At 52.8% G+C, this 60948-nt stretch overlaps 1 long non-coding RNA gene across 1 annotated transcript; it reads right to left on the bottom strand.

Moving 5' to 3' along the window:
* Positions 1–38162: 38162 nt before the first annotated feature.
* Positions 38163–60672, bottom strand: LOC131516344 (uncharacterized). The gene is made up of 3 exons (XR_009264004.1): positions 59863–60672; positions 49613–49800; positions 38163–38462 (listed from the first exon to the last, which is right to left on the bottom strand). It is a non-coding gene; the product is annotated as an uncharacterized LOC131516344 (long non-coding RNA).
* Positions 60673–60948: the final 276 nt, after the last annotated feature.

The following is a 60948-nucleotide window of genomic DNA, read 5'->3' on the forward strand; positions in this document are numbered from 1 at the left end:
CCCTGCGGGGGCTCCGGCTTCCTCGTACAATTGGCCCACAGGCCTCAAACCACCGGAGGAAGGGCTGGGCCTGTGCCCATTTGTGGGAAGAGCCCAGCGAGGCACAGGGAAGCCATCAGGGTTGTCGGGCCCCTGGGAGAGTCTGACTCTCGGAGCGCCTGAAGACCCATGGGTGGGAGACGCAGAGAGCGCCAGAACCGGCTGGAAGCTGGGATTCTGGGAAGGGGTTCAGCCCTCCTGGGCCAGAGTCAGCGTCCTCTCACCCACGGTGATGAACCCTTCGCCCTTGAGCCCAGAATGTTACTACTGTGTCTGTGAACTTGGACTCGCCCACTGGAGGAGTGTTGGAAAGGAGCTGTCCTACGTGTCCGGGCGTTATACCAGGTGCCCTTGTTCCCATGAAGTTATTTAATCTGTGCAACCATCTTGTGGGGCATTACTGTTTCCACACTCCACTGACAAAGAAACAGAGGTTCACAGAGGTGAAGAAATGCACCCAAGGGCACTGAGCTAACAAGTGGCAGAGCTGGGATTCAAACCCAAGGCCAGGGTCCTTCTCATAGGATTGGTGGAATCAGGGGCCAAAGGCGCAGAGCTATTTTCCCCGGTGGGCTAGAGGTTCCCGAATGGCGGGGCTGGGTTCTCCTCACACGTTCTCAGACGCAGGGCTCACACCCCAAGTCACCAACAAGCTTCATTCGCAGGGATCTGGGTCACCAAGTCAGGCTTCTTTACTAATTAACCAGCTGTGCCCACGTCTCTCTCCCCAGGGCCACCAGGCCACCTGCTCTCCCACATGGCCAGGAAGTAGCTTTCCGGAGTTTTCTAGGGGCTTAAGCGCTCCAGCCAATCCTTGGAGGGCTGATGGGGTCTGGGGAGGAGGTAAGAAGAGACAGCTAATCTCACCTGCACCTTCCCTCTCCTGCCCTCAGTACACGAATCACAAGTTGAGGTGGGTTTGGTCAGGCCCTTGCAGGCAGGGTCAGGAGTCCTGGGTCCCAAGAGACCAGTGGAAGGGCCTAAGAGCTGGATATGGGGCAGCTGGGCCGCCGGGCACGCTTGAGACAGGGGAGGAAAGACCCACCCAAAGCGGATAGGGAGACAGGAGCCTCGCGGGCTTAGCCGGCCAGCTCCAAGAGGGACCGTGCCTGCCCACGGGCACTCAGTCAATATGGCAGAATGAATGGCACGTGAGAGGAAAGCAGCCTCAGACGCCAGCGCCCGCCCTCCAGCAACGTTCAAGTCCACTTCCACTTGTAGCCCTCCAGTGACCCAGAGCTCACTCCAGCCTGCGGCAGCCTGTCCACAATGGTGACAACCTCTCTTCCCAGCCTGAGCTGAATCCCACCCGTCTCGCCTCCGCCCTCTGTGCCCCTGTGCTCTCAGAGTCACCAGAGCAACCGTACTCACAGGAGACAATGCAGCCCCTTCCTCGCTGTGTGATCCTGCCGGCATTTCTAAACCTCCCTGAGCCCCGGTGTCCTCCTCTATAAAACGTTGACGATGATGTCACCTCGCTGTAGGAAGCAGACGCGGGTACTCACAACCTCCCGGCATGGGATAGGCTAAAAACGTGATGGCTCGAACCTACCCCCTTCAGGTAACCCATAATCCCACGCCTGCTTGTCTTCTCCCGGGCCACACACCCCTATTGACGATTGATATCACTTGTCATGGGGCCCAGTGCCCCTCCATGTCTCGGCCCCTCTCGTCCTGGGCCAGTCCCAGGCTCAGCCGGACCACGACACAGGACACCTGCTGGACCGCCGCGGGCTGCCCGGTCCACACCCCTCAGCCCTCCCGGTCACCTGGGGAGCTATCACTGGGATAAAAGCAAGAAAGAGAAAATGAGGAAAGGATGTGGGTTCTGTGGACATCAAGTCCGGGGAGCCCCCAAGAGAGAGAAGCCAAGGTGTGGACCGGACTGGGCTGGGGTTGAGTCCTGTTCTGCCACTGGCCAGCTGCCCCTGAGCCTCAGCTTTCTCATCTGGAAAGCGGGGCCATCTCTTTATATGTACGGTTGCCCTGGAGATAAAATGCGATGACGCGTGCAGGTGTCTGATACATAGCGAGTGAATAGTCAACCTCCGCTATCTATCGTCACTTGTATTTTTGCACAAGCTTTTTGCTGCTCATGACAACTGAGGGGACCTGGGGTCTTTGTTTTGCTTTACTTTGCTTTGTTTGTAAACCAGGAGGGTTTTGTTTTTTTTTAAATAAGACTATAGCATTTTATTTTATTTTATTTTATTTTATTTTATTTTATTATTTTTTATTTTGAGAGAGAGAGAGAGAGAGAGAGCATGCAAGCAGGGGAGAGGGACAGAGAGAGAATCTCAAGGGGGCTTCATGTTCAGCGTGGCGCCCGGTGCGGGGCTCGATCCCACGACCCTAGGGTTGTGGCCTGAGCTGAAATTGTCAAAAGTCAGACACTCAACCGACTGAGCCACCCAGGCATCCCCCTGCTTTTTTTTTTTTTTTTTTTTTTTTTTTTTTTTAATAAAGGCACCTTTAGAAGGCCCAGGAAGCCCCAGTCCCAACCCAGACCTCAGGCATCCCTGACCACAGAGCCCATGAGGGCTCTCAACATCAGCTCCAAGGCTGTGTGGTGGGCCAGCCAGTGCCCGTCCCACAGTGTCCTCTGACTGGCTGCAGAGGGAAGGGGGGTGCAGGTGGGGGTGGGAGCGGCAGAGCCGTTGGAAGAAGGTAGGTGACAGCAAAGGGAAGGGGGCCAGGGGAGGGAGACGGCTCATCTAAAATGGGGAAACTAATGAAGAAATCTCCATCTAATTAGACAGGCTGCAGTTTTAATCAGACAGAGTTTCCTTGGCGAAACCTGTTTGCATGTTTTCTGTCATTCAGCCAACGTGTTAATTAGGCAAATAATATTAATAATGATATTCACTTCGGGAAAGTGAAGAGGGGAGGGAAAAGGGGGAAAGTGACAGTTTTGGATCTGCGGAGGGGCCCGAGTTCGCAGGTAGCGTGTGAGCTTGGAAAGAACACCGCCCGGAAAAGGCGCCCCAGCGGCTGCTCCTCTCCGAGCCTCGATTTCCTCATCTGCACAATGGGGACGGGCGAGTTGTGGAGGACTAACCGAGGTGGCGGGTGTTCAGTCCGGAAGGCAGTGTGAATGGAGCAGAGCAGGACAGGGCAGGGGCTGCTTGTCGGTTTCGGCCCTACCCGCACTGCCCACCCACCTCTGACCTGGAGTTCTCACTGCCTCATCAACGGCACCCTGTCCCCCAGCACAGTCTCGGACTCCCGCTTCCTTTCCTGTCCACGGAGTCCGGCATCCGGATGAGGGGAGGCTCCCGCAAGTCTGCCTTGCGGCCAACCTGCCCAGAGCCAACATGTCCCCTGGCTGCCACCAGCCCCCCAGCATCCCAGGCCCCCACTGCACACTCTCGAGACAGGGTTCCGAGGAGGGGGCTCCCTCCTAGCTCGCAACCGTGGATGACAGATGGAACCATAGAAATCAGCCAGCAAGCCTCCTTTCCCCTAGTCCCCGGAGCCCCTCCATGACATCCCAACTAGTCTTAGCTTGGATACACCCTGTGATGGGCACTCGCACCCACTGATGCTGCCTGATTTTCAGGCGATTTGGGCTCCTCTTGGCTTTGGGTTAAAATACTCTGGTTGCAATGTTCAGCTGATGGACCCAGTTCTGCCCCCTGAACTGCACAAAAGCCCACCCTCTCTCCCGCAGGGTCTTCTCTCTGGGGTCTGTGGCACCAGCCTCCAGGCAGGTCCTGGCAGACCTGGTGTTGCCTCCTTGGATGCTCACTGAGCACCTACTATGTACCAGGCACCGAGTCCGGGCATCTTCTACACGGTGTGTGTGCCACTTCATCTTCTCAGCCAGCTCATCATACAGGGCTCAGGAAATTTTCTCAGCCTCGCGGCTGAGAAAACAAAGACTCAGAACTGTGAAAATACCTCGTTCCGTCATCGAGAAGAGGCTAGATTTCAGTCTTAGCATCGTACCCCATGATCTTTCTAGAAGAAACCCAGGAATGGTTCGTGCAGCGAGTCTGTCCTCATCTGAGCCCTGTGACGGGAGCACCGTCATCCTCCCGGCTCCACAGATGAGGGACCTGAGCCTCAGACAAGTCACGTAAATTGCCCGCGTTCACACGACCAACAGAACGGGCAACTTGCCCGGGTCCGCCCTCCGCACTCGGGGCAAGGAGAACCGCACTGTTCTGGCCCTCGCGGGGCACCATCCACCGTTCCAGAGACTCGGATAACGCTGGTTAATTGCATTTGCAGTGGGCGGCAGGGTTGGCCAGTGGTTAATGCCTCCTACTCCCCTTTAAACTCCCCAGCCTGTCTTTGCTGTTCACCTTCAGGGAGAGGGTGGTGAACCCTTTTAACTGCAGCCAGAGTACTTGGCTGTGTTCCTCTCGCCCGGGGTCAGACGCGCTGCGCGCCTCCCAGCCAGCCGTGAACAAGGTGATTATGAGCTAATAACCTTTGGTTCCAGAACCCCAAGTGAGCACTGACCAGGGGTAATCCCGAAGGCAGCTCTCAGGTAGGCGTGGGAGCGGTGGCTTACCTCACCCCTTGCAGCCACAAAAGAGGAATTCTCTTTTTAATGGCAGAAAGGCCTGGCTCCTCTCTTTGCCTGCTGTCATCGCTGGGCGGCTGGAACACAGGTCTGGACCACAGAGGGTCACGCTGGGGCCCTGCATGTTACAGAAAAGGAGACGTGCCCTGAAACAGGGTGGGAGGCGCCCAGGGTCTCCCGAGGGTTGGTGGCGGGCAGCACTGGGTGGAACCCTGCCATCCACCTGTGGACCTCTCGGCCCTACCTCGTGGGCTCTCAGATTCCGCAGAGGGTCTGTTTGCTCGCTCGCTTGCTCGCTTGGGGGTCCAGGCCCCTGCGCCGGCCACCAACCAGCCTATGGCTGGCCCCTTCCAGACCCTCTAATTCTCTTCTTTCAGTAACATTATTGGTCATTTCGATGTCAGCCCCGATTGCTGAGGGGGGCGGAGCCCCGGCATTGCCCCTCTGACGGCCAAGGCAAGGGAAAGCACGAGGTGGGCAAGAACAGAGTTGGGGGTGGGGAGGTCCCGCAAAGGAGCCCCGCAGGCACAGCATTAACTTGTTATGTAAATACCTTATTCAATTATTCCTCCTCCTCCTCCTCCTCCAACACACAGTGGGCTAATCACTCATGCCTGGCTGGTTCATGAATATTAAACCCAGCTCCCTTGCCAGTACATCTCAGCCGTGGCAAACCGTGGCCTCCAGGGGAGAGAAAAGCGGGGGCCTTGAACGCCACCTTTAGGGGGCCCTGGAACATCAAGGGGAAGCCTTGGGTGCCTCCTTTTCCACGTACGGGGCAGACAGTTGGAATAATCGGTCCTCGGAGACACTGAGCACCTGCTTCCATGGAGACACCGAGCTAGACTCAGGCTGGACAGGCTGGAAAATGGTTCAACTTTTCTGGGCCTCGGTGTTCTCATCTGTAAGATGGGGTAGCAACGTTCACCTCGGCAGTGGTTCTGATTCATCAGCCAATACATATATAAAATGTGACTGTATCCTGCGTACGGTTAGAAACGCCTAACTGAATCCTCCCTGCCTGACAGAGCCCACGCTTGCCCTCAGGGAGCTCCAGGCCTGGTTTCTAGGGTCATCTACCGAGGAGGAAGGAGCCCAAAGCCCAGAGGGAGGGAAGGGCAGGTGGCAGGTGGAGGCCGAGGTAGGAGAGGATTCCATAGCCTGGGGTAGGTGCAGAGGGCTTCCTGGCAGAGGTGGGCTTGGCACAGACTATAAAGATTACATCTATTCATTCGCTCGTGCAGTCGATACATATTTACTGAGCACCTATTATGTGCCAGGCACTTGGAATAGAGCAGGGAGCAAAACATTCTAAAGACCCTACCTACCCTCAAGGAGCTCCAGTCCAACTGGGCCCAGCCTGCCCACTTTCCTTGGTAAGGCAACAGAGAGGCAAGCCACGCCAGCTTGGATGTCCGATCCCTGCCCACCAGCTGAAGACCACCGGGCAGTGGTCTTTTCATTTATCAGTAAATGAACCAAGAGGCCTCTCCTGAATGCCCCACACTCACAAAAAAATAATGAAAGTTTTCTTGTATTAAACTGTTAAAACTTCTAGAAAGTCTGTCCTCTAGCAATAGGGGAAGCAGGGGAAGACAGACTGACAGACGGCAAACATACGCAGTGGAGGAAAATGCTACGGAGAATGGAGGATGTGTAAAGCAGTGTCCGTGTGCCCAGGGAAGCACTCGCGGAGAGGATGACGTACGAGCAAAGACCCAAGGAGGCGATGAATGCACCTGTCTGGAAGAAGGGAGTTCCAGGTAGAGGGAACAGCCAGTGCAAAGCCCCTGAGTCGGGAGGGCACCTGGCTCATACCAGGAGCAGCCAGGAGCCGGTGGGGCTGGTGTGCAAGGAGCAGCCTGCTCGCCCATAGGAGCGTCTTGCTCCTCGGCCGCAATCCTGCACGAGGGTCCCAGTGCCCTCATTTGAGGGCACCCAATGGCCTGTAGCTCTCTGTTGGGAAAGCGGGTGAAAAACCATCCTGTGATTCTGTGACCACAACTTTCCAGCCGCCTCTCCTCTCCTCTCCTCTCCTCTCCTCTCCTCTCCTCTCCTCTCCTCTCCTCTCCTCCTCTCCCCTCCCCTCCCCTCCCCTCCCCTCCCCTCCCCTCTCCCCTCCCCTCCCTCCCCTCCCCTCGCCTCTTCTCCTCTCCTCTCCCTCCAAGGGGGTTCCTGAGGCTCCAACATGAGCACCACCCTCCACCTTCCTTTCCCCCGCTCCCGCACTAAAATTTTAAAGCTGCCTGATCCACTCAAAAGGTCGGGTGCGGAGTGGCTCTGAGGCATCAGAAGTCAAATGGAAGAATTTCCATGGAAGGAGCATCTACGGGAGAGGCAGACACTGCCCCCCCGGGAGGCAAAACTCATCATCGCTGGCACGGAGGGAGTACTCGCTGTTGCCAGGCTGTGCCAGCTCCTTTATCTCATTGACCCTGACCTCTGTGTGGTCAGTACCATTATGTCCCATTTCCTGGATAAGGATGCTGAGACACAGAGCCACTTGGATACTTGGCCCAAGGTCTTCTGGTGAGAAGGCAGAGGGGGTCACGACGTGCCGTATTTCCTAGCCGAATGTCCCGAAGCAGTTCCTAACGCCAAAAACAAATGTCAACCCCAGCATAAGGCTTCCCACGGACGTGGGATTCCTGTCCCCACCGCGGACACAGGTGAAAAGACAATAGAACTCTCCAAATCGTGCCGGGAAAGGACGTCGTCCTTCTCACAGGTTCTGGGGTGAGAGCAAAGGACACAGGATGGACACTTGTAGGACTAGGGGGCTGGTGGTGCAGGAGACACTGGCTCCGTTCAACCCAGACAGGGTGAGAGGAAAGGGAAGGGAAAGAGAAGGAGAGGGCTGGCGGGTACCAGGTCTGGGTGAGCCGGCCATCAACGGGCCCCGGGTGGGAAGGAGGAGACAGAGGATGCCATTGTGGTTAAGATCAGTGCCGCTAATGATTTATTAAGGATGATAACACAGTCGACACTGATTGACCTCTAACCCCGCATCAACCTTTTAATACAGCTCGTTAACACCTCTCCATAAACCGAGGAGTAGTGACGGCCACCTTATCTAGAGGGGCACCGTGGCTCAGAGGGCTTATTGTACCTGCCTAGAGTCGTCACACAGTCAGTAAGCACAGCGAACCCGGCTGTGTTCAGTCCCGGGGCCCATGCTCTTAACCACCATGCTGCATATGGAACAACTCACAAGAACACGGCCCGCATGCACGCGGGAGTCTGCGTGAGCTGCATACACGTCACGAGGGATATCACCCATCGGTGGAATTTAAGGCATCGACATTCAGGGCTCACCGTTTATGGGAGGCTCGTTTTATTTGTACACGGTCTCGTTTGAGCCTCACAAGAGACCCATGAAGTTGACGTCATTCTTTCCTCTTACAACTGTGTCAAAGCAAGAGCCACAGCTACTTACCCGGAGTCTCAAGGACAGTTAGCTGTGACGTTGGGACTTGGCCACTCGACCCCCAGCTGCCTATCTGCGGCTTAAGTGGCTGCCCGTGGGCCCTGGCTGTGTGTTCCCCACAGGGACGGGTGGGGTCCCGGCGGGCCCCACCATTGTCGCCCCTTAACATAGCTCTGGCCACAATGGCACCCTGGGAGCGGTGTGCCCACTGGGAGGACAGCGTCCCGGGACCCCGCTCTCTGTGCGGTGGGCGGGACCGGCCCCGAGGAAGCTCTCTGCTCACGGTCTGCAAGGGCTCAAGACCAGGGTCTGGGTGCGGTGCGAGTGTGTTCTAACCTGGGGGTGCAGGGGCTCTCGTGCTCGTATCACACCCTCCTGCACTGCTACATCTTCAAGCCACGCTAATGCCTTGCTTCCGTGGGGTTTGTAAAAGTCCTTAATACAGGAAAAAGGAAAAACGGGCAAAGGTCACAATGCGGCGCTTCGAAGAACAGTCCCAACCTGATCGATTTCACTGATCGTTAAGGAAAAGGAAATAACCAAAAGGATGCTTTCATCCGTTTGGCAAAGAGTTAAAAGGTAACACCCAGGGTTTGTGGGGGGGGGGGAAGCGGGAGAGGGGTTGTAGAGAGAAACAGCCACTCACAAGATCTTGGCGGCAGAGTACATGTGTGATCCATTTTGAGGGTCACATGGGCAATACGGGCAAAATGCAAAATACTCACACCCTTGTATGGAGCAGCCCTGCTTTTAGGATGTGTCCCCCAACCGTTCAAACGCACGGAGATGTCTAGGCAAAGATGATAACTGCAATGATGTGAGTAACTGTGAAAAACTAGACAATACCTGAGTCCCGATCAATGGCCAGTCCATCAAATGAATCCAACACAGTAACACACAGTAACGAAAAAGAATATGTTACATCTCCATACAGTGGCGTATGAACTAGGGCATAAAACCGTTCCCAGCACGTGGGGTGGGGAGGTGACACGAAAGAATATGTATGGAACAACTATATTTTGTTTCAAAGCAAAATAATTTTAATTCTTCAATTTTATATTCATTTTTAAATTTAATAATTTTACATTTTTAGATGTATTGATAGGCTGAATTCAAACATCCGAACTTAAGCACAGCGGGTCACCGACTTTTGTTATTTTAGAGGAGGGTCATTGGCATAACGAGTGTTCGGCTTCCTGTGTTTTGCCAATTTTTACCTTGCCCTCTTTTAGATTTGTAAGCAGAAGGAAAATATGGTTAATAAGTGAACCCATCAAGAATTAAAAAAATAAAAGAGGGTAGGATCTGTGAAGCCAGAGAGCAGGAGAAAGGACTCTTAGGGGAGGAAGAGCGTGGTGAAGGCTGCGGGGACAGGCGAGTTTAGATACAGCAGGGGACGGGCGGTGCGGGCATCTCGGAGGCTCTCAAGTCCCTCAGGGCAGCCCCCTTGGAACTTCTCCAGGGCGCTCACAGAGGAGGGGAGGAGAGCTGGCTTCACAGAAGGAGGCAGAAGGGGACGGGGGAAGGTCCCCCCAAGGAGGAAGATTCGGGACCAGAAAGGATGTCCCAAAGCTTACAGTTTTACGATTTGGAAGACATTCCCAGCAGAGGCGTGGAACAGAAAAGGGAAGACACTCGGGGGCATGGAGGAAATCCGGCAGGGGTAGGGCAGCAGCGTGCAGGGGGCAGGATCTTAGAGACCACCGGAGCCTTTGATGCAATGGGCATCATGACAGGTCCTGGGAACAGCGGTTCTCCAGGGAACTCCAGACCCTGGTGGCTAAATCTCTGAGGGTTTGTCCCCGAACCTACATGTTAGCCAAATTCCCCCATGAGTATCAGGCACTCTGAAGCTTGAGAACCCATGGCTTAGAGATTATAAAGCCACCCTCTTTATTTTAAAATGGGAACACAAGGCACAGAGAAGTTGAGCCACTTGCCCGAGGTCACACAGCCGGTGCATGGCAGAGTGCAAGAAGCCAGGTGCTCGGTCCGCTGGAGTGTCCGGGGCTCTGTATCTTTCTAGCTGGGGCCTCTTGAGACCCCGCAGCAGGGCCATCATCTGCGGTCGGCTCCCTGCCATTTCTCCAGCTCACTCCCCCCCGCACCCCGCCCCCGGCCAACCTGGGGACGGAGCTTTTAGGCCATAGATTTCGGTGCGTTGTATCTCAACCTGATTTCCCTGAAATCAATATCCTTAAATCAATTTAGAATCTACTTTGGCAGAAATATTTCCCGGCCGGTTCTGAGTCTTCTCCATCATTCCAGGGTTTTCCCGGCCCTCCCCACTGCCCTTGCCCGGGGGGGTTGATTGAGGGTGGCGGGGGGGTGGGGGGAGGGGTGGGGGTGATAGAGAGCCAAAGTCTAGCCACTCTCTGCCTGTCCCGCTCCCCCGCGGCCAGACCAAGGGCTGCCTCCCCCAGGTGCTCCTGATGGCTCTGAGGACCCCTCTTCAGAGCCCCTAGAATCCTGGGGTCCCCAACAGGTGCCATTTTGTGGTTCAATTACCTTGTTATTTTATGGTCCTCCAAGGGGTCTGAAAGTGTGTGTGCGTGTGTGTGCTCACGTGCACGCGCGCAGACACATCTTAGTTACCCCTCTAAACTGGGGGTGCCCTACTTCCTAACCGCCCCAATGCCCAGCAGACTGCTGTCAGTGGTGGTTGGAGTGTAAAGGAAGGGCCCAGCCAGGAGGCCAGGCCGGGGCTGGGGCGCCGATCCTGACTCACAGTGCGATTCGGGGGGAACTAGTCCCCTTTCTCCCCTTTCTGGCCAGCTTCCTAGTCTGCAAAATTAGGAAGGTACACCCTGTGTCTGCAAGTTCCCTCCAGGGTACGTAATTCAGCTAAACATAGCACCAGAACAGTGACATCCTGAATCCGCACCCCTCCCCCCCACCCCCCACCACCCCCCCCCCCGCCCCGCCCCGCCCCTGCCCCTCCAAGCCTCCGGCTCTGTGCTGGGCAATTGAGAATTCAATACATATTTAGCTGATTGATGTAAGCAAAGCATAAAAGTCACTGAAGGGGACGTTAAGCTTCCAAGAAACACTGGAACCTTCCACGGTATCCCTCTCCCGTGAATTCTCTCAGAGGGCAGAAAGCATAAATAAAGTAGGCAGCCGATTTTTTTTTTCTCTTTAAAGTCAAAGACCCATAAATCATGCATGTGCAAATTCATCTCATAATTAACATCCCTGGGTATACGTCTGTGAAAAGTTGTGCTTCAGCTGGCTGAGATGTTCTGCTAATTAAAGGCTTATTTTGTGATGGGAAACATTTTGTGGAAGCCACTTCACACACACTAGTTTAGATTTCTTTTTAATGACCCATAGGCTCTGCAAAGTGAGTCAACTGATGGCGCTGAGCAGCTCACGGCTTATTAGACAGTAACACGGCATGCACTCCAGAGCCCCCATTCGCGAATGCAGCCCGTGGTCAGTGCGTTCGCAGAGTTGCAAAAACACGCACACACACACACACACACACACACACACACGGCCACAGAGAACCAAGGGGAACGCAGCAGCCTTTTGAGATAACTGAGGCCGAGAGGAGGGGAGGGATCCGCCCAGGGCATCCCAGCCGACTGGCAGAGCCCAGTTCGGGAACCCCATCTCTTGCCAGTCCCCAAAGCTCCGTCTGCTCTCCCTTCGCCCCCACGCCGCACATGCCCACGTGCCCCTGGCTGTCTCGGGAGCTCTGGATTCGATCGCTGGGCTTGCTGCATGATGAAGGAGGGCTCGCAGGGTAAGCCCGCTCACTGCTTTGCTGAGCACCCCCTGGAAGCAAGAAAATTGGAAAGAGACAGCTGGGATGGAGTCTTAACTATTTTAATAATGTTTGGCACCATGGCTGTTGCCGGGAGATTAGCAGGGAAATGTAATGGTGTGTAATTTTTCCTAAGAATTCCATTAACAAAATCCAATGGGCACACGGAGGTGGGAGTGGTGGTGGGGGGGGAAGGGTTGGAGAGCTTTCTGGGGGCTTCCTGGGGAGGGAGCTTCTAGGCTCAGGAACTCAGCAAAAGCTCTGGGGTGTGAATTCAAAGTTCTCTCGGGCCTTCTCCCATCTTCCCTACCCCTTCCTGTCATCCACGTGGAGAACAGGGCGACAGGGTCCCAATCTCCGCCCTGCCACTGTGGCACTGTGTGGCCTTAGGCTGGTGGCTTCACCGCTCTGAGCATCAGCTTCCTTGGCCGTGGCCTGGAATAACCATGCAGTGTTATTCTCAGGGGCAGTGGTGATGAACACGGCACCTGAGGCAAAGTGGCCCCGGATGAAGGCCCGGCGTTGGTGACTCCCCAGATGTCACGTGTCCACGTCCGGCCCACCCAGATCTGTATCATCGCCTCTCACGCGCCGGTTCCTACACCTGGACTATCCTTTGCATGTCGGGCCAGGACTGCGTGTCAAGGGCAGTGCCAGAGAGATCAAGACGTGGCCCCTGCCCTCCAGGCGCTTACAGGGAGGTGAGGAGACCAGACACTTTCATCCGCTCCTCTCTGGCACGGCAGCGGACTCGAGACACTACAACATGTATTACAGGGATCCGTCTCAAAAACCTTGGGAGAAAGGGGCTACCGTGCCCATTTTACAGATGAGCAAACCGAGGCTTGGATAGGTTGTCGCTTACCTTAGCCTACACAGCTAGTCAGCAGCAGAGTTCAAAAGGGAGCCCAAATACCCAGATTTGAAATAGCCAATTCTTTCTCCAATACCCCTTCCTCGGATGTGTCTACAGTCTCACTTCCTATGTTCTAATTTTCTACTTGGTTTCGTCTTGCCCTACCGATTAGACCACAAGCTCCTTGAGGGCAGGCATTCATTATACCTTCTGTCTGTCTGCCACGAGACAGGGCCACGCAGTCGGTGCTCGAGGAAGGCATGGGGATCGAACGGACAGAGACCCGCTGAGACACTCTTTCCTTAGTAAGTCCAGTCTCTAAGTGTCCCTTTCTCTCATCCTCCAGTCCACACACACACACACACACACGCACACTCAGCTTGCAAAATCTAATAACAACCAGTTTAAAAACATACTAAAAACAGAAAATTTATGTAGCATGACCCAAATTGAATTATACATTACAGCACTATAATTGATTTTTTAGAAGAGAGATTAAATTTATTTTATGCCTCACTAACTAACAGCTAGATTTACCTAATTGCTTGGAGTGCAGAGTTAGTATGATTCATTAAACTCCATGCATGCCTGGGTACACTGCGCACTGAGTAAAGCTTCCCTGCTCACAGCAATTAACGAGGAGAAACCCGAGGCCGCACCAGTAATTGACGAGAACAATTCAGCCTGAAGTTTGCTCTGGGTGTTTTATTAAGTTCTTTGAGCAAAACGCAGATACTGTGTGCATCCTGGTAAAGCAGTTCCAACAAATCAAAGATAACTAATACTCTCTCCCTGTCTCTCTCGACTCGGCTGTGATGGGGGACGGAGGAAGAAAAGAAAACAGGAGAAGAGGCAAACTGCAAGGCTTGTCTCGGCTTAATTACATCAATCATAACAGTGTTTTTTTTGAAGATCTCACCGGCATCTGACAGCGTGCAGGCGAAGTCAGCCAGCCTAACAAAGAGTGAGTTTGGGTGGAATGAAGGAGCGTTTGGTAATTACATACACATTACCAAAAAGGTAGCAATTTAGGAAGAGGGGAAAAAATATGCTAAATTAGAACTCTCGGAGCCATTTATTTATTATTATTAATAATAAACATTTAAAGTGGCATACTTTCAAACAGTAAGTGTGAGTCCCTTTGTTGGTGCCTGTCTGGTGTGATTTTGGGGTTCTGCAGACGTCACACGCACACCATTTACTCCTCAGTCAAAGGCGCACTCGTATTTTTCACACTCCCCGGCCCAGTGAGATGTTTTGACTGGCCTGTCGGTAAAATGGATGGAATCGCTTTGCCCAAATCATACTTTAAAGTTGTGGGCTTTTGCCGTTGTAGCAACAGAGAAAGCGATGTCCTCGTATCCCCTAACCACATCTCTCTCGAACCCCTGAGCCTGTATTTGGGGGGTTGAGCAATTTGCTTTGCCCCGAAAGAAGCATTTAAAAGTATACGATGTCAAGAGGCGCCTGGGTGGCTCGGTCGGTTTAGCGTCTGACTTTGGCTCAGGTCATGATCTCGCGGGTTGGGAGTTCGAGCCCCGCCTCGGGCTCTGTGCTGACAGCTCAGAGCCTGGAGCCTGCTTCTCATGATCTCGCGGGTTGGGAGTTTGAGCCCCGCCTCGGGCTCTGTGCTGACAGCTCAGAGCCTAGAGCCTGCTTCTCATGATCTCGCGGGTTGGGAGTTCGAGCCCCGCGTCGGGCTCTGTGCTGGCAGCCTGCTTCGGATTCTGTGTCTCCCTCTCGCTCTGCCCCTCCCCTGCTCATGCTCGCTCTCTTCTCAAAAAAATAAATAAACCTTCAAAATAAATACATAGAAGTATAAGATACCAGCCGCTGCTTTAATCTCTCAGGAATGGATGATATGGTTGGGGAGGCAAGATGTCCTAGACTCCAGTTAGGCTGCCTCCATGCTGATGCTTCCCTTCTCTGGTGGCCTCCCAAGATACCCAAGTGGGGTGTCCTGCAGCCCTAATGCTGACTGGACCGAGGATAGACACCTGACCCCAGCTGGGCCAATCACATTATCTCTTCTGTGAATCTGAAACCAAAGGAGGGCCACACGGGTTGGTGGCTGTTTGGAGTCAAGGTACGCTGGGGGCAGCGCTCCAGAGAGATGTTCCACGAACTCCCTCTTCTGCGGTCTTCAGACCTCCTGGGACCCAGGGATCCTGCATCATCCTCCGAATCTGTAGACGCTGCAGGGTCCTCCCCCGCCCCCCAATTCCTCCTTTTGTCTTAAGCCACCAAGAGTGAGTTCCAGTAATCACACCCGAAGATCCTTAACCTAATACCGAAGGCAAAGGAAACATAACTGCCCAGTGCAAGCTTGGTTAGCGCTTCTGGGACTACCGCCTGGACCATCCCTACTAGAAGATTCAGGAACGCAGGATGTTGGGGAGCTGGCCAGGCCCTCGAAGAGCCTTCACCCTACAGGTTTGCAGGCAGGGTCCCCAAGAGGAGCCTTTCGGAGAACATTGTGACCCTGCTGCGGCCAGAACAGCGGTGGCATCAGTTGGTAGACGCTTCTGCCCCTGATGGCTTCCAAAGCATCTGCTTACTGAACATACCCCACCTTCGAAAACAAGCGTTCTGATTGAACCCCACCATTTACAGACTGGAGAACTGAGTGCAGAGGAGTTGTAAGTGACTTCTTCGAAGGTGACAGAGCTGGACAGACGCAGGAGACTTGAACCCAAATTTCGGGACATTGACACCAGTTCCCGTTTTCGTTCCAGGGCCTCGTGATGCATTCCAGAAAACTCTAGCGCCACCCAGAACCTCTGTCACACTCGTCACCCTTCGCAGGATGTGTGTGTGTGTGAATGAGCCCATCTCTTGTTCCCCGAGGGCGGGACCTAGGGACTCCCTCAGGCCCGCAGCGTGGTCCCAAGTATCAGGGACTTGGGAACCGCTCTTTCACTTCCTGCAAGGGACAATTCCCAGGAAAGCCTTCACTGGTCAGTGAAGGGTTTTGCTCACAGTAAAGGCAACAGTGCGGGGGGCCAGTCCAGGGCCCGACGGAGCCCGGGCTGGAGGCAACAAACAGGGGCCCCAGGCTCTGCTCACACAAGATACCTGGTCATGCCAGGGTCTGTGCTGGAAAATGCACAGGGCCCTGCAGGGCGACCGTGGCAGTCTCATCTGACAGATGGGGAAACTGAAGCTCTGAAAGCCAAGTGAGTGTCCCGGGCCAGAAACCTAGAAAACATCGCAAGTGGGATTTAAATCTGGGTCCATCTGACTCAAACGGAGCTCCACTGCTTTCCTCCGCGACCACTGGGGAATGATCCCAGGCTCTCTGGAAACGGGTGTTCTGGAAGTCAGCTCCCCAACCAGGTCCTGTGAAGCTTCTCCAGGGTTCGAACCTTGTGTCTGAGGAGCACGTGAGGAGGCCCCAGCCCTGCCCTCAAAGAGCTTCTAATCTGGGGCGCCTGGGTGGCTCAGTCGGTTAAGTGTCCGACTTCGGCTCAGGTCATGTTCTCATGGTTCACGAGTTCAAGCCCCGCGTCGGGCTCTGTGCTGACAGCTCAGAGCCTGGAGCCTGCTTCTGATTCTGTGTCTCCCTCTCTCTCTGCCCCTCCCCTGCTCATGCTCTGTCTCTCTCTGTCTCAAAAATAAACGTTAAAAAAAAATTAAAAAAAAAAGAGCTTCTAATCTAAGTCGGAAAATAGAGTCGATGCCCTGCAAATATGTTTCGGTGTCCTGCCACTCCGTTAACCACCCCTCCCCCCACAAGTCCTCAGGGACCGTCAGCCCCAGCTCACCCAGAAGCTGCCTCCCAGACACGTTTCTGAGAGGGGACCTGAACTGTGTGTTAAAGGGGGGCGGGCTCGCGAAGCAAGAGAAATCTCTCCCAAATCCGACTCATCCCGGGAGCATTTATGGAGCCCAAGCTGTCACATTTGGGCTAGGGAACTCCAAGTCGCGATCCCTGTCCCCGAAGGAGGAAGTGTACTGCCCAGGAAGGAGTAACGCAACGCATAAATCCTCTGTGCGGGAGGCTGGAGACCCAGCCCGGCGCCCCCTTTGCCAATCTCCTGGTACCTCGCTTTCCGGACCCCAGTTTCTACAGCTGCGAACAGAAAGGTAGAATAAGGGGAGGATCGGGTCCACCTCAAAAACTGTTAAGCTGTGCGGACTTCCGACGACGGAAAACGGTTGACAGTTTTCGAGAGGAAGAGGTATTTGCTCATCCCCACCTCGCTGGAAGCGTGAGCCTACGGTTCCCCTGAGATGCTCGGTGTGGTCTCGGGCCTACTGAGCCAACCCCATTTCCCCCGCTTTCTGTCTCCCTCCCAGGGGACTCAGACCTAGGGCCCAGGATGGACCGTTGGTGCACGTCAGGGTAGCAGCAAAACCAGATTAGCGCATTCATGAACCACCTTAGCATCAGGGACACGCAAGGAGAGCTAACTGTTTCTTGGCCTCCCAGCCTGACCCTCCTCCTCAAGCCCTTGATTAAAGAGCGTGCATTCCCAGAGGCTCCGGCCTTTTCCTCTGGGAGACTGGCCCGATCCACGCACCCCTCCGTGTCTGTCCCTGGGCAAGGTGGGCCGAGAGCACTGGTGCAACGAGGCCTGCTGGTGGGAGGGCCCGAGGGGGCCCTGCCAAGTTCTCCCCTGGCTTCCCGTGACATCCCACACCACAGCCCGCCTTCTCGGCCGTCCCTTGATGCCCAAAAGGCAGCCGTGCCGGCCACGGAGGCACCAGAGGGATCAGATGGCCAGTGTGGAATCCTGGCGAGGGCTCCGGGTCTGGATCCTTTCTGTCCTGGTCGACGTGACCCAGAGAAAGTCATTTCACTGCTCTGGCCTCCACGCTCGGGCACCGTGTGGGCAGACGTGATTATTTCACAGGGCGCATATGAAAATTAAAAGACGCGCGTATTCGAAATGCCTTCGCATTTGTTATGTTGAACATCAGGGGGCTTTTTCCCTCCCGCTAACCTCATTCTCACTCCAGAAAGGTTCTCGAAAGCTTGTCAACACACCAGCTCGCCAGGCTCGTGAGGCTGCCAGCTTCGCATCTTCAGAGGGTCAGGGTTTTCTCCACGTCCTGGTCATTTATGCCAGAAGGACGTGAAGCTTGCTTTCCACCCTCGCTGTCCGAGTCTCATCAGGAAATGCGGAGCTCTCATTACCAGGGGCTCACCAGATGGAATCAGTGCTCCAGTGACAGAAACCAGACATAGGCTTACCCCTTCCTAAAGACCAGCAGAATTCTAAGGTTTAATAACGACCAGCCCAATTCTTCGTCGGGGTAATAGCCTTCAAGCCAGCTTGGGAGTCTCTCCACATTTCCCAGAAGACGGAGGGGCTTCGGCCGGGGACCCTAGCGGCTGCCAGCCTTGCCAGAAGTTTCTTTAGCTCTCCGGGGTTCCCCTGGAGCAAAGGAAGCACAAGCAAACCCTCTGGGAAAACCCGTAGGTAACACAAACGAATGCGCCATCCTTTGGACACAAAGAACATTCTAGAAGCTCCTCAGTTCTTGCCCGGCACAAACATTAGCTGTGATCCAGACTGAAACATCAGAGAAGCAGGGAGACAGGAACGCACAAAGCAGGGACATCAGATGACACCTTCCCTTTGTGTGGAATTGTACAGTTCCTAGGACGATTCTGCCCTCTGTTTTATCCCCAGAGCAACCCTGCGGGCAGGTGAGGCACCTCACCCAAGGCCACCCCACCTAGCCAAGGGCCAGAAGAGTTCTGGTGTTGACCTCCACGCACTTCCCCTGCAGCGATGTGCCATTCAGGTGGGGTAGGGCCCGAACACCGCAGGCGAGGCGGGAAGGACCTCAAAAGCCATGTGATTGACTCCAGCTTTCAATGAGAAATCACCAGAACATCAAGGCCTTTGTACTCTAGCACACCTGGAAAGTCGTGCTGAAAGGGGAGCTTTTCTATGTGAAATCAAACCACGGCTCACTGCACGTTGATATCGCCAGCACAAAGATTCGTTAGCAGCACAAACAAACCCGAATCACCGGTGAATGGGGGGAAATTTCGGGCATAAATTCCATGTTTGCTGCTCACGGGCTTGGCATAATTGAAATCCATTTGCTCTCACAGAGGAGGAAGCTAAGAGTTGGAGCCACATTTAAAGAAAGTCTCAGGAATCTCTTTATTTTGTCCCTCGGTCCTCGGTGGAGCAATAAAGATCTCTAAATTGGCCCTATTTATATCCTTCTAAAGGCATTTTCCCCGCTCCGCAGAAGCTCCAGCCTCGTAAGTAATGGTTTGGCGGGGGGGGGGGATCTTGGGGAGGTCTTTGATGAAACTTGGGGGCATCTTTTGATAGGGAACTCAAGGCAGGGGGCGAGAAGTGAGTAGCTATCAGAGGGGCTTTATTGAACTTTTACTCGCTAATGAATGCATTGAATGGGCACCGCGTTGGATGTCAATGCGACATAATGATAATTTAATCTATTTGGCTAGATGTGCGTGGCTTTCGAGGAGGAAAGAAAGAAGGACCTGCGTGAGCAGTTACTCACCCTGCCTTTAGCCAAACTTCATTTACAATTTTGCCGTGTTCTCTAAGCGGTGCCGAGAGACAAGTTAAAAAGTAAGCAGGAGACCCAGGCTTTTAGCCTCTTATGTTGAGACTCCGTATTTCTGGTGACACGTGATTCAGAGAGATGGCACAGCCTGGTCAAATAGGGACAGTAGCGACTTCCACACCTGGCCCCATTCTGAACATTGGTTCCACCCTGCTGATGGGGAAACTGAGGCCCGGAGCGATCCGGAGACTTACCCAGAGTGCTCACGGAGGCAGAGTGGGGCTCTAGACGTCGTTCTTTTTTTTTTTTTTTTTTTTTAATGTTTATTTATATTTGAGAGAGATAGACAGCCGGTTCCCTTCTTCCTGAAAAGACACTCCACCCAGACCCCCCCGGCCCCCGTTAGCAGGGCTCTGAGCACGTCTGGGGTTGCCTCCCTGCCCCCCGAGGGAAGCCACTGCTCTGTGCACCTTCACTGACAGCGGCCCAGGCAGTCCCCCAGCCTCAGGGTAGACGTCCAGTTTCGACCCATTCTACCTGTGAGAACACTGAGACCCAGAAAGGAAGACGAGGATTTGCTGAACGACGGGGGCCAACAGCTCACACGGCTCGTTTGAGTCAGCACTAGATTTGATCTGTGGCTAAAGGTTCCAACACCCCTGCCCTCTCCCTCCCCGCCGTGGGAGCCCCGGAGGGAAAGCAACCGTTTTTATTACCGGCGTTTGACAGATGGTGACCCAGAAGCCCGGCAGGCGAAGAGGCTCATGCTGGGGTGTCGAGATAATGGCTATTTAACTAACGCGAAGCTTCGTAAGTAGATGGGGTACACGTGAACACTGGAAGACCCCAGCACACTCACACACACACACACACACACACACACACACATTTACACGCCCCGCCAGGAATTAACGATGCAACTTGAAAAAGAACACGTGGGGGCACCCGGGTGGCTCAGTCAGTTGAGCGTCCAAGCCTTGATTTCGGCTCAGGTCACGATCTCGCGGTGCGTGAGCTGGAGCCCTGCGTCGGGTTCTGCGCTGACAGTGCGGAGCCTGCCTGGGATTCTCTCTCTCTGCCCCTCCCCTGCTCATGCACACACGCGCGCACACACGCACGCACGCACACAGAAAATCAATAAATAAACTTAAAAAAATAAAATAAAAAGAACATGTGATGTCAGAGAAGGGTGCATGGTTGGTATTTTGTTTGTTTTTTCTTCTCGTTTGCCCTCCCTCGGGAAGCTGAGCGCAGAGGCAGTAAGTAACTTGCCTTTCGGTGTTTCTGCTGGGACTTGAGCCCAAGTCGGTTTGGCTCAGCCCTGTAATACCATCGCCCAGGCTGGATCCCATTATCGATTTATTTTCCCGCCTTGAGATGAGCTCCCTCGAGCTTTTTCCGTCCTTACGGTAGCTCCCCAGCTCTGTCATAACCGGCCCCCGCAGCCCTTGCCGGCCAACCTGACCTCACTGTCTCAGGGGTGGGGCCCAAATTCCCACCCAGAAGAAATCCACCAAAGGGAACTTCAGATTGATTGAAAAACCAGATTCCCCACGTGGAACCCGTAGTGTTACACTCTGTCTGGTTCCACTCATGAGCTAAGTGTTACTTAAGGTCTGCGCTACGATCCCAGTCTGGTTTCGTGGAGGACGTTCTCCAGCTGAAGAATTTCAAAGGGCAGCCAGCCCCGCGGCCAGCGACCCCTTGAACCTGGCGCCTGGCGCCTTCTCACCGGCCAGCACACGGGGCAAAGCCGACCGCCGCTGCCGTGGACACCCCCTGAGGGGCTTGGGGGAGGCGAGGGGGAAGTCGAGGAGCAGGAATCGAGGGAGAAGGAGAGAGACCAAGGCACGCCCTGCCCCTCTCCGCGCACAAGCCCCACGATCTCCGGGACGCGTCCGCTCTCTCCAGCCCAGGAGTGGAGGGATCCAGCCCCAGGGCTTGTGGCCACGTGCACAAGGTACCCACCACGTGGCTCTGCCCTGGGCATGGCGCGTCTGTCCCCACAGGACGCAGCCACGCGGCCTTTGGCACAGGTGGAGGGTGGGGACAAGAGAGGCCCACTCTACCTTCTTTTTCTGGATGGAAGCATCAACTCCAAAAGCAAAAGAGCGGGCAGGCCTCCCCTCTCGTGGGAAGAGTACACAAGTAAATGGATCTGGATCTGGACGTATTGGTGGACATTAAGCCAGCTGACGAGAAGGTCTTGGAGAGGAGTGGTGGGCGCTGCCCTCCCCAACATTCGCTTGTTCTCGTGGACGGAAAACAGGGGGGTGTTGACAGAGACGCGTAAGATGGCCCCGAGCGGGCTCGTGGCGATCACTCCAGAGAAAGGGAGATTTCTGGGCACGGAGGCAGGGGTTGACAGACGTGGAGAACCAGGCTTTGGGGATGCCTGAACAGGCTTCCACCCCACGGCTCGCCTCCCAGGGCCCGTGGAGACCTGGGGGGCCCCAGCTTGGCTTCCAGCCCCCCCTCCCCTACCCCCTGCCAAATTCTAGGAAACCCAAATTCTAGGGAACCCCGCCGCCCGGTTCCCCCTCCCGGAGTTGGTCCTCAGCCCTCTGCTTCCCCCACCCTGCCTCTCAATGCCCTGGGTCCCCACTCCCCTCCATCAGGGAGCCCTGGGCCTGCCCTGTCCCAGCTGCCCCACCCCCACCCCTCCTCTCTCTGCACACTCAGCGTCGCACATCACGCCGGAAGCTCCTGGGATCGTGAAGCCGTGTTAGGGCCGCTCCCTCCCAAGGCGGGACTGGAATCCACAGTCCTGTATACTCTTCACGCGAAGCGGCGGAGGAAGTCTGGGTTTACCGAGATCCCCCCCCCGCCCCGCAAACAGAGTGCCAATAACTCTCTTGGCAGTAAGTTTGAGGTATCCGGGCACTTCCAAATTGGGGTTCTCTCAGCAATCTGCACCGTGGGCTTCTAGTGCTATGCCTCCCATTCCGTAGATGAGAGAACTAAGACTGGAAGAGTGGCCGCATGCTCGCAAGTGCCGGACGAGAAAGTGGCGGATGTGGGCCTCGAGCCCAGGCTGCTTGCGGACGTCAGTGATCTCTCTGCCGGCGGCCCCCCATCCCTTCAAGCACACGCACCCGGGCTGGGTTCAGGAGGAATGTGCCGTCTTCGTCCCTCCCTCCGTGGCCCGCCCAGGAGGAACGGGGCTCTGCCCGAGGCGCAAAGGTAGGGACAGTTATGAGTGGGTCTCCAGGATGGGGAGCCAAAGCCCCAGTAAAACGCCCTTCTGGCCCGCCGCTTGGGTGGAGCACCTAGTCACAGAGGCCACGCCTGCGGCCCTCTTGGTCCCCTGCCGAGTTCTGGACAACCCCGGGCTCTTGTGGCAGTCCAAAATTATTTCCAGAAGGAATTGTCCAAAGACTCCTAAAACAGCAATAAAGCACTCTTTTACGTTTCCACATGCCCAGATGTACGGTCCTGAGCCTCCTGGCATCCTAGCCTCAGGCCAAGTCACAGATAACAGAGCCATTCTTCCCCTGGAAAGACTTTACGCAGAGGTGGCCTGCGTCCCTGCCCGCAGGCTCCTCCTCACTGGTCTGCCAGGCTGTCTGGGGCCTCAACATACAGAGAGGAGGGGCCTGCGTTTTGGACACATCCCTTGGAGAGACACAGACAGGACACCTACTGTGTGCCAGGAACGGTATCTGGGGACCCGGCAGGGGGGAAGACCTTGAAATCCAGTTGGGGGGGGGGCGGGGAGGCAACAAGTCACCAAGCAGTTCTAGTCACGCAGGAGCACGGGAGGAGGGGGCAGCTAGCTGTCAGCCTGGGTCCTGGAACTGACGTCTGAGTGGAGAAGACCAGAGAGGTGAATGGGCAACTGCTTAGAGGCCAGAGAGCGGGTATCAGTCAGGGTTGTCCAAAGAAACAGAGCCAACAGGATGGATGGATGGATACATAGGAAGGAAACCAGGAAAGCTAATGGCGGAATTTAGTCCGAGTGCGGAAGTCCGAAGGCCTAAGAGTAAATCTGCCCTCCCTCCCCATTTTCAGGGGCCCTCAGGGGGTTGGATGCTACCCAGGAGGCCATCACCCACCGCATGGAGGAGGCCAGCGAGGAGACTGTTGGCCGATTCGATTGCGAATCTCTTCCAGAGACGCCTTCACAGACACACCCCTTAGCCCATCGACTTAGCACATAAAATTCACCACCACGGAGGCCGTGGTGTAGGGGGGTTGAAAACACTCCGGTAAGGTGGGAGCACAGCACGGTGGGCAGATGTGGGGAGGGGGTGGTAAATGGAGAGCCGAAGCCAGAATCAGGGAGCCCGGAGTCAAAACCAGGCTCCCAGAGTTCTTCTCCTGACCTGAAGGGCCCCTTCGCTCGTCGATGGTCAGCTTCGTCCATCTGGACAATAATGCCCACCTGGCAGGCTGGAGCGAGGATTCCGGGCCACCCCGTGCCCGTGTGCACACAGGGCCTGGCACGCCGCAGGGTCAGCCCGTCCTCGCCCCTGCTCTGCCCGCCTCCTGCTCAGGGACAGGTGCAGGGCCCCACCCTGCAAGGCCAGTCTGGTTCAGGCCTAAGGGTGAATCATGTGGGTGCAGCAGAAAGGCCAGAATCCTTCCTCCTGCCCAGGGGCTGGGGTGAGTCCCAGAGCGTCCTTATGCTTCCCCTGCTGCCCTCCCAGGCCTGCTCTGCGTTCTGTCCATCTTTGGGGCCTGGGCAACCCCTCCACCCCCCGCTTCCCGGTAGCCCTCCAGTGTCCCTGCTCAGTCGGCCCTTCCCTGCACACTCCCCACCTCCAGCCGCCGAGTGGGACGGAAAGAATTCCTGGCCGGGGGATGTTTCTTGAGGGTCCCCCGCAGTCTGCCGACAACAGAGACACCCAGGCACATCCCCTGGGCGGTGGCCAAAGTGATCTGGGAGGGGCTGAAAGCGAATCCTTCTTACTCCCAATGTCAGCCACCGGTGGGTGAGTTGAGTTCTTGCCAATAACTCAGATCGCCCCTCCTCTAGAGGATTTTGAGGGTTTTTAGCTCACTTTACAGCACCACCAACCCCACCTACCGCCCTGTCTTGGGACTTCCTCCGCCATTCCTCACGTCCCCGTTTCGGTCTCTCTGCCGAGATGGTGTCCCCTCCTGCCACCCCAAAGCCACTGCTCGTGTCCCTGGCTTCCCCCTTTCTCCCTGGACCTTTGCCTCCCAGCAGGCCTCTTCCGTTGTGTCTCTCCGAAGTTGGGAGGGTCCGCCATAGTGAACCCAGGCCCCGCCGAGAGTCCAGTAGGAGAGCTAGGCTCTTGGGAAATACAAGGCCGGGCCCCTGGGTCAGAAACCGTCAGCTAGTACAGGGGGCAGGAAGCAGCTTGTTCGGGCTGGGACATAGGACCTTGCCGGCTAAATCAAGGGAACCTGCGGTTTAAAACCCAACCACGGAAGGCCTTCCTTGACGCCAGGCTGTGGGGTGCCACCTCGCACCTGCAGGCCGCTGGCCGTGACCCTGGAGTTCCATCGCGACCACAGATCCTCTGGATCCGTGCTCTGTGCCGTAAGCAGAGGCCGGCCGGGCACACGGAGTTGTGCACCTTTGAAAGCCGTCACCGGAGAGCTGGAGACAGCATCCCAGAAGTACAAGAAGGCCGGAGCATGGCAGTGGATGCACTTCCTGTGCTCGGTTACTCGCGGGTGGGAACGGCGGTCCATGCCCCTCTGTGTCCCTCGTGGTGCCTACTGTGGTCAGTGCCTTGCAAGGCACAAGTGCTTTCGAAGCACCTGCCGGCGGGAAATGAACAAGGGCCCGGGCCCTGCAAGCCTCAAATAGAAATCCTATGGAAAACCGCGACAGAGGGTCCCGACCCCCATTCAGAGGCCCCACAGGAGTGTGGGCAATGGCACAGACTTTTCAGGGGTCAATCCGAACCCCTCTCCTCGCTAGTTGGGCAAGTAACTTAACCTCAGGTTGCCTCCCTTTCTTATCTACAAAGTGGAAACAAGAGCCGACCTCACAGGGTCCTGGTGGGAGCGGCATCGGGGATGGAGGGGGTGTGTCCTTCCCAGGTTCTTGGGTTGAAGCCCTAACCCCCAACGTGGGTGTCTGGAGGCAGGGCCCTTAGGGGACAATCGGGTTTAGATGCGATCACAGGGCTGAACCGCGTGATGAGATGGGTGTCCTTCTTACAAGGAGAGACTTGTCTCTCTGTCTTTTCCTCTCCCTCTCTGTCTCTCTCCCCTCCTCTCTGTTTCTCTCTCTCTCTCTCCCTCTCTCTCCCTGCCACATGAGGACACAGCAAGAAGTCATTCTGCGAGCGAGGAAGAGAGCCCTCCCCAGGAACTAAATCAGCCGGCACCTTAATCTTGGACTTCCAGCCTTCAGACGGGTGAGAACTACATTTCTGTGCTTTAAGTCAGCGGTACTTTGTTACCGCAGCCCAGGGCGACTCAGACAGACTGCGCACGTAGAAGAAAGTGCTTAGAACAACGCCTGGCCGCGGAGGAACCCTAGGAACTTAATAAAGGGTAGCCAGCCCTGGGAAAGGAAATAACGGCACAGAGCCAGCAGCCAGGCTGCCTGGGCTCACACGTGGCAAACTCCTTAGCCTCTCTCTTTGCTCACCTGTCAGAGGGGAGTGAAGATAACTCTACCTGTTTCCAGAACAGGCATGCCACGACACTCAGCTGCTATCTACAACGACACAGCCGTGCTTACAGCTAAAATATCGAAATGTTTCCACGCCAGCTGGCGGCAGTCAGCTGTTCGTGTCCCTGAGGGCCACTCAAGACCCCCCCCCCCAGATGTTCCCGTAATCTGGCAACTGAAGGGCTCGTAGCTAGTATGAGGGGCCCACTCCGCGAACCGGCTTCATCACTGCATTAAAAAGCGTTCCCCGAATGCTTCGAGAGACAACGTCACCACTGTCAGAGTCAAACGTGCCTCCGCTCATCCGTTCGTTCAATAAATATGTATTGGCCGCCTCCAGATGTCACGGATGTCAGGGCCTGAGGATTTGAAGGGAAATAGGCCTGCTCTCTACCCTCACGAGATTCACCGTGTAGTGGGGAAAAGATCATCGGCAAGTAAGGGGCTGTGTAACACGATGCACAGAGCCCTCGGGGCCTCCAACAAGGTGATTGAGACAAAGGACAAAGTGACAGTCTTTTGTCCAGGAGTGCTGTCTGCTTCACGCTCACCCTCCCCGTGTAGGGTTGCCAGATTTAGCAAATGAGAATTCAGGACACTCAGTCAAATATGAATTTCAGATATGCAATGGAAAAAAAAACAAACAAACAAACACATTCTTAGTGTAAGTATATCCCAAAATATTGCCTGGGCTATACTTATACTAAAATTTTTTTGTTGTTGTGGTTGCGGTTGTTTGTCTGAAATGCACATGTAAGGGAGCATGCTGTATCTTACCTGGCAACCCCATTTCTGCCGGCGATAACCGGTGCCCTTTTAACTGCCAAACGGGCCCCTTCCACGTCTTTCCGTAAGACCACGTAGCACGGACACGGGTGCAGAGAGGGAAATGAGAGGGAGGGGGGCAGAAGACGGAGGTGTCTCAGGGAAGGGGGGGGAGGAGGCCGGGGGAGGAGAAGCGATGGGCAGTCGGAGCCGGAGGGAGAGCTCACCCCCTCTGCAGCTGTCTCTCCCGCCCGGGCTGCCCCCGCCAGCCATGTGCCGAGGGGCGGGGGGAGGCGCAGGCTCGTCTTGGGAACCTGAGTGTGCTCTCCGAAATGTCAGCAGAAATAAACCTGGCTAATCCTCCTCGATGGCCCGTCACATTGATATCCCTGAAATTCCAAGCGGATTAAAATAACCACGAGCATGACACCATTTGGAAGGCCAGGGATTTACTCGGAAGCGGTGCCCCATTGGCAAGCATTCCTCTAATTGCTGCTTCGTATAAATAGAGTGTTCTTTAATATCGCCACCAGCCCCAGCTGACAGATTTCGAGGGGGGCTGTCGAAGTCATTAGTGCCCTGGCCGCGGTAAACCGAGGCTCCGCTCGGGCTGTAAATGGGATTCTCGTGGGCCGATCAATCTCACCAAAGCCGCCAACACTGCCTGTTGATCTGCAAGGTCCTGAGTGGCTATAGCTTCCCAGAAATGTGCTTGCATCTGTCAGAATTATAAGCAGCTGGCAGCTGACACAAAGGTCAAATTTGCTGCTAGTGTGGAAATAGAATCTCCCCAGTACAAGAAATGCTACTTAGCAGTATATCAATTGCAGGCGGGTCATTAAAGGGGTGTGTGTGTGTGTGTGTGTGTGTGTGTATTACAGCCTTGCTTGCCTGGAACCCACTTCCTCTGTAGGTAGGTCCACACCGGGCACAAACACAGGTGCTCAGACGTGAACTTTTTCGCATCATCATCCTAAGGCGGTTTTCATTCAGGGGATTGAACGGGGATTTATTGAGTGTTCACGCCGACTCCGGTGCTGTTCCAGATGGTGTAGACTTGGCGAAGACCTCTCTTGTTTCTGGGCTGTGTGGCCTCGGACGTGTTAGGTACTGGCCTCTCTGAGCCTCGAGTGTGCCATCTCTAAAATAGGGGTGATAATTGCTAGCTCGGGTCACATCGAGCAGACTTGGAATAAGCCCCCTAACGGTGCCGGGACCGCTCGCGCTCAGTCTGTGTTAGCCAGCGATGGCAACGCTAACTTGTGTCCGATGGCCATCTGGGAAGGGGGCAGGGCAGGCGACGGAGCCAGAAAAGGAAAGGTCCAGATCCAGAAGGGGGTACACCATCCCAGAAGGGATGGTTAAAGGGCTCTAACCCAATTCGGAAGCCATGGGGACTCGAACTGCATCTGAAAGGCAGATCAGATGTGCAGGGGGAGGGTTTCACAGATAAGTCAGTTTCCGGGGCCTGTGGGTGCTTCACACCTCGTTTCACCGGGACGCGTCCCCCAGTCCAGCACGGGGCCCCAGGGAAGCAGGTTCCACGCCACCCGAGGAGAGAGGCAGAAGAGAGGCAGGCCCCAGGGCCTCCCGCACCAGCCTCCGGGCGTGTGGAGCCCAGGCCATCTTGCGGACCCCGTTCTCGTCCATTCCAACAGCTGGAAGTCCCCTAGAGCGCCCAAAAGGCTGCCTACCCTGGTTTTGGAGTTTACTCTCCGTGGGTGAATCGGGTCTGTGTTAAGCCGAGCGCTTTTTGGATGAGCTGGCTTCTGAGGTTTTATCAGACCCCGTAAGACAAAGATCAGTCTTCCGCGTTGGGCCAGATTTCCACCCAAGTCCTATTCCAACTCCGATTCGCTGAAAATCCGCCTGCCTGAGGCGGCTTCTACAAGAGTCAGCAGGTGACTTATTCATTCCGGCTGTTGGCACGTCCCTCCCGGAGATGATTCCTCGGGTCTGCACGGCATGCTGCCCACTTAGAAGTCCTCCTTTGTCCCGTGGTTCTTTCAAGCCCCACATCGGCATGTGGCTGCTTGAACATAAAGAACACGGGCTCTGGGTCCCCCGGACCTGGGGTCGCACCACGTCACTGCCTGCCTATCGCGGCCGTCCCCCAGCCCCGAGGCCTGCTTTTTGTGCCTTTAACCTCTCTAAAATCAGAAGGTGTCTTATAACCCGTGAATGCTTGGCAGCTCTTCTCCTTTCCTTGTTGTTTATAAAATATTGGGGGCTTTTGAAATATTGTTCAGAAAACAGTCCCACGGCCTACGGAATCTGAGATTCAGCGAAGGACTTCTGAGCGTCTGGCCTTTGGCAAGTTCCCTCTCCTCTGGGAACCTGTTTCCAGTCCCCGTCACCTGGGGCCAGCAGCGGTTGGCGGGGCTGTGGTGACGACACAAGGCGCCTGTGTGTTGCAGGCCCTGAATACGTGAGGCCTGGGCCGGGGGGGGGGGGGGGGCTGTTAGTTGCAAAGCCACGTGGCCTCCGAGATGGGGAAACCGAGCCCCACAAGGGGAGCCGTGACTGAAGTCACACAGCCCCAGCAGACGCCGATGTCACAGCCCCTATGTCACCAGTGTCCACGATCGCTCAACCAGCAGCAAGAGGGACTCCCTCTTGGCTCCACGGGGGTCTTGGCCTGCTTCTGGACACTCAGCTGCGGTGGGGGGGGACGGGCCCAGAAGGCGACCACTAGCGCCAGCCGTTTGTTAAGGAAACAACTGCCCTACGTGCGGTCTATCATTTTCACTTTCTGCCCCAGGATGTGGGAAGGAAAACCAAAGTCAGATAGCGTTTGATAGTAATTCAAGGACAACGGCGCCTGAAGCCTTTTAAAGATTGCGGATTCGTCTTCGCTGTATCATATCAGAACGAATTTCATAGGCCGCCAATTCAGATGGGGGGGGGGGAAGAGAAAGAAAGAGCCGATTTCTCCCTCCATCCCCAATTCTGCTCTTCGGAGGCCCAATTCTGCTCTTGGCAGGACCTCTGTTTTGGTTCATCCGGGGATTTTTCCCCATCTGTCCTTCAGGCGCTTGTACCCGGTGGGGTGGGGGAAACATCGCATCAGGGCCCCCAGGGGCGCACAGCTGGTTCTCTGGGGTCACCTCCAGTGAGCTGGGCCCTGCCCATCCAGTTCCAGGCGTCACGGTCACGGTCACCGGCTGGTGAGGGGGTCCTTGCTCCCGCAGCTCCCGGCTGTGGGACCATGGAGCCTGCACCGCTCCCAGAGACCCATTTCCTTCGGAGGCCTCTGCTTCTCCCCTAGCACCCCCCTCAGGGAAGCATTAACCTAATCTGGGTTATCGGTGGAAAAAAGTGGCTTAACTAACCACACACCAGTCCTCCCAAGTGCTGGATGCCCAGGATTTGAATGCTCAAAAGGGAAGATTTTGAGACTCCCAAGCTATTGTCTCCACTGTGAGATTCACAAGCTATGTGCTCGCTCGTTTCTCCTTCTCTGTATTTCTCTTTTCTCAATGTTTATTTTCGAGAGACAGAGAGAGCAGGGGAGAGGAAGAGAAATAGAGAGGGGGACAGAGGCTCCGAAGCAGGCTCCGGGCTCCGAGCTGTCAGCACAGAGCCCGACGCGGGGCTCGAACTCACGGACCGCAAGATCGTGACCTGAGCGGAAGTCGGAGGCTGAACCGACTGAGCCACCCAGGCGCCCCGCTTCTCTGTAGTTCTGCTGCGATGACCGTACCATGGGGTCCGTGAGTAAAGCCTGGGGAAAGGTAGAAACCACCAAGAACGGTATAGGGGGATGTTTTAAATATTTTCAAAATGTTATCCTCCATGGTAAGTAGAAATTCGCCAAGGTCCAACTTATTGGTGAAATCAAGACTTTAAACGTGTATCGGAGAGAGTACCCTTGGCTGCATCATGTCAACTGGGAGATAGGAGACAGGATCTGAAGCCTCACTCTGTCCCCCACCAAATGGAGGCACTTCCTTTCTTCATGAGTCTTGGTGAGAGGCAGGCTCCAGTCTTCAGATGCAGACACCAAAACAGCCAGACATGTTCTCCCAGACCCTGACCACTGCGGGGGGGGGGGGCACATGGCCAATCGGCTGTTTCCCCCCGGGAGTGACCCTAAGAGCCCTGGGTCAATTTCTAGTGCATCATGGCCCCAGCTGAAGCGTGGTCGGGCCATGCCCTCAGCAGCCTGCCTTCTCTGGACTCCTGCTTGTTTTCTGAACGTGGATCTCCAGGCTTCCAGTGGGTTCGGTGGGCTCCCTAATATCCCCCCTTCCTCCCACCATCACATCTCTTTCCCCTTGGTTATCCAGCATTGGTCACGGTGCACAGCCAAGAACCCGGACCGGTGATAATGAGTAACACAGCTCCCCTCTAGGGACCTCACTGGCCTTCTCTACAACATGAGGTGTTGAAACCAGATGGACTCCGAGATCTCACGATCTGCTTTAGGCTTTAAATATTCTGGGGCCGAACCACACAGCTTACTTGGCTGGATCACGCACCCATGCCCAAAGCGCCACCATTCTCGAGGCGAGCCCTGTCCACACTTCAGGGAGTGGTCACCCTCTGCGCAGTTGGCCTCGTGCCTCCTCATTCCACCCAGCGGGTGGGTAAGCCACCCGAAATGAGTTCCGCGGTCATTCAGTCAACCAGTCCTCTACTGCAGGACTTGTCAGAGCCTTTCATAGGCTACGGTACACTGGTGACCTTCCAGGACGGGATGATGGTACACACACCTGATTTCCCAAATGAATTTTGCTACAAACACATTTCCTTGTTGCTTATTTATCTCTAGAACTGGAATACAATGGAACACACTTGGAAACAACAGTGCTGCCGAAAAATAGCTAGCAAATGTCACATGAGAAAAGACATCTTGCATGACTTCTAAAATTTTCTCTCTCTCTTACACACACACACACACACACACACACACACTTGCACACATAGGAATTCCCTGGCCCAGCCTGATTCCATTTATTCCTTCCTTCCTTCCTTCTCTCTTTCTCTCTCTCTCTCTGTCACCACTTTGCTTCCTACACAGCACAGACAGAAGCAGCGTTAAACGCCTTCAGCTGGAGTCCTACACCTGCGGCAACAGTCCGCAGTGACTCAGGATTTGGGGTTTCCACCCTCCACGCGGCTCATTTGTCCTCTGTGCCACTCAAGAAAAGGCAAGTGTTAAAACACGTGTGCTTTCCCAGCCCTGGGCGCTCCGCTGGCACGGGGGCAGCTGCCGCCCGCAGAGTCCCCGCCGTGGGGAGAACACTCAGGGGCAGGCTGACGACAAGCACCGCCCACTGCCCCCTTCCCCCCATCCCGGCCCAGCTCCCCGTGGGCTGCCCCCTGCCCAGCCCCTCGGGTGGCCCCGGCTTGGCCCCTGGGGACGGTTGGGGAGCCTCCCTGACACCCACCCCAAGGCCCAAGACGGCCCCACCCCTACCACACCCCTCTCCCCCTCTGTGACAGAACTGCCATTCGGGGACATTTCTAAACCTCTTGAAACCATTTCCGTTTTCAACGTGTATCCTCCTCGGGTGAGAACAGCTGGTTCGCCTCCTATTGCTTCGAGAAGGGTTTCCTCCTTCAGCTTTAAGGGAGCTCCTCGCGCGGCGCGGCGATTACAGGGCTAGGTGGGGGCCTGCCTCCCCCCCCCCCCCCCCCCGCCCTGCCCCACCCCTCCAGGAGCACCTGGCTCTGATTCCACAAGTTCAGCAAGAACGCGAGCATCTGCCCTTAGCCTCTTTGCCTTTCCAAAACGAAGAAGCCGATGTTTAATATAGTGTTTATTGGGGGACTTTCTTGTTTGTGCTTTTTTACAAGACGTGCTTGTTACCAAAAACGTAGGAAAATGGAGTAACGTATACAAAGAGGTAAATAAGGATCACCCACATTCCTGCCACCCAAAGATAATACAGTAAACATTTGGGAATGTGTCCTCCTTATATTTGCTCCTTCTTTTTTTCCCTAACCCTTTGATCGCAACCTGCATAAATGAGGGCTCATTCGCCTTCCCGTGACTGATAACGTGACTCAGGTGGGGCTTCCACATATAAAGAGAATTTATTGGTTCTCATCGCGGGAAGATCCAGAAGTAGGGCCAACTTCAGGCAAAGCTGGATCCGGGGCTCCTTGCCGTCCTCAGGACACAGCTTCTCTCCAATCGTCGGCTTCGTGCCCAGGCTCCCGGATGCCACGGGGGGCTCCCCTCACCAGCCTTCAGGCTCAGGTCTAGAGGGGAAACCTGAGCTTCTTTTCTAAGACTTTCTGCAAAAGGCCTGAACCTCCTTCCGATCGCACCAGCTTCTGGTCACGTGCCTGCCGCCGAACCAGTAGTTGCGGCTGGGGAATGCGAAGTGCTGATTGGCTAAGGTCAGGGTCATGTGCTCTACCTCCAGGGACCCACTTAGGCCACCGGGGCTAAAAGGTGGCTGGTGCCTAAGTGAAAACTGGGGGGAGGTTGTTGGAAAATGATGGAGTCAGTGCAGGGGAGGGATCAAAGAGTAAGAGTGCTTTACGAGCTGGATAGACGTGTAGCTCATCGTAGTGAGTGGCTCCCTGATTAGCCTTTACACGTTCTCACTAAGTACGTCTTGGAATGTTGACAAAGGGCAGAATTCCCAGCAGTGTCCGCTGACCTGCCCAGGACGCCTTCATCGAGCAGAGCCCCTCCCCCCTCCCACGGAACCCCCTTCACCCCCAACAGCAGCTGAGAGCGCCAGAGACCCAGGCGGGATTTTTCGGATCCCAACGGAGCACGGCACAGACCAACCAGGAAGGAGGGACCGAGCCGGGTGCCCGACCCCGCCGGAGATTCGAGCAGAACCTTTGTCCGCCTTCTCAGGGAGCTCATGACCCGCTGAAAAGACCTGCAGGGAGAAGATACAGATCTCGCGCCAAGCTGAACTCAGGAGGCGACGTTAAAAGGAGGTGAGAAATGAAAGTATTACAAAGTAGCTAAAAACGCAATGGCTGCATTAAAAAACCACTTTGGAAGTAGGTAGTGACTCATACAATTGATGACCCAGAAAAGCGAATCAGCCACGCAGAGAAAGCAGGCGGCCGGCTCTCTTGGGACGCAAAGGGGGACACATACAAAGGTGACAGTCATGAGAAATCAGACGGGGGCGGGGCACGGAGAAGAGTAGAGATACAAAGGCTAGACCTGGTTCTGGAGCAGAGCATCCTTGGCAAGTCTAATCGGGAAGGAAGAAAGGAGAAAGGGGGTCTAGCCGTTGGCACGGTGTCCCCAGTGCGCGAGGAGAGCTGAGAGTTCCAGCAACTGTCCTGTTCTCGGTCTGGCGTCACCTGTGGCAGGCTCAGGGCTCAGTGTTGCTGCGGGTTTGGGCTTTATCCACTGTGTCACGGGGCTGTCACCCGGCTGTCCGGGTTTGGGGGGTGCCAACAAGCCGCCGGCAGCTGGGGGGACGCTGGGCCACCGCGAGGACGCTTAGCAGGTTGCAGGGTCAGCGACAGCCCGTGAAGAAATGGTGGTGTTCAACGGAGTGATGCGTTTAGGGCAACTCGGGAAAATAAAGGCCCACGAGCCCAGAAGCCCCGGCGGGTCCAATGAGGCTGGATTCAGCAAGTGGTGGGATCAGAGCTCGGGAGGAGTGCAGAGCGGCTGACACAGGAGGGACCATCTGACTGGCTGGAAGCAGCCCCCCCCCTTCCAACCCAGCCTTGGGGTCGCCCAGAGCTCAGCCCCAGTGGGGCCCCTCCGAGGAAGCTTGCTGAGCCAGGGTTCGGCTCTATCTTCTCGAAATGCCGATCACACACCTGCTGGAGAATGAGAGAGGGCACCGATTTGGGAGTCCGAAGTCTTCAAATGCGGACCTTGACGTGCCCAGTGACTGTCCCTGAACATCTCGGGGCATGGCCTCTGCAGAGAAGGGATCCCCTAGGTCTGGCTCTGTCTCCTTACAGAGCACCGTGACCATCCTACTGAGACATTCACTGGGAACGTGCTTGGAAAAGGAGAACGTGACCCAGTGGTGGAGGTTGAGAGGATTCGGAGAGAGAAATTAAGGGAGAATGTTCTAGAAGCCGGGGGGGGGGGGGGAGGGGTCGTAATGCCCAAAAGCCAACATTCCACTTATAAGAAAAAAATATGTCTCTGCAGCTCCTTAGTGAGAAGGAAAGATTCTAGAAAGCGTCTTGGAGTCCTGATTCTCACGCTGGCTCTGGGGCCACCCCCCCAGTCCCTCTCTGTCCCTCCGCCTCTGCTCTGTATGATGTGTGTCATCAGCTTTGAAGTGCCTGCACAGGAGGCTCAGAAAGAAACTCCCAAAATATGACGTGAGGGGAAAAAAGGACAATTTCTCAGCAGGTTGAAAATGGTGGCCTGTTGACAGAGGTCGGGGTAACGAGGGGATGCATTTCCCTCCGCTGTACCCTCTGCCAACCCGGCCTGTTCTCTGATTTATTTTTTCAGTCCCAAGGAATATTTTCTTATAGGCAAGAGGCAGCCCTTCAACGTAGCGTCACTGGAACCAGACATCACAGAGGAGCCTGGATTCGGGATCAAGTGCCGTCTGCTGGGCCTATGCCTGGGTCTCAGTTTCCCCTTCTGTAAAATAAGACGATGGGTAAGAAGAAACTCATCTCCCCGTCACCATTCTTTAGCAGAGCTTTTATGGAACCATCGTTGGCGGCGGGGGGGGGGGGGGGGGGTGTGTGTGATTATTTTTGGGGAAAAAAAGTGTTTTGCCCATTTTCTTTTCAGGTATACTGCATAAATACATGAAATGTTTTATACGTGCATAAATGCGGCCATAGGCATGTATGCCCAGCCTTGTTTCTACTTTTCCTTTTTGTTGGGTCCCGTCCTCCCTCGGGAAGAGCTTTTGGGACCTTTGTGGCTCTGGTGGTCCACATTTCCGGGGCTGGAAGAATCCCAGGGCGAGGTGAAAGGAAAACAAACAGCACCAAGGACTAGTTATGCCTGATGCTAAGATGGGGAGCCAGGCACCATGAGGGTGGTCCTTGCTCGCCCTGGGAGCGTAAGGCCTTTGCTTTTCCTTTGCCTCTCTAGCCCTCCTCCCCTGACTCCGACAGTCACCCCAGGACAGGTCTGGAAGCCAGGCTGTACCTGCGTTTGGCCTCCAGATTTCCACTCTGCCGTGGAGTCTGGGGACCAGGGAAAATTCTCCCTAGAAAATTCTCCATGGAAAGCTGGCCCCGCCCATCTTTCTGCAGGGAGTGGAGGCTGGCGCATTCCCAGGTTTTTCAGGCCAACCGGCTCATTTCCTTCCATCTTAGAAACCTCTGGAAGCCAGGACGCCCACATCCTGGCTCACCCCTTAGCCATCAGTTCAGCCAGGAACTACTCCTTCCAGGCAAGAGAGAGCAAAAGCAAACACAGAAAGGTCAGCCTTAAGTGAACAAGCAATTCACAGAAGGAACAGAAGCAGCTAAGAAATGCATGAAAGTAGTTTCAATCGCAGTGAAAACTAAAATCAGTAAAAACGAGAAAATAAAAAATAATAAAGAAAAATGCACACCAAACAGTGGTATGCCTTTGGCAAAGGTGACTATTCTAGGGGCGCCTGGGTGGCTCAGTCGGTCGGGCGTCCGACTTCGGCTCAGGTCACGATCTCACGGTTCGTGGGTTCGAGCCCCTGCGTCGGGCTCTGTGCTGACCGCTCGGAGCCTGGAGCCTGTTTCCGATTCTGTGTCTCCCTCTCTCTCTGCCCCTCCCCTGCTCTCGCTCTGTCTCCCTCTGTCTCAAAAATAAAAATAAACATTAAAAAAGAATTAAAAAAAAAAAAAAAAGATGACTATTCTGTGGGGAGAGCCTGTAGGGAAGCGGGCTGCTGTGTAGACCAGCAGCCCCTCTGTGTGGGACGGACACGGAGAACCTCCTCTCTGGAGAGCAAGGCGGCAGGGGCCGCACAACTCTGACCAGGTGCTGGCCTCTGAACTCAGCAATTCTGTGTCTGCGAGTCCGTCCCAGTGGAATGATAAAGACTGGACACAAATATCAACTCAGGCATATTCCTAGGAATTAGAAAGAACATACTTGTCCAACAAAGGGAGATTGGCTCTGTCACCTGTGGTCCGTCTCTACAACAGAATTCTTTTGGACTGCATGTCACAAAAACCTACACCTGGGCCTAAAAACGATGTTCAGGGTACATCGCTGGGTAGGAAAAGCCGCTTAGCGGACGCCAGAGTCCATGCAGTAAAATGACATTTCCTTTCTGTGAAAAGGCATGCTATGTGGCATGATGGGTCATAGACAGCCTTCTGGATCATTTATGAATATTTTAGCCACATTTTCCTACATAAACAGGTACCACGTTGTTCCCCTTCCCTCCCCCTGTGTTCTTCTGTCTCGTTCCTCAACTTCCACGTAGGAGTGGAAACATATCTGTCTTTCTCTGCCTGACTTATTTCACTTAGCATCACCCTCTCCAGTTCCGTCCACGCGGCTACAAAAAGCCAGATTTCATTCTTTCTCATTGCCACGGAGTATTCCGTGCAAACCACGCCTTCTTTCTCCATTCATCCGTTGATGGACATTTAGGCTCTTTCCCTAATTGGAACAAACAAGCAAACAAAAAAAGTTACAAAAGGGGAGGGAGGGAGGCAAACCATGAGAGACTCTTAGAGAACAAACTGAGGGGGACTCGGGGGCGGGGGAGAGGGGAAAGCGGGCGACGGGCATGGAGGAGGGCACCTGTTGGGATGAGCACTGGGTGTTGTATGGAAGCCAATTGGACAATAAACTATATTGAAAACAAACCAACCCACCAACCAACAGGTGGGGCTTACCCATGACAAAAAGAAAGCAACAGCCCAAAGAAAGGAGCCTTCGTCCCAAGCAGAGGGGTGGTCTGGAGAACAGGTTGAACTTTAGATCTTCCCCACAAAAATTTCCCCCGCCAGTGGCGGGAGAGGCAGCGAGGGAGAGGGAGAAGGGGTGAATATTGAGGCATAAATCCTGGGGCAGCACCCTTCTCTTTTCCCTCTGTTAAAAAAATGTGTCACCAGCACTGGCCAGGAAGTGCTTTCTCTCCCAGACCCTCCTGTGTCCGGCCTTTCCCCACCTGCTAACCCTCCTCCTCCCCTCCCCCATCTCCTCTCCCTCCTCCCTCCCCCTCTCCCTCCCCTCCCCCTCTGTCTCCTCTCCTTCGTCTTTCCCAGGAACACTGCTGACTGGATATAAACTCAGCAATGCTACTTCCCAGCAGTGTGGCCTTGAATGGGCAGAAAATGCCTTTTTATGCTTCAGTTTCTCATTACAGTGAGGATTAAAAGAAGGAGAAGGAGCAGGAGGAGAAGGAGGGGGAGGGGGAGGAGAAGAGGAAGGAGGAGAGAATTAAGGAAGGAAGGGAAGGAGGGAGGGAGGGAGGGAGGGAAAAAAGAAAAGGAGGTGAAAAGCTTTCTCATGCGATGTGATAGCCTGGATTTTATCCTGAAACAGAAAAGGAGACATTGGTGGAAAAACCGGGAACTCCCGATAAAGTCTGTCGTTTAGCTGATAATGATACACTGGGCGTTAATATCTCGGTTGCGACCAACACGTCTCGGTTCCGGAAGACGCTAGCGTTATGAGAAATTGAGTGAGGGCCGGGGGAACCCTGTCCTCTCTTTGCAACTTTTCTGTGAATCTTAAAATTACTCCAAGATAAAAATTTATCTAAAAAAAAAAAAAAAACCAAACCCAAAAAACAAAAAACAAAAGCAAAGTGCTCAGAATAGCGTCTGGCCAAAGTAAGCGTTCAGTGAATCATGACTATTAGGTAACTGTGACCATCCAGTTGTTCATTAGCTCGGAGAGGGCATCAGACTATTTCGCACGTTGCGCAGAACCTTCTATGATGTCGGGCACCCGGGAGGGCTCCCCGTGGCAACTCGCCTTTCGGCCTTTCTCAGTTCCCACCCCTGGCCTCCGCTTTCTTGTTACCAAGACTCTGAGCGTGCGTTACCTTATTTTCAGACCGTATCGAAGCTCCATATTGCAAGTTGGTTGACAATTCTTTCGAAGTAGGCGGGCTATCAATAAGTAATGAAGACATTCATCAATAAGTTACTCTGTTTTTCACCCGCACTGCACACGGAAGCTGAACCTCTCTAATTATGGGGTCTTGGGAAGAGCGCGGGGTTGGCCAGAGAAGAGCCGGGTCTGTGAGTCTCAGCTCCACTCCTACAGACCATGTGCGGGCAACTGGGTGAACTGGGAGCAGCCCCCACCTTCCCAGGGCGCTCCGAGGTTTCCTTACGATAATGCGCATGCAAGCCCTTGGCAAAGCCCCATCTCCCTGACCGCTGTCTCCCCCTGCAGCCGAGACTCGGGGAGACAGTGTCCACCTACAGGGAAATCCGGGCCTGGGACCAGAACCTGCCCAGTGGGACTCACGTCTCCTGGCCGACCGCTTCTCGCAGTCACCTGTGGCCCCCCAGCCCCACGTGGGGCGGGCTAGTCCAGCTGCCTGACAGGGCTCCGGGCATTCACCCAGCAGGTGGGCCTGAGGCCGGCCGCCAGGGCCTCACTCCTCCCAGGTCTCCTGCTCAGGCCCGGCCAGCCCCTGTGCACTGCTCTATGGCTGCACAGAACCTTAGAGAAAGGGTATCACGGCACCTCCGATTCCCTAGCAGAGGGATGCTGCCTCCAGATAATGGTGGGTGGGGAAGGAATGATGTGTGCACGATTTATCCCTGGTCATCTCCGGGGCTGAAGGACCAAGGGGACGATCTTGAACCAAGGGGGTGGGGGTGCAGAGCGGTAGGGGACAGGGGCCACCTCTGATTCCTTTGAGGCTGGAGGACTCAGTCCCTTGGACCCTAACTCCCTGGCACTCAGCCTCGAGACAGGCTAGAGAGGGAACCGCGGAGGCCAGGAGTCCCTGCATCTGAGGGCCCTTACGTTGAGTCCTCCCAGGATTCTGCGCTCCTGTGGGGCCCTCCCCCAACCAGGAGGCCCCTTGCCCTGCTGATGAGGAAGGGCCTCTCTTGCTGAGGAGTCCTGAGGCAGAGAGGGCTGTGAAAGAGGGCATGCAGTTGGCAGCTGAAAGGGTGCGGGTCCCCGGATGGTGCCTCCTGGGAAGCCATTCCGACTAGGGGGTCAGCGGTGTGGCGCCTGCCTGCCCCGGGCTGAGCCAGGCAGGCCCCCGATGGTACAGGGCAAGTGGGAACATCCCAGAGAAACTGTGACACATAAACCACAGAGAGGACCCTGAGAAACCCCCACGGGTCCCCTGGGGCGGCGGTGGGGGGATGGGGGGACGGCATTCATCTCTTCTCCAAGAATCTGGCCTCTGCTCTCTAATGTTTTTCTCTCTAGAAGACAGAGAGAACAGGCTTACTTTTTGTTTGTTTCCAGCCTGTTTGACAAACAGAGAAACTGAGGCCCAGACAACTAAGTAATGGCCCGTCAGGAAAGAGCTGGAGGGAACACAGAGGCCTCGCCACCCCAGAGCGGGCTTCTCCCGCTGAGCGCTGTGACCCAGCACTCTGCCCTCGCCCCAGGGCTCCGTCTAGAAGTCTCTGTTGGCACGGAGTAGCCAAGAATTTGGCTGTGGGTCCACTCTTGTGAATGCTTGGTTTGTACACCCTCAGCTTTATCCCAGAGCCTCGGGCTTCTGGAAAGGGTGGGGCTGGGGGAATTTCAGGACCTCGACCTGGAAGGAATTCCAGGAGACCGGGCTGCCTCTCACTCCACCGGCCGCTGGAGAAGGCCTGCCTGAGCCACAGACTTGCTCGGAGATCACAGTGAGGATCCCCTGAGCCACCCGTCGGTCCCTTCTTCTCTCTCTCCCCACTGGCACCCATGGCGCCTGCACGGGCGGGACAGCCAGATTCCTCAACATGGAAGTCACAGCCCATTTCACTTCTGGTAAATGGCATTTTCATAGGGTCACAGAATGCAAAAACTTGAAAGGATCTTATTGATGGGTATGACCAACTCCCTCTTTTAATAGATGAGGAAGATGAAGGCAGAGAGGGAGGGTGGCTCCCCCCCGGGGTGGCCAGTGAGTCAGTGTAGGCACGGCCTGGGCTAGAACCCAGGCCGGCTCTCCCGGACCCTGCGGCTCCGTCTGACCTCCCTTCCCACTTTCCACTCCAAATCCCCAGTGCTCTCGCCGGAAAGGCCTACAGGAAGACTGTGATCAGGTCAGGGCAAGAGTTGGGGACAAACCCGAATGCCTCAGTGGCGGGGAGGGGGAGGGGGGCCCGCAAGGTCGTGTCAGAAGAGGAGAGCCAGGACCTGGGTGGGGGGAGGGGGTGACTGCCACACCGCTCATCGTCCCGCAGGCCGAGGATTTCTGCACCTTCCGGCTTTTTAAAAGCATCTATAGGGGCGCCTGGGTGGCGCAGTCGGTTAAGCGTCCGACTTCAGCCAGGTCACGATCTCGCGGTCCGTGAGTTCGAGCCCCGCGTCAGGCTCTGGGCTGATGGCTCGGAGCCTGGAGCCTGTTTCCGATTCTGTGTCTCCCTCTCTCTCTGCCCCTCCCCTGTTCATGCTCTGTCTCTCTCTGTCCAAAAATAAATAAAAAACGTTGAAAAAAAAAAAAAAAAGCATCTATAAAATACAGTTTTTAATGTAAAATAGTCCAACGCTTAAATATAGAAACAATCCAAGGTTAAAAATAAAACACCCGGGACTAACTTATGACCGGCAATAGAATTCAACTGCATCTTGTTTTGATAGATGAGGAATCTGAGGCACAGAGCGGTGGCCCGCCGGAGACCACGCAGGGACCACTGGCCAGTGTGGCTGAGTCATTTGTGGGGAATCCCCCATGTGGGTCAAGATGGCATCCCCCGAGAGCGCACTGCCAGTATCTGGACCCCAGCCCCGACTCCTCCGTCTGTAGGTGATTTGCCTTGAAGGGCCTAACCCTTGGCCTTTTGCAAAGTGCTCCCTATGGTCCACATTCCCCAAATCTCTCTGAGCGTTGTGTGTTTTTTTCCTGGACATGTCCCTTTAAGACTCCAAAGTGGGCCAGAACATTTTGAGACCCTGCCGGAGGCTGGGAAGGACTGCAGACTCCCTTCCCTGTGCCAAGCCCTTCCCACATACCATTCCCCTTGCCTCTGGACATTCTGCCCTTCGCGGTCCAGCTCAAAACAGCACAGCTGACACTCCAGAAAAATCTCATAAAGCCGAATTAGGAGCATGTCAGCAAAAGGGGAAAATGAGATCATGGCCAGCCTGCCACCTTCCCTGGCCGGCTAGATCCACCGGCGGGCCGTCAGTCCTCGTGCCCTCCCTGACCCCTCCTGCGTGTCCAGCCCTGTGCCCAAGACAAGGGGCCTGGGGCAGTTAAGTGAGGAGGTGACACACAGCCTCATAAAACCACAGGAGAAAGTCAAGTGCAGAGATGAGCACAGAGGATAATAAGGGTTTAGTGAGATGCAAGGAAGGGGTGGCCAGAATAAACAACGGTTCCGCCGAGAAAACGGGTCTGGAGTTTTCTCGAAGACAAAACGGAATCGGTGTGGAGAGCTAGCGAGGAGGGGAGAGAGCATTCAAGCGTCAGGCAGGCGGGGACTTCGCCAGGGGCGGGGCATGTTGGGGCAGAGTGGAGGCTCGGCGGCAGCCCTGCTGTCCCAGCTCTTGGGCGAGGCCCCTCACTGATCTGAGCTCTACTTCCTCACCCGCAGGCGGGGACTTGGGCCAGATGAGCCCCAAGTCTTCTGCCTCCTTGAGCAGGAGATCTGCTCTTGCTTCTCTCAGCACCCAGCTTACACCCAACATACGCACTCCTTGAAGGAACGGGTGAGCGAGTGGTGTAACACAGACACGAAGCTGGTGAGAAAACTAGGAGAACGGACCCCCAAATAAGCCCGTTTCACATGTTCGGTGTTTCGAGGCACTTCGCCATCTGCCTTTCAAGGCACTGCCCCCACTGGAGGCAGACAGTGGGTTTCATCAATCCCGTCCGACAAGTAGGGAAACTGAGGCATGAAGCGTGTTAGGAGGGATCCGAGGCTTACCTGAATGGTGACCTCGGACAGAAACGGAAACCATGGCCCCGCCCTTCCTGGTGCCGCCTCCTGGGGACCTGCCTGCCTGCGGGGAGGGTGCCTTCGGGCCTGCTGCTGCGAGGGGGTCTGCGGTCAACCATTGGGTCTGCACCTGGGTGGGAAAGTCTGCCCGCAGACCCGAGCCCCATCTGCAGGTGCAGCACTTACCAGAATAAAGCCGCCATTTTGCTTTCTATCTGAGTGGCCCTGCAGGGATCCCTCGATATGTTCTGAACCCCAGGAGGGGGAGAGGAGTGTTGTCTCTGCAAAACCCCAACAGGGGGCGTGAAGCAACTCGTTCAGAGAATCCCAGACTTTACCTGGGGTGGGGGGGTTCCCTGACATTCAGCCTCCTACCCTTTCCGGCTCGATGAACACTGCCAGAGAGGAGCAGGGGGCGCGGGAGAGGCACCCTGGTGGGTCAGGTGTGGGCAAGTCTTGCTGGAGACACCCACCTGTTTTCTGGAAGGGGACACGGCGGGGGTGGGGGGGGGGTGGAGACAAAAGCCTGAGTCTCCGCATCTTTCAAACGGGGATAGTCTGCTGATCGCGTGATGTTGATGTGAGCAGATCCTTCCAGTCGGGCAAAGTCACTACACAGGTATACAAACCTGTACCCAAAAAGGTGTATGCGATGAGGGATTTACCGCGAAAAGGTTAATGGAGAAGTAACCTTTCATTTGACCCAAGGATTCTCCGAGTTGCAAAATGACCCACTGGGTTTCTTTAAGTTGCAACCCCCTGCTGGCCCCTCTCCTCTAGGCTACTTTAAAATAGGGGACAGGGGCACCTGGGGGGCTCAGTCAGTTAAGCATCAGACTCTTGGTTTCGGCTCAGGTCATGATCTCACAGTCTGTGAGTTCGAGCCCCTGTCAGTCTCTGCATTGGCGGTGAGGAGCCTGCTTGGAATTCTCCCACTCCCTCTCTGCCCCTCCCCTGGTCTCGCGCACGCTCACACATACACGAGTGCTCTCTCAAAACCAATAGGTAAACATTTAAAAATAAATAAGTAAAGGGGCGCCTGGGTGGCTCAGTCGGTTAAGCGTCTGACTTCAGCTCAGGTCATGATCTCGTGGTTTGTGGGTCCGAATCCCACATCGGGCTCTGTGCTGACAAGCTCAGAGGCTGGAGCCTGCTTCAGATTCTGTGTCTCCTTCTCTCTCTGCCCCTCCCCTGCTCACACCTTGTCTCTCTCCCTCCTTCAAAAACTAAACATTAAAAAAATAATAATAAATAAATAGATAGATAAAACAGGGGACGATTGTAAATGCTCTGATTTATCAGGAACGTGTCTGTTTATAGAACAAAGCTCAGGTGTGGAATTCTGTGAATTCATCCCCGTGCTCACCAAGGCCCCTTTACATTCTCTGCGGCCTCAGGATGAGGTGCCAGATGAACCCTACCTGCTAAGTAAGGCCCCGCGCCTCCCACCTATCTGCCAGAGTTCTCCTCCCAGGGCTGCCCCGTGTGAGGGCCTCGAGGACTCAACTCTTCCTCCCCACGCTCCCAGGCCAAGTTCACGCCCATCTCCTGCTGCCCGGGACCCTCCTCTGGCAGAGACTGTTGGTTCCCTTCAAGGACCCGCTCTTCCCATGGCCTTTAGTAATAGAACTAAAGGCCCTAGTCCCCAGGCCCCCTTGCCGGAGGCCGTGTGGCCCGGAGCCCACGCTCTATCAGTGACACATGAGGGAAATAGTGTGTGCCAGGTCTGGGTCATGTCTGGCCTTAATGGGACTGGTGTTTCCTCAACCTCCACTTTTCTTCTTTTCTTTCCGTCGGCTGAACCCATATGATGGCAGAGGCTGGGTCATCTTGGACCATATGATAAAAGTTGCCAATGGACAAGAGCAGAGCAATACAACGGATGAATCTCGGGTCTCCAAACCCTTGAAACTGCCATCCTGGCCCTGGACTGCTTCAGATATCACCACAGTTCCGTGAAGGAGAAATGCACTTCCATTGTGGTTAAGCCCTCGTTCTGTAGTTATGGCGGCTGGACCCCTTCGCTTTGCAAAGCCCCTTCCAACCACTCTTCAAAACGTACCCAGAGGCCACCAACCCCAGGAAGTATGCCCCGATCATGCCAGTGATAGCCGGCCTCGCCTCCCCCATCCCAGAAGGCATTGTCAGAGCCAAATGTTGATGCACCAGACCCTATTGTATTTCATGTTATTCACTCCCATGTAGAGTGAGGCAGATCAGGAGTGCTTAGCTTGGTGTCTCTTTCGTGGGCACAGTGCCTTCCAGACAGCGCCGTAAGCCTCTGCAGGGCAGGGCCAGGTCCCGGACCTCTGTCGCCACCATTCCCGGCGTGTAACACTCAACTGAGACTCGGGGGCTTGACCTACGTGTTACCAAAAGGAACTGATAGGAAAACGAAGCAGCCGAGGCTGGTGGGGTGTGGCAGGGGACAGTCCCGGCGCCGAGCCTTTAAATACAACCTGATGTCAGAGAAGTCTATGACATGTAACCCCAGAAGAGGACTGCTATAATCGGATTCTTCCGATGTGGAAAAATAAGGCAGGCCGACTGCTGCTGCCATGGAGAGGCGACAAATGTTTGACCTCGGGTGTGAGGAACGCTGACTGATTCTGTGCTGTCACAGGGAGAAGTGCACACCTGTTCCAGCTGGAACACAGTCAGCCCCAGCCAGCCACCATCAGAGAGACCAGCTGGAGTCCTGGAAAAAAATGGATCATGCTAGCTATTATGCAATGAAGCTACCCAGCAGCTGTCCAAGATGGAATAAACTGCCTCATGAGGTAATGAGCTCCCTGACACTCGAGGCAATCAAACCAGATGACCACTGGTGGGGATACTTTACGTGGATTCCAGTTTCAGATTGGGGAAGGAGACTGCTCTGGGTGGCGTGAGGTCTTATGAAACGGTGATTGTTCAGGCTACGGGTGTGCGTGTCTTCTCCATTGGTTCCAAGTCAACATTTCTCCCTCAGAGCCTACTATTGTGCCTCAAGTTCTACAATGAGAGCTTTATTCATTGGAAGTCAGGCGTCATGATCTCCTGGGGTTGCCAGTTAAATAAAGGGATGCTACTGGGGCGCCTGGGTGGCTCCGTCGGTTAAGCGTCCGACTTCGGCTCAGGTCACGAGCTCACAGTTCGTGAGTTCGAGCCCCGCGTCGGGCTCTGGGCTGACAGCTCGGAGCCTGGAGCCTGCTTGGGATTCTGTGTCTCCCTCTCTCTCTGCCCCTCCCTTGCTCTCTTCTCTCTTTCTCCCTCTCAAAGAAACATCAAAAAAAATTAAAAATAAAATAAAATCAGGGGATGCTACCTAATGTATAGGTATTGACTCCTCTTTGCCAATTCATTTAGCAGACCCTTCTCCCGGATGGCTGGGCCTGAGGTCAGGGTTGACTGGGACACTGGTCACCATAGCAGAGGGCTCTGACTAAAGGCAGGTGGAACTGGGATTCAGATTCAGTTACGGGACTTTGTGATTCCCCCGGGAGAGCTGTAGCTCTGAGCTCCTGCTGGCCTGGATACTGGCCCTCTTTTCTCCTTTCTGTCAGCCCTGTCACAATCGGGGCTGTGTCCTAGAGCTGAGGGCGTGGGAGGCCTGGGGCTCCTCTCCCAACATCCCGTCCCCTCACTGGGCATCCTCCCAAAGTGGTCTCCACGGCTTGGGATCTCTGCCCCCCACTCAGCGCTCAGGGGAACCAGTCTGGGACCAGCCACGGAGGGTGCCATACTAATAATGCCCTTCCTCTGCTGCCCCTCTGCCTGCCCAACCACTAACTGCTGTGTGCCCCGGGCCGGTTACTTCGGTTCTCTAAGCCTCAGTTTCTTCATCTGTAAAATGGGCATCATTGGGTAAGTAGGTAGGTCCGTGCCTGGCACATGGCAGGTCCTCACTGGGGGAAGAAAGGTAACTGATCCCCATTCATTGAGGACCTGTGACACGGCAAACACTGACTTACCTATTTATACACACCACTCTTCCTATGTCATGACCATTCCCCTCCCCCTTAGCTACCTCAGCATGCATTTTCGAGCAACAAGGACATTTTCTCATACAACCACATCAACAAACTCTCATGCCAGTTGACCTATCATGGCCTTTAGAGCAATGTTTTTCTGGCCCGAGATCCAATCAGGTCTCACACGTGATGGTCAGGTCTCCTTAGTCTGGAACGGCTCCCGTGCATTTATATGTCTTTTGTGACCCTGACATTTGGGAGGAGCACAGGCCATGTATTTTGTAGAATGCCCCTCACCTTGGCCTTGCCCTATGATGCTTCCTTGTGATCAGACCCAGGCCCTGTGCTTTGAGCAGAAACATCACGGAAGAGATGCCGAGTCCTTCCTAGGGCAACTCGTCAGGAAAAAGTGACATCGATTCGCCCGTCGACGGGGATGTTCCCGCTGATTGATTTGGGGTTAGGGTGACGCAGGTGACATTTTTCCCGTTCTTTGGGGAATGTGGTCCCGTGTTAAGCCCAGGCTCTCAAATCCAACGGAGCTGGCTTGTGTCTGCACTTCAACATTTACCAGCTACGTGGCCTTGGTTGAATTACCTAAGCTCTCTGAACGTGTGAAACAACGATTGTGCTGCTACCTCTCAGGGATGTTTCCCGGAGCAGATGGGACCAGGTGAAGCGCTGGGCAGTGGGCACCGGTGCCTGGCACATCGGGGGTGCCTGGTGGACATCAGTCGACTGGGCATCTGCCCGAGGCTCTGGAGGGGATTGATGGAAGAGGGGGGTCCCAGGAAACAGCAGCAGAGGAACCCGGTGTCACTGGTGCTGTCATGATGCCCCGGGCTCAGAGAGGTGCCAGGGACGGGAGCAAGTGTCTACTCATGGCAGATAACCCTGGGCATAGGAATGGACTAGCAAGGTAGACCCATGGCCACGAGCCAAGTGTGGACTCTGGGGTCCAGCCCATCTGTGGTTGTAGCCCATGATCTGTGTGAATTAGCTGTCCTTGGGCAAGTCAAACAACCTCTCTGAGTTTCAGTGTCTCCCTCTGTGAAATGGGGGTGATTCCACATCTCTCGTGAAGTTGTAAGGATGGTGAGATTAATGGATGCCAACAGCATGGCCCGGTTCCCGGCATACAAAGTACAGACACTGATCTTCCGGGCCAGGATCCCAGTTCTCAGCTTCCTTCTTTAGAAACGACTTCCCTGGAGTGCCCGGGGGGTTCGGTCACTTGGGCATCCGGCTCCTGATTTCTGCTCAGGTCACGATCATCTCACGGTTCATGAGATCGAGCCCCACATCGAGCTCTGTGTTGACAGTGTAGAGCCTGCTTGGGATTCTCTCGCTCCCTCTGCTCCTCTCCCCAGCTCGTGCTTTCTCTGTCTCTCTCTCTCTCAAAATAAGCAAACATTAAAAAAAAAAAAATGCCTTCCCTGACCACACCCCCTGAGGAGAGAATCAAACTTTCCCTAAACGCTCTTGGGGTTGTGTCATCGCACACCTAGCAGGACCAGAAATTGGTACAACCTTCCTGGAGGACATTTTGCCAAACGGGGATTTTGTTGGTCAGTGTTCTTAGTTGTTCTTAGAAGCCATTCAGCTAGCTTAAGCAGAAATGGATTTAGTAAGGAGAATAGATAGCTCCCAGAATCATCTGGAAGTCGAAGTAACACACCCCGGGCTGGGCGTCCAGGGACATGTCCCAGAAGCACGGACCAGAACGGGCTGTCACCGGAGTGGCTGCGTCTGCCTTGATCAGAAGGGAACGGTCACCATAACTCACGATTCCAGAACTGGGTCACCTGCGTCCTGATCTGTGGTGGCAAAGATGCTCCATACCACTGGCCGTCCCGCCTCGTGACTCAGCCTTGAATCACACTCCTAGAAGTTCATCTCATTAGCAGAGCCCAAATCGCATCTAGAATGCACGCTGTAATGGAGTCTTGGTTTTTAGCCGTCCATTATCTAGACATACTAGAAGGAGGTGAAATATGTTTTGAACGAGCCGATCCACCAAATCAAGAACCATGAAAATGGTCACCTCTAGTAATTGTCATTGCTTTTCTAGGAATTCATCAGAATTCCGAATTTTCTAGGAATTCATCAGAAGGAAATTGACATAAACAGTATTTTTTATAAAGAGGAAGGAAGGAAGGATGAGAGGGAGGGAGAAATGAAGGAATAAGAAGGAAGGAAGGAAGGAAGGAAGGAAGGAAGGAAGGAAGGAGAAGGAAGGAAAGAGAATGAACGAGAAGGAAGGAAGGAGAGAAGGAATGAGAAGGAAGGAAGGAAGGGAGGAAGGAAGAGAGGAAGGAAGGAAGGAGAAGGAAGGAAAGAGAGAAGGAATGAGAAGGAAGGAAGGAGAGAAGGAATGAGAATGAAGGAAGGAAGGGAGGAAGGAAGGAAAGAAGGAAAGAAGGGAGGAAGGAAGGAAGGAGAGAAGGAATGAGAGAAGGAATGAGAAGGAAGGAAAGGAGGAAGGAAGGAAGGAAGGAAGGAAGGAAGGAAGGGAGGGAAGGAGGGAGGGAGGGGAAAAATCCATAAACAGGGGGTTGGTTAGATAAATTTTGGAATTGTCATAGGAGAAAAATTTTTGACCAATATAAATTATTCAAAAATTTTGAATAATTTTGCAATGACATAGTATTAAGGAGAAAAGGCAGCAACCAAACTATGTAGAGTGTGATCGCAGTTTTACAAGCAGGGCACATGCACGCGTGTTATCGAAGGAAGTACCTGAAGGTGTTTGTCTGGAAATCACATGGGATTTTTTTATTTTCTTGTTTACACTTTGCTAGATCATCTACGCACTCTACCAAGAACATGTATCGCTTCTTATAACGAATTGTTTTCGAGATTGAACGATGACATAAACAAAACGAGGTAGTCATGACACGAGCCGAGCACGCGGCCTTGCCTTGTGCAGGCGCGGCCTGCGACAAGGACAGGACTGGAGTCAGGGTGGAGGGGGGGAGCAGGACTAAGTGATAAGAGTCGATAAGAGAGGACAAGGACCAAGTGTACAGGGTGGGCAGAGGCCATCTCGCACTTATCTGGCATGTAAGGGGATGTCTATAAACATTTGTTCTGTACCCATACGAAGAAATCGTCAAAGGGCTTGAAAGCAGCCAGTTCACAGCAAAAGGAATACAGACGACTTTGAAATGGATGAAAAGGTACGCAGCCTTAATCAGAATCAAAGAAATGCAAACTAAAACCCGAGCGATTTTCACTTACCAGATTGGCAGAGATCACAACGTTTGCTGAGAACCGGGGGAGGTGCACGACTAGACTCCTGGTTGTGGGCTGTGCCCGGCCCTGAGGGAGATTTGTAACATCTCTCAGAGAGGGAAATGTGTGCGCCCTTTGATCCGGCTGCTCTGCTCCTGGGAGTTTATACCCAGGTAGAGTTGTGCGTTGCTCATCTGCAAAAGAGGGAGCGCACAGGGGTGTTTACGGCATTGGTGTTTATCTTACCAAAGATCAGAAGCCGGGTCTTCAGTAAGGGTCTGCCTAGACGGTGGGATAGCCATAGGACGGATTACTTGCTGAAAAGGAATCATCTCAAACATGTATTTTTAAGCACCGAAGTCAAGGTCAAGGGCAAACTACATAATATCCTATCCTTGTAAGAAGAAAAAACACATGCGCGGATATCATCGGATACGATAGCCTATTTCTGGTGTCCCTGGGGAGAGAGACCGGGGGAATGAGGGTGTGAGCTCAAGCTGGAATTCGTCGCTTATACTTCGGTACTGTGTGTGATTCGATTACGTTCATGTGTTACCTTTTCAATTTCAACACAGAATTTGAAAATAAATACTCTTTGAATTAACCGTTGGGCTAGGAAGCCAGAGAGAGAGAGGCATTTGGGGGTGAGGAGACGAGCCATAGGGAGCCGTCGATGGTTCTTGAGTAGGGCAGCGCAGCTTCTAAGTGGTATTTGGCAGGGAGAGGAGCTGGGAAGCTGGGCCAGTCTGAGGCATGAAAGTCACTGGGCAGGCGGGCTGCCCCCAGGGGTGAGGGTGGGCGGGCAGAGAAGGGTTACTCCATGGGGAGCCTCTTTTTATCCTCCTCTCTCTGGATGATTCTCCCTGTTCCCGACCCGTTACGCCTCACAAGTTTCCCAGGCGAGCTAGGGAATAACTCCATCCTTTGTCAGGGCAGATAGTTTCTTTCCTAACCATGGTCTCTCAAGCACCACTCTACTTCTGTCTGCTGGGTTAGAGTCCCTTGTCCTTCCTCTCATTCATTCCCTGTGCTCCCACCCAGATGGAGCCTGCTCTCGCCCCACACACAGCCTCTATGCTCCATTACCTGGCTCTCCCGTCTCAGCCCACACTGCCCCCTTCCCCTCACATGCACACCTGCTCCCCTCTTCCTGGTACCACCCCAGAGGGAGCCCTGTGAGACAGATTGCAGATGGCCTTTCTCCTCATCCTGGCTCAGCCAGGCTCCCAATGAGGTTTATGATGGGTCTTATGCCCCAGGAAGAGGGGAGGGGGGTGGGAGAGTGGAGGGAGAGTGGGGTTGGAGGGGAAGGAAATAAACCTGTCCTGCCTTATTACACCTTCATAGGCGTACTTATTTTAATATGAAATCGTTTTAAATTGGGGCGCCTGGGTGGCGCAGTCGGTTAAGCGTCCGACTTCAGCCAGGTCACGATCTCGCGGTCCGTGAGTTCGAGCCCCGCGTCAGGCTCTGGGCTGATGGCTCGGAGCCTGGAGCCTGTTTCCGATTCTGTGTCTCCCTCTCTCTCTGCCCCTCCCCCGTTCATGCTCTGTCTCTCTCTGTCCCAAAAATAAATAAAAAACGTTGAAAAAAAAAATTTTAAATTACAGTAAAACCTCGGGCCACGGGCATATTTCGTTCGGGAAACATGCTTACAATCCAAAGCACCTGCGCAATCAAAGCGAATTTCAAGACCCATTGGTTGGTTGTGATCACGTGAGGTTCAGCATCACGTCCTACTCAGACTGCAAGCCAGCGCTCGTTTATCAAGTTGAAATGTAGTAGAAATGTTTGCTCATCTCGCAGAACACCCGCAGAACAAGTTACTCGCAATCCAAGGTTTTACTCTATTTGCCGTGGAGTAAAACAGACGCTCCTGGAGATGCCCCAAACGGATCCCTTTGTCCCATAGGGTTTCTCAACCTCGGCACTATTGACATTTGGGGCTTGATGATTCTTTGTTGTGGGGTCTGCCGTGTGCATTGTAGGATGTTTCGCAGCACCAGTGGCCTCTATCCACTAGACTCCAGTAGCCCCACCCCCTCCAGACAGACAAAAATGCCCCCCCCCCGACTTTGCCAAGTGTCTCCTGGGTGGCAATATGGCCCTAGCGAGAGCCACTGCTGTAATTTCCCCAGCACAGGACTGTGTGCTCGAGTGGGGGAAGGCATCGGTGCCTCTCTATTATCGGTCTTTACCCAACATCATAACGGGGAATTTTTGGTCTTGTGGGGAAGGCAGGCAGCTGTTGGCTTGGTGCCCCCTATAAATCACAGCACAGAGACAATCTCTACTTTTCCACATGTCCCCCGAGAACATTAACCTGGAACCCCAGCCTGAACCATTTGCAAAATCCTGAGATTTTCAACGTCCATATAACTAGATTCTTTCTGGTTCTTGGGTTTTTCACCCAGAACTACCAAGAGACCTCCGACCCTTGTATTTTGTTACACACTGAATTAGACATAAGGAGGTTGTCCTTAAAATATTTCCCACCCTTTTGTGGCTGCCTCGTATTTTAGGGGAGTTGGCCCGTGTGTTGCCAACTGTGTGGGACGTAGCCTAGGATTCTGGGGCAGTCCACTGGACCATGGGGAGGAAGCCTGAGTAGCATGGCCCAGGACATCCAAGAGTATGGATATTGTACTGTGGGCTCGAGCGGCCAGGGAGAACCTTGGAAAACAGCAAAGCCTGGATATCTTTACAGTTCTCAACATCTTCTGAATATGAGATGCACTTTCAGCCCCTTGGCTCTTTGCTGAAGCTCTCCCTTCTGCCTAGAAAGCCCTATCTCCTTTGTGTACTTACTGTCCTTACTCTTCCAGGAGTAACTCAAAGTCTCCCTTTCTTCTTTGCTCATGAAATAATCAGACAAGTGAGCAAAGGCATGTATAAATTTATGTACGCATGCATGGTGAAAATAAAATGTATATATTTCATTGCAATGTGGTTTGTAGTGATGAAAAAGGGGAAATCAGCTAAAATGTCCAATAATAGCTAAATAAATAATAGTTAAATAAATTAGGATATAGTCATATAATGCAAGATCACCCTGCCATAAAATATTGAGGATACAAATGGCTATTGACTCGATTAGTTGAAAGGAAGTTAAAAACAGCATAGATGATTTTATTTTTTAAAAATATGTTATACAAGGAGGATTCTGGGAAGACGATGCAGTAGTGAGCCCCAGGAATCTGTCTCCCCCCTTAGACAACAATTGCAGAATCTGTATAATGTAACTATTTTAGAACTTGGAGGGAGGCCCATTGAAGGCTTTCAAGTTCCAGGAGAAGGCTTGGATGGTAATTTGGGTCAATTTCAGCTCTTAACTTAGTAGCAGCTACTCTTTGCCCATGCCCAGCCCCATGGCAGGCAGCTGTGCACATGTTCCAGAAGCAGCCTGCACACAGCTTGTGGGAGTCAGGATGGGCCATAAGTACCCCGTCCTCAACCAAGAATCCCATATCCTACAAAACTGGCCTTTTTGCCCTTCCTTTCCAGCTGAAGCAGCTTCTAGGGGATTTAAAGGGCCCAGCTCTTTTTTTCTCCTCCCTTTATTTTTCTTTCTCCCCCTTTTAGTAAAAACTAAGGACAGTAGACTCCCAGACTTTAAAGACTAGGACATTCAAAAGCAACTGCATTTATGGGGGAGGGTAGAAACTCACTGAGCATACCCAGGAAAAGGCTCAGAAAAGACCTGAGAAAACCTTAAGTTTGTACCTTGGACTGATCCTCAATACACACAATAACCTAACAATCAAAACAAAAACAAAAACAAAAAAATGGTAAATCTGGGGTGGGGAGAGGGCTGGGATCTGACTTCCAGAGTTACAACATTACTATATTTAAAAATTTTTTAATGTTTATGTATTTATTTTTTAAGTTTATTTTGAGAGAGAGAGAGAGAGAGAGAGAGCACGAGCAGAGGGGCAAAGAAGGAGAGAGAGAATCCCAAGCAGGCTCTGTGCTGTCAGCACGGAGCCCAGTGCGGGACTTGAACTCATGAACAGTGAGATCATGACATGAGCCGAAATCAAGAGTCGGTCGCTTAACCAACTGAGCCACCCAGTCACCCCAATGTTTATTTATTTTTTGAGAGAGACAGACAGAGTGTGAGAGGGGGAGGGGCAGAAAGAGAGGGAGACACAGAATCCAAAGCAGGCTCCAGGCTCCAAGCTGTCAGCACAGACCCCAGTGCAGGGCTTGAACTCACAAACTGCAAGATCATGATCTGAGCCAAAGTCAGATGCTTAACTGACTGAGCCACCCAGGCACCCCACAACATTATTATATTTAAATGTCCAGTTTTCAACAACAACAGCAACAACAACAAAATCACACAACATGCAAAGAAGTAGGAAAGTATGGCTTGGTAAAAGGAAAAAGAATAAGCCAATGGAACGGTCACTGAGAAAGGCCAGATGGCTGGCCTACTAAACAAAGACTTTAAAACAAATGTCTTAACGATGCTCAAAGAACCAAAGGAAGACACGGAGAAAGCCAAGAAAACTGTATGAACAAAATGGAAATATCAATAAAGAGAAAACCTAAAAAGAAACCAAAAAGAAATTGTAGAGCTAAAAAGTACATTAACTGAAATGCAAAATTCACTAGAAGGATCCAAAGGCATATTTGAGCAGGTAGAAGAAAGGATCAATAAACTTAAAGATAGAATGATTGAAATTATTGAGTCTATGTAACAGAGAGAAAAAATATTTAAGTAAACTTAACAGAGGTTAAGTACCTATTGGTACCTTAAGCTTTTAAGCACTTTACGCACTTTTAAACACACCAACATATGCAGTGTGGAGATGCCAGAAGGAGAAGAGAGAAAAAAGGGGGCAGAAATATTTGAAGAAAAAAGCTTGAAACTGCTGAGTCTGATGAAAGACATGAATATAAACATCTAAGAAGCTTAACACACTCAAAGTAAGATGAACCCAAAGAGACCCACACAAATACATATTGTAATAAAAATATTGAAAGACAAATACAAAGAGAGAAAATACAAATACAAATACAAAGGATCCTCAAAAATACAAATACAAAGAGAGAAAGCAGCAAGAGAAGCTACTCCTCACATACAAAGGATCCTCAATAAGATTGTCAGCATAAGTTTTATCAGAGACTTTGGAGGCCAGAGGCAGTGGGATGATATATTCAAAGTGCTAAAAGAAAAAGCCTATCAACCAAAAATCTTATACCCAGGAAAACTGTTCTTTAAAAGTGAGGGAGATGGGGCACCTGGGTGGCTCAGTCGGTTGAGCGGCCGACTTCGGCTCAGGTCATGATCTCACGGTCTGTGAGTTCAAGCCCCGCGTCGGGCTCTGTGTTGACAGCTCGGAGCCTGGAGCCTGTTTCGGATTCTGTGTCTCCCTCTCTCTGACCCTCCCCCGTTCATGCTCTGTCTCTCTCTCTCTCTCTCAAAAATAAATAAACGTTAAAAAAAATTAAAAACAAAAAAGTGAGGGAGAGGGGCGCCTGGGTGGCTCAGTCAGTTGAGCGAGCGTCCAACTTCAGCTCAGGTCATGATCTCATGGATTGTGGGTTCGGGCCCCGCATCAGGCACTGTGCTGACAGCTCAGAGCCTAGAGCCTGCTTTGGATTCTATGTCTCGCTCTCTCTCTGCCCCTCCCCAACTTGTGCCCTGTCTCTTTCTGCCTCTAAAAAATAAAGAAAAAAATTTAAAGTGAGGGAGAAATTAAGACACCTTCATTCTCAGATAAACAAAAGTTGATAGAGTTTGTTATTATCAGACCTGCCCTGCAAGAAATGCTCAAGGGAGTCCTACAGATTGAAATGAAAGGGCTCTAGATAATAATCCTAAACTGGGTGAAGAAATAAAGATCTCAATAAAGATAACTACATTGACAATTTAAAATTATTATTGTAACAACAGTTTGTGACACAACTTTTTGTTTTCTACATGATTTAAGAGAATAAAACATTTTGTAAACGTTATAGTCTAAAAGCAAATATTAGGGGCACCTGGGTGGCTCAGTCGGTTGAGCATCTGACTCTTGATTTCAGCTCAGGTCATGATCCCAGGGTTGTGGGATAGAGCCCTGTGTTGGCACTCTCGGAGCCTGCTTGGGATTCTCTGTCTCTCTCCTTGTGCTCCTCTCCCCCACTTGTGCTCACTCTCTCAAATAAAAAATTAAAATAAATAAAAATAAAATAAATAAAGGCAAATGTTTCATAATTTTGGTTAAAAACTCCATATTATGCTTAGAGACTAATGCACTGAAGAAGCAACTTTTAGTTTATTGTTTGGGATACACAAAGTATAAATATGTAATTTTGTGATATCAATAACTGAAAGGAGTAGGAATGGAGCTATAAAGAAGTAAAGTTTTTTATGTTATTGAAGTTAATCTTGCATCAATTAAAATTAGGATATTATAACATTAGAATGTTAATTAATCTCTTGGGTAATCACAAGGAAAAAAGGTATAGCATATATACAAAAGGAAATAAGAAAGCAATTAAAACATTTCACTACAGAAAAAGTAAATAAACACGAGACAGTAATGAAGGAAATGGGGGGACAAAAAGCTATAAACTGTATAGAAAGCAAATAGCAAAATGACAGAAGTCTCCTTATTAGTAATACCATTAAATGTAAATGGATTAAATTTGCCAATGAAAATACAGGGATTGGAAGAAGGAATTTAAAAAACATGGTCCAAAAGTATGCTGTCTACAGGAGTTTCACTTTATGTCCAAAGACACAAATAGGTTGAAAGTGAAAGGATGGAAAAAATATATTCCATGCAAACAAACCAAAAGAGAACAAAGTGACTATATTAATAAAATCTTCAATATATCAAGAAGATATAACAATTAGAAATATTTATTGACCTGATAATAAGCCATCAAAATATATGAAGCCAAAAAATGGACAGACTTTAAGAAATAGACAGTTCTACAACAATAATTGGACACATCAATACTCCACTCTCAATAATAGAACAGCCAGACAGAAATAAGGAAACAGGACGTGAACAACACAATAAACCAATTAGTTCTAACAGACATAAAGAACACTCTACTGAACAAGAACACATGTTCTCCTCGAGTGCACATGAAACATGTTCCAGGATAGACCATATGTTAGGCCACAAATTATTCTCAATAGATTTATAAAGACAGACATCAATACCACATATCTTCATAATGGGCTGAAGAACAGAAGAAAAACTGGAAAATTCACAAACTTATGGAAACTCAACAACACACTTTTACACAACTGATGGATCAAAGAAGACATCACAAGGAAAATTAGAAAATATTTAGAGACAAATGAAATGGAAAACACAACATACCCAAACATTGGAGACGGCAGAAGCAGTGCTAAGAGGGAAATTTATAGCTATAAATGCTTACACTAAAAAACAATAAAGCTATCCCATCAACAACCTAATCTTACAATGAAAGGAACTAGAAAAAGAACTAAACCCAAAGCCAGCAGAAGGAAAGAAATAATAAAGATGAGAACAGAGATCAACAAAATACAGAATAAAGAAACAATATAGAAAATCAACAAAACCAAAAGTTGATTCTTCCAAAAGATCAAGATTAACAAACATTTCGATAGACAAAGAAAAAAAAAAGACAGGAGATTCAAATGACCAAAACCATAAATGGAAGTGACAACATTACACCCAATTCTATAGAAATAAAAAGGGCTCAGAGCAATTACACACAAACACATAACCTAGATGAAATAAGCAAATTCCCAGAAACACATGAAGTATCAAGTCTGAATCACAAAGGAATAGAAAATCTGAATATACTTTTTTTTTTTTTTAATTTTTTTTTTTTCAACGTTTTTTATTTATTTTTTTTGGGACAGAGAGAGACAGAGCATGAACGGGGGAGGGGCAGAGAGAGAGGGAGACACAGAATCGGAAACAGGCTTCAGGCTCCGAGCCATCAGCCCAGAGCCTGACGCGGGGCTCGAACTCACGGACCGCGAGATCGTGACCTGGCTGAAGTCGGACGCTTAACCGACTGCGCCACCCAGGCGCCCCTGAATATACTTTTAACTATTAAGGAATTGAATAAAGCTCAGAGGGAATTTAGGACAAGATGACCCTAGATCTGGGCCGCACTGGCTGATCCCCAGACACTGGACCAGGAAACAGAGGCTTGGACTTCTGCCCGTCTACTCACTCTCAGTGGAAGATTCCACCAGGCAGAAGGCGCCCTCAACCCCTTCCCTCTCCAACCCCATATCCCATCCCTCCTCCCCCAGCCCAAGTGTTGGTGCCCTGCCTATGCACAGAATCAGCAGCTCCCTCTTGGGTGTAGAATGAGGTGAAGTCATACATTTCTCCCTCCCAAGCCCCGGAGATCCCTGTTATTGAAGGACCCAGTGGAGGCAAGCATTACCTTCTCCAGGTGCATCTTTCCAAAGGCACATTCCCCGTGTTAATGCCCACGGATCACAGTGGGAATAGCCTGAGCTCTTGATTCTGCTCCCTGCTCTGTCTGGAGGAACCTGGGCAGGTGGGAGTCATGGCACGTGGAACCAGCCAGCAGAAAGAGTATGGCTAAAGAAGGACAGGGTGCACCAGCTCTGCTCAGGGCCACACCTCCTGGGGAATTACAGAATCCTAGACTCACAGCTTGGAAGGACTCTTGCATTCAACTCCACCACTGGGTGGATGGGGAAAACGAGGCTCACAGTGGCAAAAGAGATGCCGTGGCTATCAGTGGCAGGACTGGGATTAGAACAAGATGTATCACTCCCAGTGTAGGGTTTTGCTGTTTTCATGAAAGACTTCTGGAATTCTAACGGAGGGCCAGAGAGGGTAAAGAATTCATTCAGTCACAGAGATAGGAAGTTGAGATTATGGGATTTGAAACCACGTCTGTGAGACTCAGAAGACCACGATTGTTCCATTAATTCATCATGGGCTGTGTGTGTGTGTGCACGCACGCCCGCGTGTTTGGGGAGTGGGGAGTAGAGAGATTGAGATGGTGACAGGGATGGTACTAAAGAGCTGATTGTCCACTTCTCAGCCACATCTTTTAGTTAGCCCTGCTTTCACTGACCATCCTCCCAGACCAGGTCAGGCTCTGCTATCGCGCACCTGCTCCCCCAAAACCCTGTATTTTCCTTCACGGTATGTACCACGGCAGCGATTTGGTTCCACATAGTATTATTTTGTTCAGCAAAGTCTCTCCCTCAATACACAAGCAGCCTCATGAGGCAGGACTCTGTTTCAACCACCCCCGTATCCTCCTAGACCTAGCCCAGGACCTGCACAAAGTCTGTGCTCGCGGTATTTGTTGAACAACTAGATGAAACGGTGGACAGATGGATATGTGGATGTGAGGATGTCTGGATGGATGCCTAGAAGCCTGGGAGGACGGGCAGCTGAGTCTCAGCTTAATGGAGACCTGAGATGTGCAGTGATGCAGGGCCCCGGGCCTGGGCTGTGGGCTGGGAGTTACAGAAGACCAGGACCCTATCTCTGCTCCCAAACCTCGCCTGTGTGGTGAGTCACCTAATTTCTGAAAACCACATGCCTCTTTCCACCCCGAGGCTGCCCAGAGGGGCCTCTAAGCCTCAAAGACTGTCAGGAAAACTCGACTTGCACAACTCCTACCGGCCCCTTATCATGGCTGTTTCTTTGATGTGCTCTTTGTGAGTCAGAGAGCTGCTATTGCCTCACTACTGTTGCCGTTTCAGCAGCACGCTGACATTTTTAAAAGAAAAAAATCGGAAGAGGCAGACTCTGTCTTTGGGCTAAGACTGCAGACAGCCCTTTGATTTGATTATAAACGGAACTGGGGTTGAAGGAGGCCAGGATGTCCAGGTGAAAATGGCAGGACCCTCCTATTTACGGCACAAGAAAAAATGCTCCAGGCCTTGGGAAGAAACCTCCCCGGCTCCTCCTTTCCTCCAGGATGATCCACTATGGAGCCCCATTCTGATCATTCTGGCATCTGGCTGAACTCTCATTTCCCTTCTTTAAAAAAAAAAAAAATTATTTACTTTGAGAGAGAAAGAGAGAAAGAGAGAGAGAGAGAGAGAGAGAGAGAGAGAGAGAGAGAATGTGGAGGAGGGGAAGGGGCAGAGAGAGAGGGAGACAGAATCAATCCCAAGCGGGCTCCATGCTGTCAGTGCAGAGCCCAATGTGGGGCTCAAACTCATGAACCATGAGATTGTGACCTGAACTGAAGTCAAGTCGGACGCCTAACCGACTGAGCCACCCAGGCGCCCCTCTCACTTCTCTTCTTACCTACACACGTCTTCTTGCCAGAGAGGCAGCCCTCCTCTCGTCTCCACGGCTCACATGTCCAAGTACTGCACAGCCTCTGAGCTCCGCCCAGTTACCTGTTTCTCCACGGCCACCAGCCTCATGACCTGCCTGCTCTCTGATCTCCCGTTACATCCACTCCCCACACGGCAGTTACCTATGTTACTACGTAATGCTAATGTGCATTTTGCAATGTTCCGTGGCAACGTAAAGGAAGACGGTCGTGGTGTCTTGGTGACAGTGGCATTCTTGGGGCCAAACGAAAGTCGTCCAACTCAGCTACTTTTCTCCCTATCTGATCTCAGAGAAGTTATGACTCTCAGTTTGCTCATTAGTAGAACTGGTGGGCTGGTTTTGATAGTTTTGAGTATCAAATAAGATAACACCATTGGTATGCTCTGTGAACCGCAGGATGGTGCGCCTGTATGAAGACTGATCAGTACCTTCAACTTCTTCGCTCTCGCCATTATTTCCAGCAGGAGCGTTACATTGCTGCTTCACCTCCCACGCATGCCGGCGTTATCTTCCCAGCCGGACTGTGAGCCTCCGTAGTGTGGGACCCCACCCCCTCCTTCTGCACCTAGCACAGGGCTACGTCCACAGCTGGTATCCCATGAGTGTTTCTTTTTTCCTTTGTTTTGTTTTTGCTTTAGCTGTACTTTTTTTTAAGTTCGTATTTCAATTTCAATTAGTTGACCTACAGTGTTGTATTCATTCCAGGCATACAATAGAGCAATTCAGCACTTCCCTACATCACCCAGTGCTCATCACAAGTGCACGCCTTGATCCCCATCACCTATTTCACCCATCCCCCCACCGCCTCCCCTCTGGTAACCATCTGTTCGTTCTCTATCGTTCAAGAGTCTGGTTCATGGATTCTCTCTCTCTCTCTCTCTTCCCTGTGGTCATTTGTTTTGTTTCTTAAATTCCACATATGAGTGAAATCATATAGTGTATATTATGACTGACTTATTTCACTTACCATTATACTCGCCAGCTCCATCCATGTTGTTGCAATTGGCAAGACTTCACTCTTCTGTATGGCTGAATGATGCCCTGTTGTATATA

The sequence above is a fragment of the Neofelis nebulosa genome, chromosome 7, assembly GCF_028018385.1.
Source record: "Neofelis nebulosa isolate mNeoNeb1 chromosome 7, mNeoNeb1.pri, whole genome shotgun sequence".
NCBI lineage: Eukaryota > Metazoa > Chordata > Mammalia > Carnivora > Felidae > Neofelis > Neofelis nebulosa.